Consider the following 72089-nt stretch of genomic DNA (forward strand, 5'->3'; position numbering starts at 1 on the left):
CATAAAGCCCATATCTCCCCATATACCTGCTGATCTTCAAGCTGTGGATACGAAGGCCCATCACCACCAATGGGCATCAGCATGTAGGAATCTGTTCTTGGGGCTGTGGAGTTCTATGGGAACCTCGGAGAAGGGGAGTCCCTACCAAATCCCAGACTTTTAAAATCTGGCCACACTGAATATGTTGATTCAGATGGGTCTTATGTGGAAGCAGCAGAGTCCAGGGGTTCCCAGGGTACAGATGACCAAACGGCCAGATGACCTGGTTTCAATCCCTCCTTCCTAACTGGGTGACCCTGAACAAGTTACTTAACCTCTCTGTTCCTCTCTTCTCCATCTGTCAGGTGGAAGGTAGCAATGATTCACCCACATCTCTAGGGCAGCAGGGAGGACTCTGAGCCAATCTGTAATCTAGGGCTCAGAACTGTGACCCGGCCCCGCTGCTTGCCACACCCATCAGTTGTCAGTGACCTGGAGCAGGATTAACAGGGGGGGGGCGCTCCCTGGACGGGTAACCCTCTTCCCTACATGAAATGGTCCTAGGTCTCCCAGCCTGGCTGGACCCCTTTCAGACCGCTCTGTCTGAATGATTTGCTGGTGGCTAGTCAGACTATTGGCCCTGGGCCACGGGACCCCATGAAAGAACACCTCTTCAGGTCTGTTCACAGTGTCACTGTCACCAGACCCTTGCCACGGGACCCCATGAAAGAACACCTCTTCGGGTCTGTTCACAGTGTCACTGTCACCAGACCCTTGCCACGGGACCCCATGAAAGAACACCTCTTCGGGTCTGTTCACAGTGTCACTGTCACCAGACCCTTGCCACGGGACCCCATGAAAGAACACCTCTTCAGGTCTGTTCACAGTGTCACTGTCACCAGACCCTTGACATCGTGCAGCAGCTGCAGAGGGTACAAAGACAGGTGGCCGGCTCTGTGGCCCTGAGCAGATCACTCAGTCTCCCTGTGCACAGCACCGGGTCTATAAAACCGTGACAGCATACCTCTGAAGGGCGTTTCATTTCCAAACTGCGGGACTTTTCCCTACGGAAATCACGATTTCTGAGTCAAGGTGGTTACACCTAGACTTCTGGCCAGGTGTCTGACCTCCCCGGAGCTCAAGGAGAGTGCTCTGGGCTCTCAAGTCACCCTCCTCCTGTTGTGCCTCCCCTCCCGCAACCAATTCCCCCCCCCCCCAGTCTCCCCTCACCCCTGCCAATCTCTACCCTCCAAACCAGCCCCCTCCGGTCTCTAGCCTCCCTCTAGGTTGCGCTAACATGCAAAGAAAGGGCCGTGTTTAGGACCGAGACATCCCCCTGAGGATCAGCGTGGAGAGGCCCAGAGCCCTGCTCCAACAGCCCTGCTTCTCAGGGAGAGGCCTTTTCAGAGGCGACAACTTTGAGCATGGCGCAGCTGCTCCCGGCGCGCTGGAGCCTGGGCGCGCAGACGCGCGGCGGGTGGCAGTCATTAACCGGCTGTCAGGTTCCTCGGCTGATGCAGCTAAAAATAGCGCGCTATAGATAGCAGCCTCCCCCGCGGCTGCAGCCCGCACCTCATCCCCAGCTCCGCGCCGCCCGGCACCCCGAGGAGACCGCGCCACCGAGCCTAGCTATTTATAGAACCCACACACCTCAGCACTTTCCACCCACCACACCACCATTTCAGCTGCTCCGATGAGGAAAAAGAGCAGCCCCGGGCCGCCACTCGCTCCGGTGCGCAATCACATCTGGGGCCACGGAGTCCTGATGTCGTTATAGGAAACCTCCAGGCGGACTCCGATTAAAGATCAATGGCCACATTAAAACGTAAGCCGTCAGTTTCGCGGTGAACAAGTCCTGGTAATACACAATGTTGTTTCAGTAAATAGACTGAAGGGAGATGTGTAGCATTGATGCTGCTTATCCTATCCCCCTGGCGAACCCTGAGTGCTTGAAGCAAGGTGGGGGAGGGGCACTGGAGACAGACTTGGGGTGGGAGAAGAGAGAGGGAGAAAGAAAGGAGAGTGGGAGGGAAAGGAAGAAGAGAAGAACGCGGAAAGAGATAGAGGAAGCCATGAGGAAATAGAGAGAGATGGAAAGAGAAATGGGAGGACAAAGAGGAGGGTGGCGGGTGAAGAAATGAAAAGAAAGCTGGAGAGAGGGCACAGCAGTTAAGCACACCTGCTGCTTCTCCCGGAGGACCTGGGTTTGACTCCCAGCACCCACATCGTGGCTCAGAACCATCCTTAATTGAAAGCCCAGGGGATCTAACACCTTCTTTTAACATCCTGTGCAGATGTGGTGCACAGACACACGTACAGACAAAATTCTATACCCATAAAATACATTTTAAAAAGAGATAGGTGGAGAGAGATGGGGAAAGATGGAAAGAGGTGAAGAGAATGAAAAGAATAGAGAGAAAGGGATGAAGAAAGATGGAGATGTGTTATGGAGAGAGAGGGAAAGAGAAACCTTGAGACTGCAAACACAACAGTCTTGCCTAGCCCTCCTCCTCATGCCCTCAACCAAATTTCTGTTCCCACATGATCACTTTACTGATCCATCAAGAGAAGGATAAATATTTCCAAATTTTGATGAGCCTGGCGGCTTGAGGACCCCTGACATCTGTCAGTGCAGACCCCTAAGACACAGTGACTCGGGGTCAAGTCCTACTCGGCCACACCCGGCTTTGAGAATTTGGAAGAAGTGCCTCAGCCTGCCGAAGCTCAGCTTCCTCAGCACACAGTCCTGCCCTTCAGACAGCTCTGGGGTGAAGTCTTAGAAGGCAGGAAAGCACCCTGCAGGCCAGCAGCTGCTCAATGCTATGAGCCCTGAGAACGAAAGACGAACGTGAGTGTCATGGACATCACCTCTGGCGCAGTCTTCAAGATGCATGGCACACCCTCATGTTTCCCCATTGTATCCCCCGTTATCCACTTCTGTAATCCCAGTGGCACAAAGACGACAAGTAGGAAGATCTGGAGCTCTTGGCAGGCTCTGGGTGATGAATGGAGACACCCTCAGGCAAGTCTTCGACATCTCAATAGTCTTGGTGGAACCTGGATCTGTAGACATAGATGCTGGGTCAGGGAGTGGCTAGGTAATATTGTCCCCAAATACCTGGATCCAACATGGGCTCACATGCCCTCAGAGGTCACCTCCTGTTCCTGCCTGAGAACCTGGGCATGAATTCTTGTATACTCAAACCCAACCTGCATGCTTGCATGGCCTTCCTACCAACAGCTGACAGGTCACTAAACAGGAGGGAAGCAGGTCTCTAGCTTTCCAGGGCCCATTGTACTATTCCCTGTTTACCTCTTACCTGATTTTCCCCCTGTCTAGACCCCTCATTCTCAAATCGAGGTGCCTCTTGTCATCACACCCCTGAGAAAACTCCACATCACCAAACCCTGGTATCTTTCCATAAATCTGCTTTCTAACCAATTCCCAGATGAGGACCAAAGATGGTGATCTAAGGACATCATCACAGGGAAGACAAGGATGGAGGTCCTGTGACATTGCACATGAAGGCTCCAGGCACACAGTCTCTGAAACACAGACATCAATGCGGATGTGTGCTATGCAGAGAACCACAGCAGCCACATGGAGAGAATGCTGGGGTCTGGTGGGGTGAGGAGGACAGTGCTCAGAGCAGTCACAGGAGCTGAGGACAGTAGCTGCCTGAGGAGCCAGGACCCAGAGGAAGATCTGAAGACACACTTAACCCCAGTACTTGGTATGTTGGCTGAAACATGAGGGGTTTTTAATATTCACCCTTGTCATCTCATGAGAGCAAGATGGCTGCTCTGCTACAGACACCATGGCTTCACTCAAAGGCAAGAAACAAAACAAGCAAGCAGACAGAAAACCAGGGTGCCAGTGGGGGCTGTTCTCTATTTGTTGATGTTGTTGTCTGTCTGTTTGTTGGCGCTGGAGACTGAACAAACACACAAGGCCTCACATGGGCTAAACAAATGTTCCACCTCTAAGATGTACCCCTCCTTAGTCCTGAGAGGTGCCATAGATTAGATCCTGAAAGTCTGCCAAGGCCTATGGGCCTTGAACTTGGACTTCGGGGTGGTGCTCTTGGGGGACGGTGGAACCTGTCCTTAAGTCACTGGGACCATACTCTCAAGGGGGAACTGTGAGGCCTTAGCTCCCCCCCCTTTCCTTTACTTCCTGGCCGTGAAGTGAGCAGTTTGTTCTGATACCCGCTGCCTCTGTCATTTGCTGCTTCATCACAGGCCCAAAGGAACAAGACCAAGGGACCACGCGCTGGAACCTCCAGAACCTTGAAGCAGAATAAACATCTCCTCTTTGTGACTTGATTCGGGCATGCTGTTGCAGTAACAGTGAGCTAATTAACATTTGTCTGTTCTCTATTGACTTTCAGAGCCCACACTGTGTGTGTGTGTGTGTGTGTGTGTGTGTGTGTGTGTGTGTGTGTGTGTCTGTCTGTCTGTCTGTCTGTCTGTCTATGTGTTCCTTCCCCACTGACTTTTCCCTAAACCTCATTGTACCAAAATATGAACCAGGTAAATAGAATGTATTGCAAAGGAAGATGGGCTTTCCAGATCAGGTCGATGTCAATCACCACCCTCCCCTATCCAGGGCTCCACTCACTCCTTAAGGAACTCAGAACAGAGGGAGGGCGTCAGAAGCAAGGGTTGCGGCACAGATACAGTCCTGTGTCCAGGCCCTGGCCTTGAATGCCTTCCTTGGCTCCCCCAGTAGAACAGCTTAGACTTAGCTTTTTCCCAGTCTCCTCATGCATGACTTTCTGGGTCCTCTGGGCCACCCCCAGCGCTGGAGACTGACTCAGCAAAGATCCCCAGCTCTGCCTGCTCTGCATGTGGGTGGTGAGGCCAGCCTCATAGACTTTTTCTCCATCCTCCTCAGCATGTTCTCCATCCCCTGGAGGGCATCGCCAGCCTCCTCACTGCTGATCTTCAGCAATTCTCAGCCCCTCTGGCTTCTCCAATCATCTCTGGCTTCCACACTCCTAGCTGAGGGCTCTGTTCTGGACAAGCTCAGAGGACACATCTCCCCCAAGCTCTGGGCCTCAAAACTCAGGATCTGGGCAGAAAGGAAGATCGGGCCTTCAGAAAATGCAGTCCAGCTGGAGACCTGCCTCTCTTATCTCCCAGTTCCTGGCTGTTGTTTGTGTTAAACAGTGATACAGAGAGATTTTAAAAATGTTTCCTCTCTCTAGGATTTTCCAGCCTGATCAAAAAAGGCTTAGAATATTCCAAGCTACAAGGCTGGAAAACACCACTAAATGTTGTTATTCTGACCTTCCCATCATCGTTGCAGATCCAGGTGTGTGGAGAGTGAACTGCTGGGCCTACAGCCTCCCCTGAGCCACGAACACCAGCAGCAAACGTCCCTGAGTGCCAATGCACTGAGGCCTGCCTAGGCGTTTCTAAAGACACCCTCTCCACCTGCAGCCTGCAGCGAACTGACAGAGGCCTCTGTAGGCAATCTCTCAACCAACCCCAGTGCTTTTTTCTCCTTCAGATCCTCAGGGCCAGTGATGCTCCACGTCCTTTACTTCATTTTATCAACGCAATTTTTGCTGCTGTTGCTGCTGCTGCTGTTTTACTGGGGAGGCAAGTGCTTTTGCCTCTGAGCTACATCCCCACTCTTCTTTCTGGTTTTTCTTTTGAGACACTGTCTCAGGGAGTTGCTCAGGTTGGTCTTGAACTCTCTCTATAGTTCCTATAGGCCTCGAACCTGGAATCTTTCTGCTTCAACATCCTGAGTAGCTGTAATATAAGGCCAATGCCACACTTCTCTCTTCTTCCCCCAAGCCACAGTGATCCCCCTTGGTCCCTGCATCATGCCCAGGGCCTGGCTCAGGGTCAGGCATACAGCAAGTGCTCACTGATGCTCCATGGGGTCACAACAGCCCCTGCTCCTTGACCTGGGATTCCCAGCCCATGACACAGACACAGACACACACACACACACACACACACACACACACACACACTCCCACTGCCCTCTAGGTCAGGCACATAGGCTATCACTGAGCCCTCCCATGTCTTCCTTAGACATTTCCCTGGGCGCCATGCCCACCCTCTGCTTAGGGAGTACTTTGCTCATCTCTATGTTGACATGAGTATCTATGCTACTTCTTCACATGGATGGGATGGAATAGGCAGGGGTGCTATTGTATTTTGTTCTACACTCACTCCCCAAACTTGTTGCATTGCCAGTGGCCAGCACCATGGTGGGCACAGAGGTACTTAATGAATACATGTGGAGCTGATGATGGCTCTTACTGTGTTGTGTATGTGTATGAATCATACCTGCATGACACTGGATCATGTAGCTGTGTTTCGTGGTTATGTGTGTACATACCCATGCGTGGGACATGTTAATACCAAACAGTTGTAAAAATGTTCCTTCCTCTGCCCCAACACATTTTACATGCTTTGCATATCAACTCCGCCCATCCTCCCAGCAACATGGGGGTCCCCGAGGCTATCCGCAGAGTGAAGGAAGACCTCACACTCTGGTCGGAAGTCACTCAAAGAGAAGGGTGGTTGGTCCTTGAGGTTTGGTGGGTCTAGGAAGATTCTCAGAGGTGGAGTGGCTTCTGGGCTGCAGGAGAGACTGTGGTCTTAGTGGGCACAGATAGAGAAGATCACTGGGGAGGACATCAGTGGGCTGTGCCCTCTGCCTGCTTCTCTGTTCCTCACCTGAATTTCCAACAGCAGCCTGAAGGACAGTTGGCAGCTGTGCTGATGGCATGGTCTGACAGTGTCGATTGTTTTGGGAAGTTCCCAAGGCTCTTCCAGCTCAGCCTGTGCCCTACCACTGCCGAGGAGGCGGGTAGCAGGGCAGGGCTTTCTTTAGGGCTCTATTTGAGGCTCATGCCAGAGGCCCAGGAAGGTTCCAGAAGCTACCGCTGTCCTTACCTTTGCCCCTTACAGGCGAGGGAAAGCTCTTTGAAGACAGGAAGGGGAGTGTGCCCACCTCTGGGATACCGAAGAGGCCCAGATGCCCTCCTCTGAGTAACTAAAGAAACCCTGAGAGAATACCTCAGGTGTAGACAACCTAGTGTGGGACCAAAACATGAAAAATACATCTTGTAGGTTAAGAGTCCCATTTGCAGCTAAGAATAAGTTCCTGTTTGTCCTAGGCTTGTTTGACTGATCTACACCGGCTGTGCTTGATCACAGGTAGGCAGGAGGTACGTGGGCAGGAAATCCATCAGGATGTATGCTCGCCCCTGATTGGACACAGGTGGGAGGTATGTAGGCAGGAAATACGTCAGGATATATGCTTGCCCCTGATTGGACCTGACAGGAAATATGGTGGCTTTGTGCAGTTGCCTTTCTAAGTCTCTGCAAGCTATGACCACTCATGGTCCTATCCAGGGAACCCAGGGATGGACCTGGCCGAGGATCCATCCTCCCTGCCAGTATTTAATTAAAGCTGGCTTCAAATGGCTTTACATTGTGGTCGTGTTCTTATTCTCAACTGGTGGGATTAACACAAACCACAAACAGGCTTTCTGGGGAATCGTGGGGAAAGTGGCTGGCTGTGTGGGAAGAACAGACCCACCCACACGGGGTCTGTTTTCCACATCTCTCAAAGAATGTTCACCCTTGGCAAGGTTCCTCGAGAAACTGATGGGACAGATGTCTTTGCTGTCAGCCTGTCACCGGAACAATAGGGCTAATGGCCGGGTGTGGCAGTAAAGAACAGGGAAGACACACTGGTTGGCTGGCTTTGTGTAAACCCTAATCCCAGCTCCATTTCACTCCGGCACCTTCAGGTGGATGTGGCCCCAAGCCAGGGTGTCTGGCTTTGGAGAGTGAAGCAATTTCCCGGGGCAGTTGTCAGGGCCTGTCGCTTGCCCAGAGATAATAGTGGGAACCACAGTTCAGTTTTCATGTTGGGCTTCTCTCCACTGTAGTTGGAGAAATAAGGCCCCTGAGTGGGACCCTCCCTCTTTCCTCAAACCCTTCCCTTCAAGCCTGTGACAAGGGTACCAGTCACAAGATATGATGAGGATGGATGACTGCTTCACTGGAACAGGTCTCATCCTTAGGGGCCCTTCAAGAGACAGCAGTGGCCAAGGAGACAGCTTGGTGGTTAACAGTGCTTGATGCACAAGCATGAGGACGTGATTTCAAATCCCCACATTCCATGGAACAATGGCTAGGTTGGAGGCACATGCCTGGAGCCCATCACTGGGGCTCAGAGATAGATTTCACTGACTCACCAGCCTCGCTGAAATGGTGAGGTATTGGTGAGAGAGCCTGTCTCAAGGGAAGGATGTGGAGAGAATACTCTTCACTGTACTAGGATACTGACATCCTCCCCTGGTCTCCATGCATGCGTGTGTGGTCTTCAGTACAAGTCCCTCTGTCCAGGGCTTGCAGCCTCAGTAGTTGAGGACCACCAGGAAAGGTTTTCAGGAACTGGAGTTCTCAAGCCAAACCCTGGAGGCTCAGGTCACTTGCTTAGAGGTGGCTCCACATTGGCATCCTTCCAGCACCCCCAAGACACTCAGAGTGGGCAGCCAGGGTCAGAAGCTATGAAACAAGGCCATGTGGGATGAAGCTCTTCTTATAAGCTGCTGGGCACAGTGGCACTTGTAACCCCAGCATTCAGAAAAGAGAGGCAGGAGGTGTGTGAGTTTGAGCCTAGCCTGGGCTACACAGCAAGATCCTGTCTCAAAAAAGCCAAAAACAGCTGGGTGGTGGTGGCACCTGCCTTTAATCCCAGCACTCGGGAGGCAGAGCCAGGCAGATCTCTGTGAGTTCGAGGCCAGCCTGGTCTACCAAGTGAGTTCTAGGAAAGGCGCAAAGCTACACAGAGAAACCCTGTCTCGAAAACCAAAAAAAAAAAAAAAAAAAAAAAAAAAAAAGCCAAAAACAAAACACAATTTTGTAGAGTTCTTCTGGCCACTTGTCTAAAAACCATGTGGCAGTGACCTCCCCAGCTCCAAGCCCCCAGGCAGCCTGTGTTTCAGTAATGCTGTCGCCTATGTCACCTGTCTGCAGGGACAAAGGGCAGATGTGAGGACATGGAGGCAGAGGCAGGCTGCCCTGGAAGCAGAGAGCGCACCTCTTTCTGTTTTCTAGAACAGGCACGGTTAACAGGGACAGGGACAGCACCTCGGTACCCTGGGACATTCTGAGCCATCAGCTTCTGCACGGTCAGGGCAATGTTCTATCCACAGACTGTCCACAGGAACAAATAAATTCCCCTGCAATGGGAGGGGAGAGTGCACACAGCTGCCCCCTCCCCTCCCCCATGCACACTGAATAGCAAATGACGGGGGGGGGGGGGGGGGGGGGCTAAGATAAGGAACTGGCTGGTTCTAGTGACTAGGGGAGGGAAAGAGGTCCCCCATGCACCCCTGGCCCCTGGCAGGGGTTGATCAAATGTGCTCTTTCTTCCTTGGAAAACAAAAACAATACCTGTCTGTACCGTAATTTGGTCTTTACAGCCTCTCCCTGGAGATTTGCTTTTATTTCAAAAGCTGAACTCTAGCACAAAGGAAGGAAGCTTGAAGTCCTTCGGAGGAAGACACCGTGTCCAGAGGGTGGCAGTTCTGGTGTGTCTGCTCTTCTTGCATGATGGGGAAAGGTATCTCTGATTCTGCTCAAAACACAGGCTTCTTCTCATCTCAGGACTCTAAGCTTCCCATGGCTAGCTCAGTGCCTGGCATGTGGCTGGCATTATTAAAAGGCACATATATCAAAATATATGATGCATGCATATGTGCTCAAGTAAATACATATGTATATATGCATATTTATACTCATAATATATAGATACATATATGCTCAAGTAAATCCATATGCATATTTGTGTGTATTCATACACACACACATACCACACACACACACACATATATATAAACAAGGGCAGAAAGATTACCTGTCAGCCAACTAGCTTTCTTCATCAGCAGGACTCCATAAAACCTTCAATACTATGCAAAGCACGAAGTGATTACCAAACTGAATTTTGATGAAATATTTCACCATTAGAGGGAAGATTTGAAGGGAAACAAAAAGCAAATGCAAAACCACCCTCCATTTGCTGTTAGGATTCAAATCTGTGAGTCCAGCCCAGCCAGGAAGCTTCCCATTCAGAGGGGGCTTGGGAGAATCCTGGATTATGTTTGTGGGGCAGCAGGGGAGAGCTGCTGAGAGGGCCCTGACTTCCTTCTGCACCCGAAAAAAGCAATCCAACACTCTTGCTGCTTCTAAAGAGAAACTGCCCTACTGTGTGTGACCCCATTTCTCCTTCTGGCCTATTGTGAAGGTCTCTGACAAACTCCCAGAAGGTCAAAGTTCACCAAACCATGAGCATTTCCCTAATGCATAGTGTGCCCACTCTGAAAAGGGATGTGGCGGGTCTGCCTTGGCTTGCTCACAGTGAGTATCCCATGCATTTCCGGGTTACGCCTCCCTTCTTCTACAAGCATGAAGCAATGGTCTAACAACTTGATAAGGGGTTGTTATCACACCAGGCTTCAGTTTCCACAATTCCCCTCCTTTTCCTCTCCAGGAAGAACGATGAGCCAGATGGTAGTGACATACACCTTTAATCCCAGCACCTGGGAGACAGAAGCAGGCGGATCTCTGAGTTTGAGGTAAGCCTGATCTACAGAAAGAGTTCCAGGACAGCCAGGGTGACACACAGAAACTGTCTCAGAAAACCACACACACACACACACACACACACACACACACACACACACACACAAACTAGGAAAAATCTTAGCACCTTTGGCTTCCTACAACGCTAGCATCTCACGCCCTCTCAAGAGAGTAGGCTGTGGTTCTGGCTGAATCAGCAAGATTTTCAGCATCCTGGAGATGAGCTAGCCAAGCCTCAGGAATGGAATTAGTTTAAACTACATCTCAAGGGTTAGTGAGCTCAATTTCTGAAGGATCCAGAAGCAAAGCGAACATGGTCTGGGTCTATTCCAGGCTTCCACGCATGCTCACACTCTGCTCGATGATGGAAGCATTCTCTGAAGAGCACATTTGTGCCAGGGCTCAGCAAATCAGCTTTGGTGTTTAACTCTCCTGTGCAGAGGGGTGCACTGGAGCACAGGAGAGGCAGGTAACTTCTCCAAGGCCACACAGCTAACTGGGGCAGAGGTTCTTAGCACCCCACATCCTAGACTGTGGCACCCTTACAGAATTGTCCATTCTATGTCTATATTTCTGGGTTTAGCTCGGAAAGCCCCCTCTGATGGGGGATGAGGTGAAGGGAAATGTCTCTTTTCATTTGGTTTTCTGTGTTTGGAGATTTGTCTTTAAAGCCTTCATAGATGCTGCTGACACCCAAGACCCCATCTCTTAGCCTCTGTGGGCTCACCCTGGTAAAGAGTCCTTCCTGAATCTTCTTAATCCAGAAACCAAGCAGGCTCCAGATCAGCCTACACCCTTCACACACCTCCTGGTGCCTACAGAGGCCACAGGCCCTGTGAGCTAGTGGACAGCCGATGTTAAATCCCTTCCCACAACAAAAGGATCTGTGTGGAGGTTGATGCCTCTCCCATGGTCACACAGAGAGTCCCAAGCCTTAGTACCTCAGAACATGACCTCACTTTGACAGACTGCAGGTGCGGTTAGCTAAGTTGAGGCCACACAAGGATGGTGGGTGGGCCCCATCCAACATGACTGGCATCCTTATAAAAAGGGAACGTTAAACCCAGAAGCACATGATTAGAAAAATCACAGGAAACTGATGAGACCCAGCTACAGGCCCAGGGGCCCAGAAGATGGCCAGTAACCTATGAAAAGCAGAGAGGCCTGGAGGAACCAGCCTGTAGCATCTTGTACTGTCTCCCAGAACTTCATGATAACATGTCTGCTCCCTTCCTCCCACCCAGTCTGAGGCTTTACAGGAATACATTGTGGTGATAACTTGTTGTACTCTAATAAAGCTTGCCTGAAGATCAGAGGACAGAACTAGCCACAGAATTAACCATAGAAGTCAGGCAGTGGTGGCACACACCTTTAATCCTAGCACTCAGGAGGCAGAGATCTGTCTGGATCTCTGTGAGTTCAAGGCCACCCTAGACTACACAAGATTAATCCAGTCTAAAAGAAACAGAGCCAGGCAGTGGTGACACACACCTTTAATTCCAGCACTTGAGATCTCATGCCTTTGCTACCAGTATTTGGGAAGCACACATGCCATTAATCCCAGCACTAGGAAGGTTGAGACAGGAAGTAAAATGGCTGGGCAGAGAAAGGAATATAAGGCAGGAGGAACTAGGAATTAGGCCCTTCCAGCTGAGGACTCAGAGGCGTTCAGTCTGAGGATTCATGGAGACAGGATCTTCTCTTTGCTGCTGAGGAGCTGGCGAGGTGAGAAGTGGCTGTGGCTTGTTTCCTCTAATCTTTTAGCTTTTACCCTGATATCTGGCTCCTGGTCTTCATTATAAGATCATTTAGGATTCGTGCAACAATACATTGTCAGGTTATAAAGGAAAGAGCAAGCTCAGCAAGTGACATCTGTCAACTTCCCCCTCACTTCAGGAAGGCTGCCCTGGCCCCTGACCAAGATTCTGTGCAGAGGGCCCGGTGGAGAGAGGTAGAGGCAGGTGGAGACACAGCAGGATGCATTCCATGAGCTTGTCTGTTTCAAACCTCTCCTGCCCAGAGTTCTCAACTCACAGCCATGGTCCCCAGAGGGGAATACAGCCTCTAGCCAGGCTGGGTGAACCTCAGTCAGGAAGACACATGGTCCAGCAGTCCCTGACTTCTAGCCTGCCCCAGGGTCCCATAGCACAGCAGATCAAACTACAGTTGACTGTGACAGGTCCTGACTTGGTTTTAGCAGGAAAAAAAAGCAGTATGATTGAGTGAGAGTTCAGTTGCTGCCCAAGGAAAGGAAGCCCGCCAGGCAGGCAAAGCCATCACCAGAGGGAGCAACTCAAGACTCACAGGAATGAATGGCAGATGAGGGTGCTGTCCAGTGAGGGGACAGCTGGGACAAAGCTGTCATGACTGCTAGATTTCCCATGCTCGGCCTCTGATGGCTTGTCACCATCCACCCCCATGGGATGCAGACTGTCATCTTGCAGCGATGGATGGTGAGGATGTCAGCAGTCCTCTGGGCAGGTGCAGAATCCTGCTGACCAGAAGAACCTCAGGCTGGGGCAGTGCTCACAGGCCGCTTGGGTCCCAAGAGTCCTGTGCTAGCCTCCAGGTCCACAGCCCCAGAGGTGTGAGGACGAAGAATCTCCTGCGACAGCTGGGAACCTGGGCTCCAGAAGCAGGTGCCACCCCACAGCTTCTACCTCTGCAAGGTGAACAAGAACAGGAGGCCAGCTGAGTCCCCATTTTCGGAGTGGGCAGACCCAGAACTCTCCTGGGCCCCTGAACTGGCAGCTTCTTGTCTGTGCACACAGTCTGGGCCTTCTCTACCAAGCAACAATGGCCTCTGAACTTGACCCTGGTCTGGGACTGAGTTCCCTGGGAGCTAGGAATTGTAGATTTCTACAGTTCCCAGCCTCTTCAGTCTTCAGGAATGGGAGATGTGTGTGTGTGTGTGTGTGTGTGTGTGTGTGTGTGTGTGTGTGTGTGCGCGTGCGTGTGTCCAAGACAACTCACCCACCAGCAGTCTGTCCAGAAATGGAGAGGTGAGCTGAGGAGCACCTCATTTGCTGTGGAAGCAGGTCACTGTACCCAGTGCCTCACCTTCCCCTTCACGGGCACTTCATGGTAGAAGCTGTCTGCAGTCCCATCTCACAGATGAGGAAGTCGAGGTATGAGATGACTTTCTCCCGAGGATGACACCTGCAGGGAGGCCGATGTTCACAGAAAGAGAGGAGACACCTCTGGCCGGCCTGGCAGGAGCAGTACAGATGTGAACTTGGCTCTAGGTCTCTGAGTGACTTCCTTGGCACATGGGTGCTAGGGATGGGTCATTCTTGGAAAGAACTGACACCTAAATCTTGCACCCATAGACGGGAACAGTGAGACCAGAGTGTAGAAGTTCCTTCCAAGTCCTTCCCCAGCTCCTCACTGGGGCCTCTCTCAGCCCTCTTGAGGTGTTTTTAAAAGCTTGTCTTCGGTTTAGGGAAAAGCAATCTTTTCTGTGCTGGGGGGCATGCTGGGATGTCCCCTTACCTTTCCATCAGCACCAGAAGCGGGAAAGGCTGAGGTGGCCAGAAGAGCCAGGATGTCTAATCTGTGGATTTGGGAGGACAAACATTTCTGAGGAACTAAGTGTGCTCTAATCACTACCAGCCTGACTCCCTGGGGCTACATCTGAGTCACCACCTTTGGTTTTCCCATCCCAGAAGGCTGCAGCAATCTGTACTGTGCTCAGTCTTGTGCCTGAGGACCTCAACGCTAAACCATGGGATCTGCTCAAGATGGCATGCTGGACTGACGATCGAACCGGCTTAGCCTACCACTGGCAAGATCCAACCGGGTACCTATTTTTAGATGGCCCATGCGCTGAGAACAGACCTGATGCTTTTCAATGACTGGAAAAGGGAAATCAAGAGGAGCGTTTTATGACTTGTGAGAATCATGGGAGATTATGTTGTGAGACTAACTTTTCCTGGGAAGATGCAAAACACACACACACACACACACACACACACACACACACACACACACACACATCTACTTACCCCAGATAGAGACCCCAGGACAGATGAAAGCATGGCCACCACCACCGTCCAACTTAGTGAACCAATGAGTTTTATTGGGGTTACAGGAATATGGGTGGGGGGTTCTTTACAGGAGCAGAAATGACTGAAAGACAGTTATCTCACCAAAGCCCACCCTAGCACGGGTGACCGCTCACAAAAGCTGGACACCTGGAGCACACTGCACAGACTTCAGGATGCTCAACAGGTTGGAGAGCATCCTTTCTAGTGGTTAGTCTTCTTTGCAGATTGGCTCATCGGAGAGTGCCTCAGATACTGCTCAGTTGCTATGAAGAGACACCATGACCAAGGCAGCTTATTTTTAAGAAAAGCATTGTTTGCTTACACTTTTAGAACCATCATGGCAGCGAGCATGGTCGGAGGGACGCAAGCATGGCACTGGAGCAGGAGCTGAGAGCTCACGTCTGATCCACAGGTTGCAGGCAGAGAGACTGAGCCTGGAAAGGACTTTTGAGGCCCCCCTTCCAGTGACACACCTCCTCCAACAAAGCCACACCTCCTAATTCTTCCTAAACAGTTCACCAACTAGGGATCAAGCATTCAAACATATGAGCCAATGGAGGCCATTCTCATTTAAACCACCACAGAGAGTGGCTCGTAGCAGTCTTTACTGCTAATATACTTCGGGGGAAGAGGGAGCCTAGTGATTCTGGTCAGTTTCATGGACTTCCTAAAGCTATGGTTCTGTGTTGTTGGCTTCCTGTCTTACCCGAGATTTCCTAGAAGATGGGGTGTTTCACCTTCCCCTCCCAGCCCATCTTGTTGTTTCACCTCCTTGCAGACGTTCTGTCCTAAAATAGCCTGTCAAATCTAACTTTCCCTTCGCAGCCTGTCTTCAGAAGCTTCCCCTCCAACATGGAAGGTTTTAACCTTAGAGGCAACTGCTAACCACCAGCCTTGCTGCAGCATCCACATCCTAAGTTTCACTGGGATGCCCTGGGCCCCTCCATCTCTAGACTGTGGTTCCCTCGGGTGGTTAGAGCAGAGTGGCCTCCAACCTGCCACCTGACCCTCCAGAGAAGACATCTTCAGACAGTACTGCCCCGAGGCACTGGATCCTAATCCTGCGGTGCAATATTCCCAAGGAAGCTCCCAGGCCAGAGTCGGTCTGAGCCCAGGCGTTGCTGCTCATCGCAGTAAGAACAGGGTTTGTGCCCTCTGGGAATCACAGTGGACTTTGTTAGCCTCTAGCAATGCTGGGATACAAGGTGGCAATGGGCGTCCTCAAGAGGGGCGGTAGCCTGGGAGTGAGCTCTTGGTCTCCAGGCCTAGGTTAGTGAGCAAAGAGCCAGCTCTTCTAAAGCAAGCTGCATGCCGTCTCTCTGGTAAAGGCGGTCCACCAAGGATAGACGTGCCGAGATGCTGGCACAGCACTCGCTCTTAAACATCCCCACCTTGAGGGTTGTGTTAGGCCTAGAAACAATGTCTCGGGTGTTGTATTACAGTAACAGAAAACAAAAGAGCACAGCCCTTACCCCTGGCTTGACTCTGAACAAGCCGCCTCAGTCACCCGACATCTCTGGTACTCAGCTGCAAAATTAAGATGATAATCCCAGCCCGGCCCATCACAGGTCACAACATGTCAGGAGAGGCGGATGAGATATTGTGTGGGGTACTTTTACAACCTGGAAAAGAAATAAGCCAGTTGAAGGAGATGAGGTGAGGGCTGCCCTGCTTGGGATGATTTGTCAGTAAAACAGATTGCAGTGGCCAATATCGTCAGCTAGTCAGGACATACAATCACCCAGGGGACAAGCTTCTAGGCATGATGACGAGGAAGTCTCCAGATTAGGTTGAGGTGAGGTGGGAAGACCCATCCTAATACATTCCATGGGCTGTGGGTCCCAAACTGAATGAAAAGAAAAAAGCTAGCTAGCTATGTTAGTTACTTTTCGGCTGCTGTTGTAAAAAACACCCTGAGTTATAGAGGGAAGAGTTTATTTGGGCTCACGGTTGCAGAGGGTTCGAGTCCACAATGGCAGCGTAAAGTCGTGAAGCTGAGAGCTCACATCTTGCACTGCAAGCAAAGAGCGAACTATAAACAGCACAAGTCTTTAAGCTCCCCAACCCATGCCTGGTGACCCAGTGACATGCTCCTAAACATGCCCGAACAATGACACCAACTAGGGACCAAGTATTCAAATGCTCTAGGCAACGGGGAACTTCTTATTCAAACCACACTGGCTGAGCATGAGCACTCCTTTCCACTTTCCCACCACGATGGACTGCTTCTTCCACACTGACACTTGGGATCAATGTCCCTGTCTCCAACCCAGAAGTGACCCAGAGACTGTTCCTAGCCTTGGCCTCCTTTAGGGGATAGGCTTCCTCTCTCGGGTGATTTTGTTTTTTAAAGCAGAGCTGGAATTTATTAAGATATTTTAATATAGATTCAAGTACCAGGTTACTAAAGGTGCTAAGGTTGGGGGAAGAATTTAAGACACACCCAATAGGTGTGGGCCTCTCAAGGGACAGTTACTCCTGAGATGACCTTAAGGGGACTAGGAAGGGTCTCTGACTCTTGAGTCACCCTGCTCTTTCTGCTCAGATTCACAAAATGTCATTCTATTGTTTCAAACCTGGTAGAAGTTACTTCTGGAGTAAGCTTGGACGCCATAGCCTCTAGCAACAGCATGAAGAATATAATTAGTTGCTAAGATCCCACAAAATGTAGCGAAGCCATGGACCCCCGGAAAGGCAGCAGTCTGAGGGACAGGTGGGAGGTGGAATCCCGTGTGGGCACGAAAATGCTTCAAGATGTTCAAGACAGGGAAAGAAGCACATCCTAAGTTCCCAGGAGAGGTTGGGGGGATCATTTTACAATGTGTGGGGGGCGGGCAGCAGAACCTTTAAGTCGTGTGTCATGGAGACAGGTTTTGATCCTGGGAAGAGGGATCCCGGATGCTGCAGCCAGCTCCCCACTCCTCTCCTTCCCTCAGTACAAAGCTGGTCTGGAAGGACAGCGACCAAGGTGCTCTGCCTCCCCGCCCCCATCCGCACCCCCGCCCACCACCAGCACTGACACTCAGCTGATCTTTTAAAAGTGAGACGAATAAAACTGTGCCGAATTGGATGTTCATTCCGACCATCTGCGTGGCAGTACAAGTTCAGGTTGTAATGGCATCCGCTCTCCATCAGTATTAGGGAACCATTTAAACATCCACAGCCATTTACTGATTATAAACACAGTGGGGAAAAAAAGGGGGGGGGGCAGCAAGTGGCATGTGGCCCCGCACCTGCTGCCTCCCCACGTCAGTCAATTTCACGCCTAGGAAGCGCTGGGCTCCGTGGGGCTGGCTCTCTAAGCAGGGTGGTTAGCTGTTCCAGTTTATTTTCCCTTTTCTTCCCCCGTAGGGACTGGCAGAAACCAACTTGGCCCCAAAACACAGTGGCTGCAAATAGATGGAAATAAACAGAAAATAGACAATGATCATAAACACACACCCAAAAAACCACTGAATTTCCCAGTGTTAAAAGGTCCATTTGCTTGGAGTTAGTAAATAAAAACAGAGGCGTGTTTTCACTGGCCTTTTATCCACAACAGCAGAAGTCATTTTTTTCAAAAGGCTTCTGCTTTACCCTGTCCCACTGCATCCTGCCCCCAGCAAGAGGTGAGTCTCCAGGCAGTGGACGGTGACAAATATCCAGTGGGCTGGGCTGGGCGACTTCAGACAGCAGGAGCGGAAGGTATAGACAGAGAGGGTGTGTTTCACAGGGGAGAAAAAGCTCCATGCGCCCAGAAAGGTGGTCTGGGCCAGCTTTTTTTTTTTTTTTTTTTTTTTTGGTTATCTTGATGGGTTTCTGCACTCTCTCAGGTCCCAGACATGACCCGTGGGTAGCTCCAGCCTCCAGGACCAGCCTCTGTACACTACTCCCATACTCCCACACAGGCAGCTTTGAGCAGTTCTCCACATCTGGTTTCTTTTCTTTACTTTCTTTTTGTTGTTGTTGTTTTGTTTTGTTTTTGTTTTTGTTTTTGTTTTTTGAGACAGGGTTCCTCTGTGTAGCTTTGGAGCCTGTCCTGGAACTTGCTCTGTAGCCCAGGCTGGCCCTGAACTTACAGAGATCCGCCTGCCTCTGTCTCCCGAGTGCTGGGATTAAAGGCATGTGCCGCCGCCACCTGGCCACATCTGGTCTCTTACCTGGGAAATTATGGCAGGCTCACAGATGCCCAAGGATCCTGAACTCAGATTTCCAAACAAACTCTTCCACAGGGGGTCTGATTTAGTTTTCCTCTGGTGGTTCTCGTTCTTTCTCTCTGGTGTGTGTGTGTGGTGTGTGTAGCTCAGATGACACCTTCAGCATCACTCTGCAGTAACCCTCCACTCCTTTTGAAATGGGGTGTCTCGTTGCACCAGGGACTCCCCAAGTACACTCGCCTGGCTGGCCAGCAAGCCCCAGGGACCCCCCTGTCTCTGGCTTGCCAGTGTCAGGATCACATGTGCCACCACACCCAGTTTTTTATGTGGATCCAGGAGACTGAACCCCAATCCTCAGGCTTGTGACTCATTAATGGTCTATGACCAGGTTTTCTTTTTTTTTCTTTTTTTTTTTTTTTGGTGGTGGTGGTGGTCGTCGTCGTGGTTTTTCAAGACAGGGTTTCTCTGTGTAGTTTTGGTGCCTGTTCTGGATCTCACTCTGTAGACCAGGCTGGCCTTGAACTCACAGAGATCTGCCTGGCTCTGCCTCCCGAGTGCCGGGATTAAAGGCGTGCGCCATGACCGCCCGGCCTGATCAAGTTTTCTTTAAGGGAGCAGAGAATGCTCTCAACTTTTGGTTGGAAGCTCCAAGCTTCTCTTCAACACTCGTGTCTCTCTGGTGTGACCAGGAGACACATGAGGAAGGGTTCTTCCCTCTCTCGTGTTTCCCAGGCATACTTTCTCCCTTCCTTTCCCTCTGAACAACTGTTGAAGATGTACACGTTCCACTGCTCATGAAGTCTGACACAGCTCCATTCACCTCCCATCCACTTCAGTGTAAAGATGATCTCTGTAGCTAGGACGACTGTTGCCACCCCCCTTTAAAAGCCTGGTCCTACAGGGGAGGTTCTTTTAAGAGAGTTGGCATTGAAATTCTACTATTATCCAGGGGCATGGATCCAAATTCAAGGCCCTCTTTGAGTACAGAATGAGTTCAAGTACAGCCTGGGCAACTTAGCAAGACCCTGTCTCAAAATAACGAGAGGGCTGGGATAGCTCAGTAATTCAGCACTTGTTCAGCAGCACAAGGCCCCAGGTTCAACCTCCAGTATGCAGTGGGTGGGCACTAGTCCCTCATTTGGGGCTGTCTGGGTGGGGACAGACCTATGAGCCTCACCCACAAACCAGAGAGGTGTGGCTAGTGGGACCAGTGAAACAAAATGGGACTTGGTAAGTGCCCATCACATGGCTAGGACGTGCTGGTGGGCACTCTGAGTGGTAGGCACTGGATGGCTTGCTGGTAGATCCAAAGTTTCTACACTAAAGTTTGGGTTGTTTTTTTACTTTTCAAAAAGCCTATTCTTCAGGAACATCTGATAAACTCTCCCCAACTAGGCAGTCCTTAACTGATAAGGGTAAACAGTTAGCCTATTTCCGGAGGCATCTGTGTTTCTAACAGCACAGAAATGCCGGAAGACAAAGAGGAGAATCCAGCAGCAGGAGGCAAGAAGCGGGAGGAAGGCCAGCTCCGAGACTGGGGCTCTTCTCCCATAGCTGCAGTCTCCGATTTATTGGGACAGATAGGACATGATAAATGCCAAGCCAACACAGCTGCAGTGCATAAAGCCCATTTCCGACGCCATTTCATTAAAGAGCTTTTCCATTTCGGTGTGTTGTGTTAACAACCATTCAGTAACTGCTACCATCCAACCAAGGGCTACATATCCATCCTCCCCTAGCTACTTCACACACATACAATTTCACTGGACGTTTATCGCAGTCCCAGGAGGTCTTGTTATCCTTTCAGAGGAGTCAAAAGTTAGCTTACGGAAGGTCAGGTCGGCCAGTGTTCCAGTTTGCTTTTCTGCTGTGGTGATCAAACACTCTGACCTAAAGCAATGCAGAGGAAGAGTTTATTTCATCTTCCACTTCCAGACCACAGTCTGTCATGCAGGGCAGACAGGGCAGGAACTGGGGTAAAAACTATAGAGGAATGGTGGTTACTTGCTCACTCTCTGCTAACCTTCTAATACAGCCCAAGCCTACCCGCCTAGGGATGGTGCTACCCACAGTGGCCTGGACCCTCCAACATCAATCATCTCTCAAGACAGTTCCTCACAGAAATGGCCACATGCCAATCTGATGGACGCAATTCTACAATTAAAGGTGTACCAAGCTGACAATAAAACCTAACCAGGCCACTTTGTCATTTGTGGCAGGGTAAGGCTGAAGATGATCTCTCACTTTGTAGTCATTATTTGACCATGACAGAAAGTCGTCTTTCTGGAGATTCTTCATTGGATGATTTACCATTCATTCAGCGTCTATGGGTCACTTATTAAAAATGTGCTAAATCTCAAGTCTTGGACACAAGTTTAAAAACAGCAGTTGGGATTTTAAAATCATAACTTACAAAATGAAGCCAGTCTAGGGGATGGGAGGTGGCTCCGTGGGTACGGTGTTTGCTGTGCGAGCATGAGGACCTGAGTTCGGATCCCCAGAATCCACACAAAAACGGGGCATGGCAGCACTGAGGCAGGGGGATAGGCAAGGACACCGAGGGCTTCCCGGCCAACCAGTCCAGTCAAAATAGCAAGGTACAGATTCAGTGAGAGGCCCTGTCTCAAAACAAAGGGGAGAAAGAGATCCAAAGTCAATCTCTGGCTTGCACACATGCACACAAGTGAGTGTACCCCCCCACACACACACACACTGTCATGTCTGCAGTGGCTACCAAATGAGATTCATTCAGCTAAAGAACCATACAGATTAGCAATATCTGAATACTATAAGTGGTGTACCCTAGGGTTGGTTTAGAGCAAAGAAGAAGGACAAGAAAGAAAGGCAAGCAGAAGAGTGGAGCCCACAGTACTGTAGGTCAGACCCCAGGAGATGGTGAGGCGGCTGGCCATGCTAGAAAAGGTTTACTGGGGAGCAATGTCTGTTGAGAGAGGGAAGAAGGGGGGAGGGAGAGGAGAGGAGAGGAGAAGAGAGGAGAGGAGAGGAGAGGAGAGGGAGCAGGCCAAGGCAGAGGAATCATTAGACTGATATGGTGTGCTTACCAGCCAGGTGGAAGTCCCCAGGCAAAGTCTGCTGCCGCCTGTGAGAGGACACAGCAGTGGTGGCCTTGTGGCACTGCCATCTTCAGACACTGGCTGATGACTGTGACTTTGATTTGACAGGCTAAAGCTCATCTTGTAACAGCAAGGAGGCTGGTCAGGTGAGGGGAGAGGGTGTGAGGCCCCCCTTGCACAAGGAGAGCCGAGAAGGACCCCTGCATCGGCACCTCCAGGAAAGATTCTGGAATGTATTAGAGATGGGACTACTGGAGAGTTTCAATCAGACAAGATGGGATTCACAGCTGCATAAATATTTAATCTCTCTTCAATCTTTTATACAATAAATAGCTGAATGTCGTGTGGCAGCTGCTGCTTAGGTGCTTAGAATATGAGTGACGAGAACGTTGTTCTGGTGGGACTGATGGCCTGGCCAGGGGCATAGAGGAAAACAGGCTTTCACAAACCTGTAAATTACACGCTGTGTTAGACCTCTGCTCCTCAGCGTGAGGCATGACCAACAGGCGAGGACCACTAGGACAGCTATCACAGGTTTGTGCTACACACAGCACAAGCCCCGACCTACTGAATCAGAATCTGCCATACACAGAACTCCAGGTGGCTCGCAGGACACCAACACAGAATCCATACACTTGAAGACAAGGGAGAGAAGACAGCTATAGCTCTTAGAAGCTCGTGTGACTTCTCTCTGAGAAGTGGATTAATAAAACCATGAGGAAAGTGAGTTAACCAGGAGCCTGGGCTGACAGTCCCAGGCAGAGAGAAGAGCCAGAGGCAAAGCTCTGAGGCAAGGCGTTCTGGGGGACTGAACAGCAGCAAGCTGACCAGTCTGGCTGCACAGTGACATGGACAAAGGGGAAGAGAGTTAGAAAGATGGAGGGATGGGGACAGGATGGTTAGATGTGGTAGGGTCTCTGTGGACAGTGGGTACTTGGGCTGACTCTCTAAATCATACAGGGAATTGCTGCAAAAGCCTGAGCTGTGAGCGACACAGTATGCTTCTAAAGGGTCACACGGGCTGGCTGTTGTACTGTGAAGGCTGTAGAGCAGAGTCAAGGAAGAAGGCTCTTTAGGAGAGCAGGCAGTAGATCCTATAACAACATAAGGAAACCCAGACAGTTCAAACCTGTAGCATGAATCTTAGAAGGTCTTATTAATGAAAACAAACCTGGAGCCAGGTACTGGGGTCAACGCTGGAAGATCAGAGAAACAGAACAAACCACAGCCACCTCACCTCGCCAATTCCTCAGCTGATCCTGTTTCCTCAGACTGGAAGCTTCTGAGTCCTCATCCAAATGGATCTCAGCTGAACTGCTGTTCAAAAGCCTAAAAGCTTAACCAGGTTAGTTCCTGGTCCTCACGCCTTATATACCTTTCTGCTTCCTGCCTTCACTTCCTGGGATCAAAGTTGTATGCCACCATGCCTGGTTGTTTCCAGTGTGGCTTAGAACTCACAGAGATCCAGACGGATCTCTGCCTCTGGAATGCTAGGATTAGAGGTGTGAGTTCCACCATTTTCTGACCTCTATGTCTGTCTAGTGGCTGTTTTCTGACCCCAGACAAGTTTATTAGAGTGCATGATATATTGGGGAACACATTATCAACACACAAACCTGTGACAGAGGACATAGGCTTGATTCCGGGGGAATTTTTAAGTAGCTACAATATGACTATGACATATTTATTTGACTGACTGGCAGAGTCACATCACTTTGTTGCCCAGGGTGGTCTTCAACTCACAATACTCCTGTCTCAGTCTCCTGATTACCAGGATTGCAGGAATGTGCGACCATGCCCAGCTTTACATGACTTCTTGATGCAATTATAGAATTTGAGACAGTCAAGGTTAGCTCCCACACTTTTGGCCTACACAGTGGAAAGGAGTGTGAATAACTGAGTGGGAAGGCTGAGGGTGAGCATATTTTGAGGAGAAAGATCCAAGAATTGCCTTAAAAGAACTACTATATATCCAAAAAATATGTGCTAGAGTTGGGTCCAGAAAGGCCTGTGCAGGTGTAAATGTAGGAACCATGTCCAACTGCCTTCCACAGTGAGGTCATATAGAAACAGGCCGGCTGTACTGCACAAGTCTGCTGCCTCTACCAAAACACATCTCTGCAGAAGTCACCAGGACATGAACTTGCTCTGACTGTCTCCTGTTGTATTGTTTTAAGATGTTACATTTGTTTATGTTGTGGAACATTTGTTTAGTGATGCAAAGATGTGTTGCATTTTTTTTTCCCCAGAGCTAAGACCGAACCCAGGGCCTTAGTGCTCAACCACTGAGCTAAATCCCCAGCCCCATGTTGCATTCTTTTATGTTGCATTTGTTTAACTCTGTGAAGCTGTGCTACTTTGCTTGTCTAAAACATCTGATTGGTCTAATAAAGAGCTCAACAGTCAATAGCAAGGCAGGAGAAAGGATGGGCAGGGCTGGCAGGGAGAGAGAATAAATAGAAGGAGAAAAAAGATCTAGGGGCAAGAGAAAGAGGAGGATTTCAGGAGCCAGCCACCCAACTACATAGCAAGCCATGGAGTAAGAGGTAAAGAAAAGTATACAGGATAAAGATAAAGCCTAGAGGCAGGGTAGATGGGATAATTTCAGAAAAGATGGCTAGAAACAAGTCAAGCTAAGGCTGGACTTTTATAACTAATTTATAGCCTCTGTATGTGATTTATTTGGGAGCTGGGTGGTGGGCCCCCCCAAAGAGTAAAAAAAAACAAAAACAAAAACCAGACAACTACAGTCTTCCCTGGGTTACAATATGTAACTCTGGTGCAAAAAATAGGCAATAGACCTTAATATGCTTTCTAGTTCTCAAATGTAACTGCAAAACCAAAGGAAACTCATTAAAAACCAAAATAGATGACCAAAAGTCATCTAAAATCAAATTCATTTTTTGGATTTCCCACTAGAGAATGGGTAAAATTCCCCAATAACCCACCTCAGAATATTTTCATTTAAATCTAGCACAATTTAACACAATATAGCTTCATCCAGAATGTTGGTATTTACTTACAGTTCAAGCTGTTTCAGGCCCTGAAACATTTATTAATATTATTTGCATTTATTATCCATTGATCCTCAATCTCTAGGGTGGTCTCCATTCCACTTCTGATGTTACCAAGATTTGGACAGGTTATGTCATAAGTTCACAGGGAAGTTACAGGGAGACTTAAACTCCCAATTCATGGAAAGTACATAATTAAAAAAAAACAAAAAAACACAGGTCAACAATAAAATCTGAAGTTGATAGGAATCGCTTTCAAATAAATGAGTTCTTAAAATTTATCAGTTTTTGTGTGTGTACATGCGTGATTGTGTGTGTATGTGGCCAGAAGATAACTTGCAGAAGTCAGTTCTTTCCGTCATGTGAGTCACTAGGGCTGTAAGGCTGGGTGGCAAGTGCCTTTGCCCACTGGGCCATCTTGTTGGCCTTTGATTGATACTGTTAAGTGCCAACCTTCTACAGTCAACAGCCATGACACGATTCCTACCCCAAGCCAGACTTTTCCTGCTGACTTCTGGGCAAGCTTATAATGATGTTGGAATTAAAAAGAGGGCAAGAATTGAGTACAGGTTATTTGTACTTTCAGATTTTACCTGGAGTAATGCTTCAGTGAAATAATATAAAGGTACTGTCAGTGATTTATTAAAAATTTATTTCATGTAATAAATTATACAATTTATTTTCATTTTTAAATAGTCTATACCAAAAATATTTGTGGAAGTGTTTCTCCCTTTTGGTAATACACAGGTCCGCACCATAGTCTCATAGCTCCAATCCAGGCCCAACCCCCTCAGTTATACAGTTAAACTCAACCTTCTTTCAACTTTCTCCAAAAGCTCTTGGTGGCATCACTTAAGTGGTATAAACACAGTCTGGCTTTGTCCAAGGCCTTAGCTTGAACTGCAGAATATTAGCAGATAAATTACAAAGACATATTCATTAGCTGTAGAATCATTATCTTATGTCACATAGACCATGAGGCCAAAATGAAAGTAAAATGTAAGGCAATTTACTAAAGGAGGCAGCAAGTCAGACCTGTGGACTAAGGCTGTCTAAAGAGCAGAACCAACAGACAGACACCTGTCTGGATGACTCTTAACACACACACACACACACACACACACACACACACACACACACGCACACTTCTGTTACTAACATGTCTTATTGGCTCTTTCCAAATTATTCAGAGATTATGAAATTAACCAACTTCTACACATATAAAACTCAATATAAGGTCAATCAAGTGTTTTTCAACTCAATATAAGGTCAATCTCATCAATGTAAAACATAAAACCATTTTGGGCTTAGCAGACATTAGTGCATCTTAGATCCAATTTTTATAGGTACCAAATGTATATAAAATTTTTGTTTGAGAACAATATGAGACTAATCAATGTTTTTTGTTGTTTTTCAATTGTTAATCACCTACTTCAGTGAAAAGATGTAAAGTTGAACTTGTCAGGATGAGGTCACTAGTTCAATATCAAAAAGTAAGTACACTTGCATAAGTTCCACTAAAACCTAAGGAAAGAAGCATTGGCATAGACATGTTCTATAGCTAGGACCTCAATGACAGTTCTTACTGTCCTGTGGTTAAAGAAATGAAAATCACCGAATAATTACATCCTGGGACAAGCTAGCAGAAAAAAATTAATTTAAATCATATTTAAATTTACCATTTGTATATCAAGGGCCTATGGGTGGAACAGAACTGTATTACATAACTCATCTTGTATAACTTAGCTCAACTATTACCATAAGCCAATAGGAGGCTTCATAGTTAACACTGGATTACAAGGCTGCTGTCACATCTTTCTGAGGTGATATTTTATTTGTGCACCCCAAAAAGCTTATCTGGGGATCAAAGGAAAAAGCCAGCCACTATATTAAACATAGAGGTCAGGCAATGGTAGCACATGCCTTTAATTCTAGCATTCGGGAGGCTGAGATTCATTCAGATCTCTGTGAGTTCAAGGCCACACTGGGAACACAGGCAGGCATGGTGGCATATGCCTTTAATCCCAGCACTAGTTAACCATGGAGGTCTGTAGGTCTGTACAGACAGACGGGAAGTGATAGAGCTGCGCAGAAAGAGGAAATGATGTAGCTGGGCGGAGAGAGGAAGTAAGATGGCAGGGCACAGAAAGGTATATCGGTATGCGTATACAGGAAGTGGCTCTCTTTGAGGCTGAAGATTTCAGTCAGAGGATTCATGGAGTTGGTGAGGTAACAGCTGGTGGCTGTGGCTTGTTCTATTCCTCTGATCTCTCAGTTTTCACCCAGTACCTGGTTCTGGGTTTTTTATTTATAAGACCATTTAAGATTTGTCTTACGGCTCTCTGCTCTCACTGCTGTGTGGGACAGAGGGACCAAGCTCTGGAGCTTGAAATAAAGGTTCTTTGCTTTTACATGGGGGGGGGGGGGGGAGGGGGAGCAGGGCGACATTTGTCTTACATCTTTCCCTGACAGTGAGAACACATCAGCAGAGACTTCTCCCTGCAGTGTGAGTAAGCCGCATTAGTGACCAATCATTCTGTGACTCGGTTCTCTTCTCTGCAGACTACTCCAGCCCAGTGACTCTGAACACCAATCTCCAAAATCTACTTTATGGCCTTATTCACAGAGGAGTTGGGTCACAGTCTGAGGGCAGCAAAGGCAGATCACGAAGCACCCAAGCGCTCTAAGTGCCTCACAGCAGACACTTGGATATAGTCTTTTAACATATGCATGTGCATATGAGGGAACTGGATAAGTTATACAGGGTTGGGGGGAGGCAAGCATGATGGCAAATAACTGTTTTCTTCTTTTAGAAAACTGAGTTCTGTGACCTTAGGGTCAAGCTTGGAGCCAGGAGGAACAGAGCTGGAATTTAAAACTACTTAAAAGGGAAGGGGTTAAAAACCAAAACTGCAGCAGATTTTATGCACCAGGAATAACTGTTATACCGTATCTATCATTCACATGTGAGCTCATGTAATTTATCTTCAATTAGAATTATTATCCATTCAGCAGCTGAAGCCCAAGAACTGCTGATACTCGGCAGATGAGGAAGCATCCTCAGTCTCTGGACTCTGGCCTTTCTTAAGCAAACTGATGATCACACCACATAGATGAGTTGTTCTAGAAAACCATTTGGCCTAATGCGTAGGAAGCTGCACTGCCAGCATTTCCGCCAACAGCAGCAGCATCTGATCCCCGTGGCTCCTGGAGACTGGGCTTCTGTAGCTTCCTCAGGTCTACAGTGCAGTCCCAAATCCACCAAGAAAAGAGCACATATCTTTTCAATCCAGGATTTGCTCCCGTGTAATGAGTCACTGTAGCTACTTAAGAGCCATGTCAGTGTCTGGTCTGGTCTACAGAGTATAGAATGTACTTAGGAATCACCTAGACATCTCCAAGTGAGTTCTTTATCGCCAGCCTTGACTTCTATGGGCATCAGTGGCTCGCACAGCCCAATTTACACACTCAGCATCTGGCTGAACTCACCTTTATAAACCCTCTAAGATAGCACACAAGAAAGACCCCTTTTCACACACAGCTCAGTGCCAACTAATACAAGCAATAGAATCCAGAGGTCAATGCATTTGGCCCATTGTGTTGGAAGAGTGTGACTGAGGAGACAGCAATGAGTGTTTCACTTCAGAGAGCTGGCTCCTCTTTGGAAAAGCAGGCCAACCTTTACTAAAGGAATCCTCTTGCAGCATTTAATACACTGAGCATATTTATAAAGGCATTTCCCTAAATTGTTTCTCCATGGACCACTTTCCCCATGTCTTGTCTTGGGTTGAATGACACTCCACAGAGCACATCTGAGAAATACAACTTTGGCATGGTGGTGTTTTCAGGAGGCTTCACTAATTCCCCACTCTGTTTGTTTTAAATTAACAAAAATCACTGTTAGAGCTATTGGGCCTGGAATTTCAGACAGACACACACACAGACACACACAGACACACACACACAGTATTACAAACATATATTCTCTTTCTGCCCATATATAAAACATAGGTTTGCTGTACTGTATAATTCTGACCTTAGCAAGAACATGTTCAAAGCCAGGCATATTAGCTGGTCCTGATGGTGGCTGTGCACAATCCCTGAGTGAACTAGTCAGTTCACAAAGGCTGCTTAAAGTCAAGACAGTTGGGGAATAGTTTTCAGTTGCCCAAATGGAAAAATGAGCAGTTATTATATAAAACGATTTATAACAACTTATTTAGAACTAGTGATTCTGGTTGTTACCCAAGAGCCTCTATGCAGTAGAATTGGTAATAGTCACAGAGCTCTTTTTTTTTTTTTTTTGATATGCAATCACATTTCACTGAGCTATGGTCTAAAAAAAAATGTGTAATTAGCTGATTTCATATATCTGTGAACAGCATGACACATACTTAACCAACCTAAAGAGCCATCACTACTGACTTCTCTGCAGCCCACCACGAACAGCAATGCCATGAGGCAGCACATGACCAAGCTGCTGCATAAAGCAACTTTGCTGAGGGGCTGACTTCCTTGACCCACAGCACTGACATTTGGAGAATTCTTCTGTGGAAACCATGTGTTGGGCAGTAGGTAAGATGTTAAGCAGAACCTTTGACTTCTACCAGTTAAGGTCACTGGCATCCACTTGGGGTCTTTCCATGTTGCTTGTGTATAACCGAGCCAGTCCAGTGAGAACAACTGCCCTGAAGTTTACAGTAAGCCATGTCTTAGCTCTGCTTCCTTAAGGACTCCCTTTATTGGCATAGAGACAGCTAAACAAACACATAGGATTTAGCAGCACTAGAAATATCCTTCTCAATTCTGTATGATCAGAAAAAAAGAAATCTTTGAATGCTGGAGAATGGCTAGGAAAAAGCACTCTGTATTTCAATGAGAATTACATGTAACTTTACAGTTTATATTAGTAAGAATCATCTGAATTGTGTTGCTTAAGTAATATAACAATCAGAAAACATTAACTGCAACTGCATGTTATAACCTGTTAAGAATCATAAGGACTGAGGTATTCTAAGGATAAAAAAAAAAAAAAAGCAATCACCAGTGGCTACCCTCAGACCATTCTCTTCCTGGACGGAACATTCTCTACAAATTCTCAATTCAAAAACTTTACATATATCCTTTAAAGTGCTTGTATGAACTGTAGCAAAACAACAACAACAAAAAAAAAAAAAACCACCTGTGTCATGAAGAAGGTGGTTGGTCCTTGTCACCAAGCACACTATCTAGTTTCACAGCCATTTCCTCAACGTCCACATCTCCAGCTCTGTTACAATTGTCAACTCCAGACACAATACTAGCTTTTTGTTGTTCTTTTCTTATTGTGTTTAAGCACTTCTCAAGTCTCTTTATGAACAAGTCCACATCCTGTGTCTTCATCCCGATGGCTGCCGCCGCATTGAGGTAAGCACAAGGGTAATTATCTGTGTGGGACATGAAGCCTTGGAAAGTATGGCCACTCACAGTTTGCACAGATCCAAGAGGCACAGCCCTGAAAGGGAAAAGATTTATCAACCTGATGTATCTGGTGAAGTTAATAAATGCCACCCAAAAACAAGGCACCTGTCTCACTGAGCCATATAACCACTGATTAAGAAGCTCAAGAAACAGCACAAATCATGACCTATGCAAACAAACGGTCAGCTTAAAATGAAAGTGTAAAATACAACTGAAAAGTCCTGCCTAGTAATGACCATTTACTCACCTTCTATAATAGATAGCAAGCTCAAGGAATTCCACTATTTTCACATCTTCTTCAAAGAAGTAACAAGCAATAGGAAATTTAGTTTGTGCCAAATCTAGAACCTGACTTCAACTGTGTAAGCCACACTGCTTTGGTTTATTGTTACCTCACCATCAACAAATGAGAATTCCGACCATGCAACCAGCACTGTGTAGTGAAAGAGCTCACCGTGAGATCTAGGAACCGTGTAACTGCTGCAGTGGGGGAGGTCGGCAAACAGCAACAGCCCACCAACAGCATGTGCATTATTGGAGGTTGACTTCCATTGCATCCTCAGACACAAGCAGATTTCTGATCTTTTACTTTTTAAGAAACCAATTAAAGGCCAGGAGGTGGTGGCGCACACAGCTTTAATCCCAGCACTCAGGAGGCAGAGACAAGGTGATCTCTGTGAGTTGGAGGCCAACCTGGTCTACAGAGTGAGTTCCAGGACAGCCAGGGCTATTTTGCAAAGAAACTCTGTCTCAATAAACCAAAAAAGAAAAAGAGAGGGAGGGAGGGAGGGAGGGAGGGTGGGAGGGAGGGAGAACCAATTAAGATCAACCCACACATAAAGACAAATAGTGGCCTCTTAACAAAACCATTTTAAAAGCATCAAAACTATACAGCATACAGTTTCTCAAGTTAAAAGCTCAACTGATCTAAGATTTTTTTTTCTCTGAACAAGCTGTCATTTAGCCAGCTGCGGTTAACACTGGAAGAGAGACAGGAGGATCCTGAGGCCAGCCAGGGTACATAACAAGACACTAGCTCAAAACAAAACAATGGAGCCAGAGGGACGGCTCAGTGGTTAAGAATTCATACTCTACTTGCAGAAGACTCAGAGGATCCAAATTTCATTACCAGCATCCACATCAGCTAGCCCACAACCTGCCTATGAGTCCAGCTCCAAGAAGATCCAACCAAAGCACAAATGAAAACTAAGTCCTTTAACACAGGCACTTCATCCTCTGCAAGTGGTTCGAACAAGAATGATCCCCACAGGCTCATATATTTGAATGCTTGTCATCAGAAAGTGACACTACTTAGAAGAATTTACTTAGAAGGATTAGGAGGTCTGGTCTTATTAAGGGTGGGTGCGGCCTTGTAGGAGAAAGTATGTCACTGGGGATGGATTTTTGCGGTTTCAGAAGCCCAAGCCAGGCCCAGTGGCTCTCTCTCCCTTTCTGCTGCCTGAAGAGCTGGATGTAGAACTCTTGGCTCCTTCTCCAGCACTATGTCTGCCTGCCTGTCACCATGCTCTCCACCATGATGAAAATGGACTAAACCTCTGAAACTGTAAGCAAGCCCAAATTAAATGCCTTCCTTTGTAAGAACTGTCATGGTCATAGTGTCTCTTCACAGCAATAGAACACTGACTAAGAGAGGTAGTCAGAGTAAAATGCTTTCATAAAGATGTGATGGAAAGCATTTAAAGCAAAATACATCATTTTTCTCTAATGTAAAATAGCTAATTTTGATGCCCATATACATATGAGTAGAAAGTACACTTGTAAGATAACTCTTGGTCAAGAAAGGCATAATTCTCTTAGTTTAGTGTTCTGGTTAGTTGTTTTTGTTATTATTATTATTATTTTTTTTTTTTTTGGGGGGGGGGTTTCGAGACAGGGTTTCTCTGTGTAGCTTTGCGCCTTTCCTGGAACTCACTTGGTTGCCCAGGCTGGCCTCAAACTCACAAAGATCTGCCTGGCTCTGCCTCCCGAGTGCTGGGATTAAAGGCGTGCACCACTACCGCTAGTTAGTTTTTATTGTCAACCTAACACAACCTAAAGTCAACTGGAAGGGAAAACCTCAGATCAGATTGGCCTCTAGGCTTATCTATGGGATAGTATCATGATTGCTAATTAATGTAGGAGGGCCCAGCTCACTGTGGGCAGTACTATCCCTAGGCAGGTGGTCCTGGACTATTTAAGAAAGGAAGCTAAACACAGGTGAATGAATGAGCCATAAAGCATCTTTCCTCAATGGTTACTACTTCAGTTCCTGCTTCAGTTGCTACCCTGACTCCCCTCAATGATGGACTATGACCTGGAGTAAAAGCTAAATAAACACTTTTTTTTTTTTTTTTTAAAGCAACTTTTCCACTTGAAATTGATAGCAAAGATGACTTATCTCTGGTCTACTAGTATAATATGACAATACTGAAGATCATCTAAGGAAGAATTAAGACAAAAATCTACACAGAAGCTGGGCCTTGCAAGACAGGAGGCTTGCAAGTTCTACGCCTGACTGGGCCTGAGTAAGTTCAAGTTCAGCCTGGAAACTTAGTGGTAGCCTGTCTGAAAATAAAAGGAGAGTTGGGGATGCATCGGTGGTCAGGTGTGTACCATGCACGCATGCCTTGGGCCCTAGGTTCAATCCCTAAAATTGCAGCAGCTGCAGCAGCTGCAACAACAAGGCATCCAGAGAGGCACTACAGCAAACAAGACTCCCGGCTTCCAGTGTTCTGACCACACAGTCCGGGTGGGTGTTAACAGCCTCACAGTCCATTACCTTCTTGCTCTCTGGCCACAGTGAATTCTCAGGCATGGCTCAGTATATAGTGAAGGGCTACTGATGAGAAGTCCTTGATTAAATTTTTTTTAAAAAGAAAAGCCAACATAAGCGCTTTCATTGCAGTAAAACCTGAAACGCATTATGTAGTATGAGCTGGGGCTAAGGAGTCAGACAAAAGAATATTTATCTCACCAAATCACCACACAGGATAGAAAAGGACAAGAAGAGCTGAAGAAGGAAAAGTCAAGAAACTGGAATCATCAGAGAGCCAAGCACCAAACCCAGAAGGCACTAAGGTCAAAACTGGCATCATTGTCTTGGAAAACATTCATATCATTGGGCTTTAACTTGTTGGCATGCATATAAACAGTACCTTCCATTTGAACTTTCAAGTTCTTAAAATTTAGGAAGTAGGGTTTCAAAGTTATTAAGATTACAAAAGTTTTGAAAAATCCATTAGAAAAACCATAGGATGAAACCAAAACAGATTATAAAGTACAGATGTCCCTGCTGACTGAGAGACAGACAGACACATATCATGTCCTAGAGGTGACATTAAAAACAAATAAATTCATTTCTTAAATCTACTCACCTGGCTCCAGAAACTTGTCTGGTAAAAAGCATTGAGCCAAGTTGAGTGACAGCTTTGTCATGATGTCCATCTAGTGTCCTAAGTGTCATAGCTAGGAGAAAACAAAAACAAAAACAATTCAACAAGCTTTTGGATTACAAAAACCACTCAAGACAAATAATGATAAAGAAACTACTTTCATTCATTGTTCTATAGATTAACAGCACTTTAGTGTACTTGATAAATTATAGCAAGGATTGTTTCCATATCAGACAAACACAATTTTAAGCAAACAGGTTCACAAATCATGGACAAAATTTCCATATCACTATGATCACTGGAGCTGCTAACTAAATCCAACCAAGTTGGAAGAAGTTAAACAATATATATAAATATTATATGTGTATCTCAGTACATATAAGACCAAGATCAACTTCTGCATACACAAATGTATAATCGCCATTCTGAGACCTCATGGTAAACTGCATCCTTGGTACCCCACCACTGCCATAGCCATTATTTATTGAAGACTGGCTTGCCAAGCTAGACACTTTACAACCATTATTGTACATTGTTTTGTTTGTCAACCTGATACAAGCTAGAGTCATCAGCAGGGAAGGAGCCTCAATTGAGGAAATGCCTCCATGAGATCCAGCTGTAAGACATTTTCTCAACTAGTGATCAATGGGGGAATGCCTAGCCCACGGTGGGTGGTGCCCTCCCTGGGCCACTGGTCCTGGGTTCTATAAGAAAGCAGCTCCCCTCCATGGCCTCTGCATCAGCTCCTGCCTCCAGGATCCTGCCCTTTTTGAGTTCCTGCCCTGACTTCCTTGACTGATGAACAGCAATGCCGAAGTGTAAGCCAAATAAGCCATCTCCTCCTCAACTTGTTCTGGCCATGGTGTTCGTTGCAGCAACAGAAACCCTAAGACAACTGTCTCAACCATCCGTAAGCAATTTTGCATGATAGATTATTATCTCTATCTTAGAGATAGGGAAAAGGGATTGGCAACTAAAACAAGGTAGAGGTGATGTGCCCACCTGCTCTGTGGGCAAAGGATTAGGGGCTTTGTATTAGGTGTTGGTGTCCACATGGTCTCCATGAATGCACATTCCAAAAAGTACATACTGTACTTCATACATTCACAAACTCATTGTAAAATATAAAATATAAAATAACTGTCATATGTAAAAGTCAATTATTCACTTTTTGAAATACTTTTTATTTATGTTTGTTTATGGGCATGTGCATGTATGTTTAGGTGCTTTAAAAGCCAGAGAGGGTGTTGGAGTCTCTAGAGCTGGAGTTAAAGGCAGTTATGAGCTGACCTTTTCAGAGCTGAGAAAGGAACTCAAATCCTCTGGAAGAGCATTCTTAACCACCCGTCATCCCTCTAGCCCACTATATTCACTTCAACAGTCCCTGCACTACGTGGCAGAACGATTAGTGCGGAAATCAGCAGATCAACTCATGACCCAGCTCTCCACGGCAGGCAGAGGCTGAGGAAATAAGCAAAGGCACTGAAAACGCTACGCTGGTGCTTTGTCAATGGAGCAATTTCCATTACGAGAAGCAAGCCCTAATTACGATCTGTACGCTCACTATATTTCCTGTGGACTCGGATTCCTTCACTAGATAGGTTTTTTTTTTTTTTTTTCGGTTTTTCGAGACAGGGTTTCTCTGTGTAGCTTTGCGCCTTTCCTGGAACTCACTTGGTAGCCCAGGCTGGCCTCGAACTCACAGAGATCCGCCTGGCTCTGCCTCCCGAGTGCTGGGATTAAAGGCGTGCGCCACCACCGCCCGGCGATAGGTTTTACCTTAGATAAACATTACACCATTTCTAAAGGCTAAGTAAACTTCAAGTTATCAGTTAATACTGGGATGGATTTAGAAATATCAGCATAATCAAAACAAGTTCACTGTTTCTATAAATAACAATTTCCTCCTAAGAATATCTCAGAAATATTCTCTTTTATTAAGAAAAAAATTACCTAAAGATATAGGGTTGTGAGGTGTCTGTAGCAGTCTTTCATCATAGGTCTCTGCCAATTTCTTCAGTTGGGTGGACAAATATACAAACATTTCCTGAAATAACAAAATATCAAATAAACCAAGTGTCAAATAAATACAACTTTTGTAACCTTGTTACAAAATCAGACTGGTATGAACTGTATGCTGTTTACCGTCTCCCACGTCTCTCCTTTGCCACAGTGCAGTGAGAGTCAGAGCCCCTGCAAACAGCAGACTGGGGGAAAGGCAGTCCAGCCCACCTTGGGCTTTCAGCGTTAATACTGGAGAACTACTGATGGGAAGGGCAGCATACTGTTATGTTACCCAGGCTAGAGGAAACTTCTGCTCCTCCAGCCTTAGCTTCCCAACAGCTGGGATTTAAACATATACTGACACATCTGGCAAGAGCACGCCCTCTACCCAACAGCCATCCATTTCTGGACACAACACCAGCACAGCAGATGGCTTCTCTTCCAACTCGTCAGCCCTCTGCACTGTTCTACACAGAGGTTCCTCCACACCGTAATGCTCCCTCTCTTCAACGCTAACATGTATCCACTTAGTATACAAGTTACACAGTAAGTGCAAGTTAAAAAGTGTACTTACTGCCTGTGTGTTTGCACTCACGTGTACATCCCCAGGGCAAACTAGGGGCCTTGTGTGTGCTAGGTTATGCGCTCTACCTGTCAGCTCTATCCCTAGCCCCAAATCTACTGTTGGGTACACACAGCTAAAATTAACAATTCTCTTAATTCAAAGACTACAATAACTAAAACTAACACTTGTGTTACTTTGCCAATAGCAGAAAACGTAATAAATGTTTCTAAGTCTAAAATGTCACACTATAGACAAAGCAGAATAACTGAGTCAGCAGCTATTTAAACTGAAAAGCTACTTTCTTCTGCTCCTGCTTTTGAAAAGGTGCAAAAGTGAAAACCTACTCAAGTCCATCTGCAGTTGGACTGACCTCCACCCATGTCAAACATAAATTCTAAAGAGACGCCAAGGCTAACAGAGGAACGACACTTCTCGAGTTCAAAGGCCACAAAAGCTGCTGCTTTCTCCCTAAGGCAGCTCTGTCAGAGCAGCTTTGCAAGTCTAAAGTCCATAGATGAGCAACTCTATCTGGTACCAGAGAAAGACTGAGAGAGGAGGGAGAATGCTGTCCAGTTTCCTTACAGCTACAAAGGCCTTAACCCTTGCGAACTATATATATATATATATATTATATTCCTACCTAAAATGTTATACTAATAACCATTCTTAAATTTTAGGATATTTTATAAGAACAATTCTTAGCATGTCAGAATCATGAAATATTAGATCACTAAATTAGTTCTTTTCATAACCAAAAAAAACCACAATTTTTATCTGTTAGATATGACATCCTTTTGTCATAAATATATATAATAAATATATATTTATATGTATATTTATTATATATAAATATATTTTATATAATATACATAATCATGATCATAAGCTCTTGAAAATATAAATTATTTTCAAATATTTTTTACAATGTTGTACATGGGTGTTTTGCCTGCGTTGTGTGCCTGTGTGCCTGGTGCCTGTGGAGGCCAGAGGAGGCTGCTGAAACCCCTAAAACTGAAGTTTCAGATGATTGTGAGCTGCCATGGGAGTACTTGGAATTGAACCCAGGTCCTCTGGAAGAGCATCTCTTCAGTCCTTATTTTCAAGTCTTTCTATTCTTTAGTTTACTTTCAACAGTGCCTACATTTTCAGAGCTGTGTAGAGCAGTAACTCATCTAGCAACTAATATTTTTAATAGACTATTTTTTCTGAGCACATTTATTAACATTCAGTATTTGCCTGTATCTCAAAATACACCCCATGTGCAAGTTATGCTTGATAATGACACCAACAATTGTCATATACAACCCCCAAAAATCTACCTAGTATTTAAAGATCAGTATTCTACTTTATATAGACGGCCAAAAGGTTATCACAAAAATGTTTCTGTTTACATCTTTTTTCCTGTGTAATTTAGAACTTCATTAAAACTATAATTAAACATAATTTGAATAAAAATTGAAAAATATTTAAGACAACTGTGGTCATTTTCAGAAATGGGATGGAAAAGTTATGTGGAAAGTTATCATTTCTGGACATTTTGTACAAAGATTTTACTGGCTCATCCTCAAACCAATGTTCTCATACTCCTTCAAAAAGTAGCACACGTAAGAATCAAATGGAGGGGTTTGGGATTTAGCTCAGTGATAGAGCGCTTGCCTAGCAAGCGCAAGGCCCCGGGTTCAGTCCTCAGCTCCGGTTAAAAAAAAAAAAAGCAAAAAAAAAAAAAAGAATTAAATGGAAGTAAAAATACCAAGAAGTGTACGGCAATTGAAACAATTCACGCTCTCTTCCTACTGCATCAGTCCCTAAAATAGAATTCATGGGTTGTGTGTATATTTTCATCTACAACGAAGTACACAAATTGCTAATTTTGCATGCTCTGCACTTTTTAAAAAACAGTCCCTTATTTCCACAGAGATATGAGATGCTAATGTCTCGTTATGTATACTATTTACTAAAATCCCAACTTTCATCAGTAGGTCTAACACTTCCAAACTCTCAATAAGCCAAAGCCAGGAAATGCCCTTTATGGATTCCTATGTCCCCATAGCAACAAGGCTGCCTTCGCCTTTCATTTACTATTAAGGATATATTAAAGAAACGGAGTTCTTCAGTTTATGTACTTCAGTGCTGAAGCCAAATTTAAAATAACCTTCTATCTAGTGTGGCTGTCACATCTGTAGAGTGGAACCTAATGAGTACTTAATTTGTACCTGAGTTAACTTTTTCTGAAAAGTTACCTAGAGGGTACCTGCAAATGTAACCATGCATATATGGTGATCAGAAAATTGAATTTGTGCATATTCAATTCTAATCCATTAAAATAAAGTACTTTCAACCAGCTCTATCAATCACTGGCTAATGCCAGCAAAATTTAGAGGTTCAGATTTATTTGTTAAGACCTGGTCTCACCATGAAGCCTACACTGCCTTGCCTACACTGAGTACTGGGATTACAGGTACATGTCTCTACCCCAGCCAGAATTCAGTTTTAACTGTAAGTAACATAGGGAGAGAAATTTTTATGTTATAATCATAAGGTAACTAAATCTCATGTATCATTAGTGTTAAAGTAACTCAATTTTTAAAAATTATTTTCAAATGAAGTTCATATTCAACAACAAATATTTACAGATTCTTTACTGAATGTAGAGGTTGTAATAGGTAAACTAATACCTCAAGTGCAGTATATCAAACTGTACACAGTCCATGTATTAGAGTACTAAATGTCCTATTAATATCACCACACTTTAAAGGTATCTTTCAGGAGACTGTACGGCGATCCTACACTAACACTGAGCTAAGCAGTTTTTACCTGATGCATGAAGATGCTATAGAACTTGTACTATTTTCTGCTACAGTTAAATCTATAACTGACATTTATTATAAAATACTTCTGTAACAGGAGAAATTTATAAGCAGCCCAAGCAAATGTGTATAGAAAGATCTTACTTACAAGAAATGAAATAATATTGATTTTCTATGTCCTTTGTGCTGTATTTAACTTAATTTTAAAAGACTCTTACTACAGATAAACGGAACTGTATACCTGAATGCTAATGTCAGCTATATTTCTAGAATAAAAACACAAAACCTTATACTTTTAATGGAAAAGGAGCTGAATTATATTAAGAATTATCTTTTGTATGGTCTTTGGATTGCAGAATGAGCTGATGTCATGAAACCCAACATCCAGACTAACCCTCACTAGAATCCAGATGTGCACAGTTCAAACTTCCAAGAAAATGTCTTAGGCTATGTCTGTGAAACAAGCTGCATCATGTGATGGGGTAGGAGAAAAATGGTGTTCCATGTCTGTCTCAGAGAGTAAAGGAACCAAAGCATGGGGAGATGGACAACAGCGTGGATATATATCCACACACACACACAGACGTCCACAGGAGAAAACGGTACTAAATACTAAAGCATGGGGAGATGGACAACAGCATGGATATATATCCACACACACAGACGTCCACAGGAGAAAACGGTACTAAATACTAAAGCATGGGGAGATGGACAATAGCATGGATATATATCCACACACACAGACGTCCACAGGAGAAAATGGTACTGAATACTAAAGCATGGGGAGATGGACAACAGCGTGGATATATATCCACATACACAGACGTCCACAGGAGAAAATGGTACTGAATACTAAAGCATGGGGAGATGGACAACGGCGTGGATATATATCCATACACACAGACGTCCACAGGAGAAAATGGTACTGAATACTAAAGCATGGGGAGATGGACAACGACATGGATATATATCCACACACACAGACGTCCACAGGAGGAAATGGTACTGAATACTAAAGCATGGGGAGATGGACAACAGCATGGATATATACCCACACACACAGACATCCACAGGAGAAAATGGTACTGAATACTAAAGCATGGGGAGATGGACAACGGCGTGGATATATATCCATATACTCAGACGTCCACAGGAGGAAATGGTACTGAATACTGTGGTCCCCACTGTGGCTGCCACCAAGGACCATTCACATTCAACAAGGCTTGCCTCAGTGGCAAAAACACTGCTTTCCAGTGCTGAAGCCTCACATCCAGGCCCCAAATTGGACACTGGCAAGAGATTCAATAATTCCAGTTAGGGCCCAAATGTACTACTTCTTCCAAATTTACCTCTGTCATAAGCCACCAAAGTTACAAATCTAGTGTTCTTCTAGAACACGGTTCTAGCCCCAGGACAGCCATTCTAGTACATTTCTCTTCTGTACTTGTCCAACTCAGCAGATACTTGCAACACTAAATGACTGTCTGCCACCCTGGTCAGCAAAGATTCTTCTATAAGGAGAGCTGGGCAGAATAATCGGCTTCTCTGGAAGCAAGGCAGAAGTGAGGACAAACTTCTAAGGCTGATCTTTCTTTTTGCATTAAAAAAAAAAAAAAACACCTCAAAGAAAGAGTCGCCTGTATTCTGACCTCTCTTCTTCAAGTCCTCTTCGTTAAACTGCCGGTCATTCCTCCCTCTATGCAGCAGATGCACGATCAGGAAGGGGCTAAGGGCAGAGGCTCACTTCACACACCAAGTTCCACTCTCTGATCCTCTCCCCCTCCACAACGGAAGCCTGAGAAAAGGAATGGCCTCAAGCTGAGTTCTTGTCTCCTCTATATGACAAAGGTAAGCCTTTTCTGAAGAGAGAGAGCTGGAAGAAATAACCTCTAAAAATACCATTGTGGGGAATAAGGGCACAGAAGAAAAAGCAAGCCCAAGTTTTCCTTTAACACTCCTTTTTTTAGTTCACATAACAGCAATAATATAAAAAGACGCTCTCAGTGATGGTTTATAAATAGCTCTGGCTGGCACAAAATAGCTTTGCCTCAGCTTCTCCACAGCTGAACCAATAAACTACCATGATGAAATGTTCACAGCAGAGAGAAGTCCATTTAGACAAAAAAGGCTACATTTCTGCACCAAATCCAATAAAAAAAATTTATGCTACATATACGCAATTGTAGTTCTGGAGGACATCCACATTTTCAGCAAGAAGACCTACTGGGTGAAGACACTAAAGAACAACGTCAGAGTTCTCAGACCAGCATTTTAGTATTCTGGAAATTACTCCATTAGACAGCCTTTGTTCTAAGTAATTCTATACAAAGAACTTTAAATAAAATCAATTAGTGCATTCGAGAGCCTCTGGGGTTTTAAATGCCTCCACTAGATAGAATGGGAGGGTCTTAGGATCAATCACCATCTTTATGGCTCAAACGCCTAGCAAAAAGGATCGATCACTCCCTCCGTTCTGTAGGAGGAACTGCAAACATGGGAAGGCAGTGGGAAGGCAGAACACACGGGGTCTGAGCAGCACTCACTCAGCCTTCGACGGCAGTGCTGGGACTTGAAAGTGGCCAGCCAGTCCTTGAGCAAGCTCATCTTCCCAGATCACAATTTCATACAAGAAATGGAGACAATCCCTACACATGAACTTGATGAATACTACATCAAAGAACGGATATAATGAACCTAGCAGAGGACCAGCGACATGGCTTAGCAGGCTACACAAGCCTGACAACCTGAGTTCAATCCCTGAAACTCACAGTGCAAGGTGAGAACCAATTCCTGAAAGTTGTCCTCTAATCCCACAAGCAGGAACCCATCACCTTAGTTAGGATCCTGATTATATGCATAAGGTTTCTCTAAAGACTTGTCTTCCCATAGCTGTAACAATCTATAACAGTGACTACTTTCATGGAAGCATAAAACTATAGCTTTATCCCTACCATATAAAAGTTTGTTGTCGGGCTGGAGAGATGGCTCAGCAGTTAAGAGCATTGATTGCTCTTCCAGAGGTCCTGAGTTCAATTCCCAGCAACCACATAGTGACTCACAACCATCTGTAATGGGATCAGATTCCTTATTCTGGTGTATATATAAAATACATGAATAAATAAATCTTAAAAACAAAGTTTGTTGTCTGGTTTAGCAAAGTACAATTTATACACAGTAAAACTTCAAGTGTCCACTTTCCAAATGCTCACATCTCTGAATTTTGAACAGCAACAAAACCACTTCAACTAAAGACATAACTGTAAGACATCTTACCACCCCAGGAAGGTACCTCCCCACCCTAGCCTCCAGAACTCATCTGTTTTCTGTCCCTGTTTCACCTACCTCTTCCAAGGTGGCATACAGATGAAGACCACGTGAGTCTTCAGAGTCGGGATGATGTCATTTATTATTTGCACTTAGGTCACCGTTTGTTGTATATCTGTAGTTGGATCTGTCTACTGCTAAGGATAGATGCACCAGTGTGTTCCTCTGTCCATCAAATGATGGACACTTGCTTCTGGTTTGGACAATTTTTTATGAACTGAATCATGATAAGCACTCAGCTACAGATTTTTATACTAACTCAAGCTTTCACTCTTGAGCAAACAGCGAGAAGCAGAAGAGTTGCTCTGTGTGAGTCGTGTCTAACTTTTAGGAAGTTGCCACAGTATGTTCCAAAGCTGTGTTGCGTCGGGCAGTGGTGGCTCACGCCTTTAATCCCAGCACTCAGGAGGCAGAGCCAGACAGATCTCTGTGAGTTCGAGGCCAGCCTGGTCTACAGAGTGAGATCTAGGACAGACACCAAAACTACACAGAGAAACCCTGTCTCAAACCCCATCCCCACCCCCACCCCCCAAAACACCCACCAAAGCTGTGTTGCATTTTACACTCCTATCAGCGGTGTCTAAGGGTTCGCCCTGCTTCAGGTCTTTGACAGGACTCAGTGCTGTCAGGTTTTTGTTGTTTTAGTTATGTTTTTGTTTTGCACTAGCCATTTCTAGTAAGTGTGTAATGGCTGATCACTGTGGTTTTAATCTGCATTTCTCTAATGAATGTACATGTAAATCTTAAGAAATATTCCCACAATTTAAAAAGTAAACTACTTTTCCATGGATTAAATTAATAGGGAAAGAAAGATTGGAGTAAAATGCCACAAAATGTTAAACATCAAATCTATTTAAGGAGTAAGACTGCTAGAGTATCTATGATAATAGTTATGTCCATGCTTTAAAATACGTGAACAATTGCCAGCTGGTGCCATAAGGCTATAGAGACACAAATTCCATGCCAGGAGCCTCTAGCATTCCTAAATAGGAGATGGATAAACTCTTTAATCTGACCTGACCCATCAACAATTATGGAACTGTCCTGAATGAAGCTTTTCTATGTTAGTCTGTTTTAAAAGACTGGGTCTCACTATGTGGCCACAAATTCCTGGGCTCCAGTGATCCTCCTGCCTCAGTCTCCTGAGTAGCTGCAACAACGACAGGCCCACACCACAAAGCTTATCACTTATTATTTTCACAGCCACATAAGTAATGAGTCCAGCATTTCAGCAACGATAGAGGGGTTTATTATTTTAGTATAAGAAGGTGGCTGACTCCTACTGGTTTTCCACCTGGGACTAGCTACCCTTCACAGCACAAAAAGCCTTCAGGTTTCCAAACCACTCAAAAGAAAACTTTTCCATTAGTCTTTCAAGAGCTTCTGTGCCAGAAGTGGTATGGATACCTATAGTCCTAACAGTCAGGAAGCAGAGGCAGGAGAACTGCCCACTGTTTGAGGCCGGCCTTGTATACATAAGCAAATTCTAGGCCAGTCAGGGCCACACAGCAAGACCCTGTCCTAAAAAAAAAAAAAAAAGCAGAGCTGGTAAGAGTGCAAAGCAGGTAAAAGGCAAGGCACCTGCTCTCACTCCTGAGGACCTGAGTTCAATCCCTGCTCCCAGATTGTCCCCGACCTCCACACATGCTCCATAGCACATGTACATGACCACAAAAGAAAATCATTTAATAAAACTTAGTAACATAAGAGGCGAGTCCCACTCTACCTTTAGGTGATAAATGAACAAATAATTCCTAATACAGATGTTTCTAAATAAGAAATACTAATAGTAAAGTAAGGCATCTGAACTATTCCTCAGCATGTCTGGAGGACAGACAGGATGATCAGCTTCTACAGCACAAATCAGAGATGACAAAGATGATATACAGGCTAGAACTGCCACACTCAACAGAGAGGAGACTCACCTTTCTTTCCTTTAACAGCTTCTTGTAGCCATTGCAGCCAAGCGACAACAAGGTGATAAGGACGTCTAAGGACGGCGAAGCTGACGCTCTTCCTGGAAACAGATGGACAGGGCACATGAAGGAGGACTGACGGGGAGGCTCCGGAAATTAATTCATCACAGCAGGCTATATGCACTTCTGTCCATTAGCTATTTTCCGAAAACCAAATGATCTGTTTACCTGGATACATCTTGCTGATTTCCTGAATGAAGGAATCATTAAAGCCAGCAATTATAGCACCACCTACTGGAACCATGAAATTTTTGTCCAAGCTCTGAACGAAAACGTCGATTCTACCAACCCGATGCCCCTAGAATCAAATAACATGTGAGTCACATGTTAGTCACACTAGGACAGACAACAACTACTATTAACAAGTAAAGGTCACAACAAAAAATGATGTTGTACAAAATGATACATACAATTTAATTTCATTCCCACATTTACAAACACTAATTTTACCTTAATTAAAAAGTAAAAATGAGTACCCCTAAAACAGTGCATAGACTTTCTTTCGAAAGCAGGTGAAGGGCTGTAATTGTCTTTGTAGCAGTCCAAGTGCAGGTTAACGGAACTGCAGCACAGCTTTGGGCGGTGCTCACTATCTATATGCACACCACCCGCAGGCACCCTGCAGGGCACGGTGGCTTGCACAGACCGACCACTGAACTCATAACCTCCATGAAGCAGGTGGGGTTTCATTATCACTGTAAGAGGGAACTCCTCTGCAACAGCTTTTTGTCCAAAACCAAGTAAGAGACAAAGCACTTCTCCCATGGCCACACCTGTGACTTTTATTTGACAATAAGGTCTACGGAGATTAAAGTTTTAAATACTAGCACCATAATCTATAAACTACAGCTGCCCACAGTGCCAACCAAGCAGCTAGAAAAGTAAGTGCCTCTCCCACACTTAGGGCAATCTACTGACTTTTTTCTCTTTGAGGTTTGTCTGTTTGGTTTACAGTGCTGGAGATTGACCCAGGGCGTTGTGCATGCCAGGCATAAAGCTCCAAGCCCAGCCTTTAAACAAGCTGTTTCCATGATGGCTCTGACCACAAAAGAGAAAAGCCAAATTTTATGTTTATCATCAACCAATAGCAATTTCATCTGTACATTCCTGGCAGTTCCAAATCAATGCTTTTCCATAACTCCTTAACATTGTGATCTTAGATGCTCTCATTCCACTGTAAATGAACTTCAAACGAAGTCTAATATCCCAGCACAGAGCTGAACACAGACCTCCTAGAAATGTGGAACCAAGGTCTGTTTCCCGTCCCACACAGCTATGACCTTCTGTCTAATGTGCTGCAATTTTCTCCTCTTAAAAATGGAGATACCATCTACATTTCCACTCCCACAGTTTCTTTATCTGCAGCCACAGATTTTCAATCTGCATTCACAATCTACAGTCCTATTAATATTATAAGCACACTTGACCTTCATTTTCACACTTCCTCCCCATTTCTGTATCTCAGGGAGAATGGAAATCGCAGACAGCCGGCCTAATCTGACAGACCAGATGTAGGCAACAGGTAGAGGCAGCAGAAGCCAGGGAGGGGAACAGACTGCTCAGAGACCATCAGCTGACTGTTTCAGCCTTACTCTTGTTTCCTAACAAACCAGGAACGGAAGGAAAGCCAGCTCACCCCAGGAAGAGGGAGCAGCACAGACAGCAGCAGAACAAACGATGATAAGGCACGGCAAGTGGTACCAGGTAAAGTGGCCACAAACCCTGTCTCGGCTTTCAAAGAGGAACAGACACCTGACCTGGGAGTGGGAGGACTGAGAGCACGAAGAATCAGTGCTCCAGACTGCTACACCCACCCTCTCACCATGAGACTGCACACTCCAGTGCAGGAAAAGCCTAAACCTCAGGAATGTTCAAGGGCCGCACTCCCCACACTAACAGAAAGCTGCACTCCCCACACTAACAGAAAGCTGCCACTAAGGAAGAAAATGAAGCATCTAGCTGACGGGCACTAGGCTGCAATGCTGTGTCCCCAGCACATATTTTGGTAGCTCATACACTACTGGGAACTCAGAAAATCTACTGAATGAAATAACAATCAGGCATGTGGCTAAGAAGCAGTAACACCCACTTTGCTCCAATTCTTAACAAGTGAAGTCGCTGCTTCCCACACTTTGGAACTTCACACTCCATTCTAAACAGTCAATCCCACACATTTTCACAGCTCTACTATGTGCCTCTCTATTAACCTGTCCTAACATCTCAAATTAGGCATTTCAGTAAATAGAAGCACAAGTGTACTTCTTGAGACTTCACAAACATAACAGAGTATCTTATCTGCTCAGAACCAAGTCATTCCGGGGCATCTTTTGAAGATGCTATGACATTTAATCTCCAACTGTTTTCTTCACTAATTACATGGCTACCGTGATCCTGCTTTCTCGGAACTTGTGGTTTTAGTGTGCTCTGGTTAAGGGAAATCTGGGGCCCTGGTGTCAGACTGTGCTATACAAGCTATTCTGCAGCTATGAGACCTCAGGCCAGTCACATAAACCACTGAGCATGTCTCCTCATATACAAACAGGAACAATGAAAAGTACACCTTAACATATTAGGACTAGTTTAAAAACATTAACAGCCTGACCGGATGCCTAACACACATGATGAGATCTTGGTAAACTGCATTATCTATCACAGCTATGAGTGAAAGTTAACTCTATTTAGACTGTCATGAAATAGCAGTCAGAACTCAATAAGACCTATGTGTTTATGTTGTTTAAACCAACAGTGTAATGACCTCTCCTCATATAGGTCAGTCTGCAGAAATATTTATTTACTCCTTAAAGATAAGTCAATTTTAGAAGGTAATAGAATACCTACAAGACAACATCTGCATTTGAGAAACATCTCACACACATGGATGACAAAGCGCTGTACCAGGAAGAGTGGCCCCAAGGACACCTTTCACATCAGCTCCACAACTGCTTCCCTTAGTCTTGTTCTCTGGAAGCATACCACCCCATTTTTCAAGTATTCAAAAGTATGTTGTGAGCCCAGAACCCCGAGTACTTCTCAATTAGGGAATAATGTCTGCAGAAATGACTCATACGGAGCTGCAGAGATAGCTCAGCAATTAGAGGAATTGGTGCGCTATCATGAAGACCAGAATTCTGATCCCAGCACCCACCTATGGCAGCTCACAAAACATCTTTAACTCCAGCTCCAAGGGATGTAATGCCTCTTCTGCCTCCTCAGGCCATCTCTCTCTCATTCTCTCACACACACTAAATAAATAAATCAAAATAAACCTTCAAAATTATGTATATGAAAACAGTATAGGCATATAGAAAGTGTAAACATGTAACAAGGCTTAAGTATTCTGTTAAATGTACACAACGACTACAATTATGTGACAACAGAACATTCACAGAAACAGAAAAATGTTCATTATAAATGATTAGAGGTACTTGTAAGATTGCTATATCACCTGCTCCTTCCTTTTTTAAACTTTTAGATGCTAAAGCATTTGAATTTTGAAAGCATTAAAAATACAAAAAGGGGGGAGGGGCAGTGAGATGACTCTGTGGTTAAAAGCCCTCACCACAACCCTGATATCCCGAGTTCAAGCTCCACAACCCACATGGCTGAAGGAAAGAACTGACTCCTCCAAGCTGTCCTCTGACCTCCATATGCATGCTAGGGCACACATGTCACACACATGAACACACACACAAATAAATGTAGTACTTTTTAAGTATTAGAAATGAAAGAGAAGAACAGGAGGAAAGGAGGGGCAATAAAAGTGAGTCGTCCATGTGTTTTCCCAAGTTCCAGCATAAAACACTGTATACACCTTTCTTCTGCTCCATGTGCATCATACATGATCCATCTACACCTGTGAGGCAGCCTTGAAAAGTTAAGGAACGATGAGAAGACACCAAAGAAAAGGTAAGAGTGAGTAAGTAAAGATCATAGAGCAGCAGCTACTAAAAGATTCTTTAGATCCCGGAAAATATTGACATATTTTGTATTTTTTTAAGATTTGAAAATATCTGTTTATGTATTTACATAGTTCATTCTTACTCTTCTTGTTTTCTTTTTCTTCTATATAAAATATGATCACCAATATAGTTTTTGAAATACTGTAATTCAATACATTAGAAAAATGACTATCCTGAGTTTAAAAAAAATTCTCAGGAAGTTAAGGATGCTACTGATATATTTCTGTGTTGATTTGGGACCATCAAAGCTATTTCCCAGAGGCAGGAGAAACAGCTCGTCCATTAAGAACACTTGGTGTGTAATCATGAGGATCAGAGTTTGGATCCAGACCCCACATAACAAGTGAGATGTTTCACACACACCTAATACCCTAGCTCCAGAAAGGGTGAGGATAGGAGGACCACTAGCGCTTGCTGGCTTCCAGCCTACCTGAGAAAATTCAACCCACAAGTTCAGAAGAGACTCTGCCTCAGTGGAATAGGAGAACAGAAGGACACACAACACCCTCTTCTGGCCCCCAACTGCACGAACAAGCATACGCGCACACACACACACACACAGATACATAGGTATGCATACACTCACAGACACACGTATACACATAAAATATAAGCATAAACAAATAAATATTTAAAAGCTACTATCCAATTACCATCATACTACCTAGGAATAATGACTTTTACTAAGAGAATACTGGATACAAGTTTCTAATGCTCTCCAAAGTAGAGAGAGCTAAATAATTTTCACTGTATTAGGTTGAAGGAAAAAAAAGTCATAATCCTATAGTATATAATATTAATATAATAATTCACCTGCTGAATGAGATGCATGCACTTGGAAGACTGTAATCCATAAGCGTTGTTGACTACATGCGGAATGTCATAATTAGCACAAATCACAGCCAGTTCTTCTAATCTACAAACATAAACATTTACAGAAAGACATACTCATACTGTGCTTTATAAATAATTATGGAAAACTGTTATTAATAGTCTTAAGGTATATCAGGGAAAGGAAGAGGGGATGACAAACTGAACTATTCCCTCTGTAGTACCTTCGCATGTAACTCATCAGCCTGGAAATACATAGTACTTTAGAAAAACTTAGAAAACCTTTTAATGTTACCAATAAATGAGAAAAAAAAACATATTTACAAGAGCTTATGACTTTGCAGGCAGAGGCAGGAGGATCTCTGTGAGTTTGAGGCCAGCCTAGTCTACACAGAGTTTTCCAGGCCAGCCAGGCTACATAGTGAGACCTTGTCTCAAAGAAAAAAAAAAAAAATCTCTGACAGCAACTTTTAAATAATTTCCAGACTTCTTACAGACAAAGCACAGAGATTAGATGACACCTCACAAAGAGCTGCAATCCCCTTCCTACTGCTCTGACTGCTCACCACACTGAAGCTAGCATGGACAAAATACTAAGCATAGCTGGAAACCTTAAGAATCTCACAAATTTTTAAAAGATGCACTTCCAAGTGGACCTTAATTTACAAAATAAAGAGGGGGGACAGGTTTACAACATTCCAGCACCAAAACTCACTGACATTGCCTAATAACTTGGATACATCCTCTAAAAAGTTGCTGGCTTAAAAATCTCCCCTTCTTCACTCTTTCATTTGACACCTCTCATATAAAGGCAGTATGAAAGTATCATTTATGGTAAGTATGGTAATGAACCACAACACAGCAGAGGTTCCTTCTCAAAACCCAATACTACTTGTGACTAAAGTCACCTTTAAAAAATGTCAGCACACTGCAATACTATAACTAAATTCTGTGATGCAATTATACTGATTTTTAAAAAATTTTTGTTTCACAAATAGAACTTGGAAGCAAAGCATTTTTATGCTTCTTTCCAAAAGGAGGTATTTAAAATACATGGCACAGTGAGGCAGAAGCAAACAGATCTCTGAGTTCAAGGCCAGCCCAATTCTACATAGTAAATTCCAGGCCAGTCAGAGATACACAGCAAGACCCTGTTCTCAAATAAGTAAATAAATGAGTAGTATGCACATCTTTTTTTTCTAGATGTGAACAAGTATGTTTTAAAACTATAAATGGGAATAAGATTATGTCTATTTGTGGAAACGTTCAATTTGCTTCCTTTAAGTATTATGAATTGTAGTTTGGATAATAATGGCCTCCATACACTCATAAGTTTGAATGCTTAGTCATCAGGGAGTTGCATTACTTGAGAAGAATTAGGAGGTATAGCCTTGTTGGAGATGTGTCACTGGGGGTGGGCTCTGAGGTTTCACAAGTGCAAGCCAGGCCAGTGTCTCTTCTTGCTGCCTGCAGATCTGGATCTAGACCTCTCAGCTACTGCTCCAGCACCAGGTCTAGCTGTATGCCATCATGCTCCCTGCCATGATGATAATGGACTAAACCTCTGAAACTATAAGCAAGCCCCAATTAAATGTTTTCTTTTTATTATTATTATTAAGAGATAAATGTTTTCTTTTATAAGAGCTGCCGTAGTCATAGTGTCTCTTCACAGCAATAGAACACTGACTAAGACATGAATAAACCCTAATTTTTAGGGCTGGAGAGATGGATCGATCAGTCAGTAAAGTGCTTGCCTTGCAAGCACAGGAATTCAATTCCTCAGAACCCACATTAAAAACGTCAGGCATGGCAGTATGTGCCTATAATCCCAGCACCAGGCAGGCAGAGACAGGACAATCTCTGGGGCTTGAGGCTAGCCATTCTAACTGAAACAGGGAGCTCCAGGTTCAATGAGAGACCCTGTCTCAAAAAATAAAGTGGAGAATGATAGAGGAAGACACCCAAAATCAACCATTGGGGCACACACACACAAGCATGCATGTACACACACACCCCTGCCTCAAAATCAATACCAAAATTTCTTCTGTTACTAACAAAATAAACTTGGAATACACACACATACATTCTTCAGAAGATAAAAGGCACTTTTTTCATGTGTGTGCACTAGTGAAAGAATACTCTGATAAATTCCTTGAAAATAAGGTACCACAATATTAAAGTTATTTAAAAAACAAACAAACTTGTAACTTTTAAATCATCTAAATTAATCAGATGTGTTAACAGGACATAGAAAAGGTATTAAATGAAAGGCAAAGAAAATCAGAAAACAGATTTTCCATGTGAATCCCACTGTATTCTAAATCAAAAGCTAATTTCAATAGCCAATAGAAGTAACATTCTTTTAATTTTCTTTTACATGGATTTCCTATTCAATATTCCCTAATAATTGACCAATAAAAACAAAAATAAATGGTATACCACTAAAATTAAGACTATAAAATCAGAAAATAAAACATACTACTAACTTTACACCGCCATTTTCATAAACCTCACTCGTCAAAAGAATTCATTACATCATACAACTAAAAAGTAACAAATGACAACTTGCTATTAAACCCTCCTGACTCTTCTTCTAACAGGTCTATGTGTAAAACAATGCAACACTACACACACTGAAAACGGGCTCACAACGAAGCAAAACTCCCCAGGGAAAAATAATTCAACTAATACAAACACCCACATGCTTGCTGTTTGGGGAACTGAGGTTTATTTCTATTCCATTAAAATTTTCTAGATATCAAAATTATCAAAGAATACCATTTCTTTAATATTTCAATAGAAATTTAAAATGACTGATCATTAATAAACTACTACAGCATATGAAATGTAATTTTAAAACAGAACTCATAGGCTCATAAGTGATCCAAGGCAAATTTTCAAGAGCATGGCGTCAATATGATCTTTTAAAATTTGCCTGTAAGATAATAAAAGCTAACATGTGATCATCACTGCCAAACAATGAGTCTACAAACACAAAAGCTTAGCAACCGGAGTCCAAAGTCAACACGATTCTTATTAATTATTAGCACTTCTGTTAAAGATGTTGAAATGAGACCAAACCAGAACTTCTGGCAAAAACAGAAATTTCTCTTCATAAACTTCAGCCCTATGACATTTTCAAAATAAAAAACCTGTGGCTATCCTTTATAACAGTGAACATCTGCCACCCCTATGGCTTTAATTTTCTAATTTATATTATCTTCAAAATGTGTACAACCACTGTACACACCTAGCTTAATCTCCCAATCAAAGAAATGTAAGTAATCCTAAACTATGTTATTTATAATAATATTTATCGTCTGTTAGGACGATAGTTCCTACTTAGCAAATGAATCGCAAAGCCAAAGAAACAGCGATCGATGGGGAAAACTACTAAGACAGCAGTTCACTTGGAAAAGCTTAAGCAATGGAAAATGACTCTGAGAGACTTACACTGGCAAGAGCAGGAAAGCAGACAAGTAAGACGGACTAAGATTTGGATAAGCGGATTTCCACCTCCACATCAGCTGTTTTTCCCTCAGCATCAAACTTCTCAACAATAATTCTCCCAAGGATCCACCTATTCTCTTAGGCCAGTATACTCACTATTTACTACCAAATGTTATTTCAACATGCTTGAGAATTACTGGACAAAATTTATTCAAAAGACTGGTGAGCAAGCATCTACAGACCAATATTCACAAGTCAGTTACCTATCAGGCACCCTTGGAGCAAAGCAGGATGTAGTAGAATGAATGCACAGGATACGATCAGGCCCGAGTTCCTGGACTTTAGCCTCCACTGCATTCAGGTCAGTGCGCAGCTCGTCGCCTTCCAAAACATTTTCTATCACCACTGGCTTAAAACCTACCAAGTCAACCAGAAATCTAAGCATTAGTGTCAATTAAATGCAAGATGAATCTAGAACTCTAAGAAGCAATGCAATTGCACACTAGAACTCTAAATATTTATTCAACTAGCTTTTCCTCTAGTAATAAACAGTGGCTCAGTAACATAGTTTGAATGTAACTGGCCCCCATAAATTCACAGGTAGTGGCACCATTAGGAGGTGTGGCTTTATTGGAGTAGGTATGGCCTTCTTGGAGGAAGTATGTTACTGTGGGGGTGGGCTTTGAGGTCTCATTTATACTCAAGCCTTGTCCAGTGTCTCAGACCACTTCCAGTTGCTTGAGCATCAAGATATAGTACTCTCAGCTACTTTCCAGCACCATGTCTGCCTGCACGCCACCATGTTGCACCATGACGATAATGGACTAAACTCTAAAAATGTAAGCACCCCTGTAATACAATGTTTTAAGGTGTGTTACTTTTGTTCATGTTGCATTTGCTTAACTCTGTAAAGCTGTGTTACTTTGCCTATGTAAAACACATGTCTAATAAAGAACTGGCCAATAGCAAGGCATGAGAAAGGATAGGTGGGACTGGCAGGTAGAGAGAATACATAGAGGGAAAAATCTGGGAGGAGAGATCTAGCAGCCCAAGAAGGAAGAGGACATCAGGGGCCAGCCACCCAGCTACACAACCAGCAAGCCACGGAATAAGAGTAAGATTTACGGAAGTAAGAGAACAGGAAAGCCCAGAGGCTAAAGGTAGATGGGATAATTTAAGTTAAGGAAAGCAGGCAAGAAACAAGCCAAGCTACGGCCGGGTATTCATAAGTAAGAATAAGCCTCCATGTGTAATTTATTTGGGAGCTGGGTGGCAGTCCCCATCCCCAAAAGAGCAAAAACCTCCAACAACACACCCCCAATTAAATGTCTTTCCTTTAGGAGAGTTGCTATGGTCATGGTGTCTCTTCACAGCAATAGAAACCCTAAGACAAGAACTGGCATTAATCAGAAACAAGTCAAAGGGTGTGAAGGACAACTAGACAACCAGCCTGGATCCTTAGCACTTTAAAATGATAGGGAAGGGATTCTGTAAAGTAAGGAAAGCACATGTTAACCAGAGGTCTACAGAGGTTAACAGCTCAGGTGTTGGTAACCAAAAAGACTACTAGTCCAGTTCAAGTTCTGTCAAATAAAATAAAGCCTACTCAATTCTCTAGGAACATATCAGTTTCAGTTGAGTTTACTTTATTTCAGAGATAGCTATAACTAATAACAAAATTCAAGTACTGAAATAAATCACACCCATAAACTTTATGTTTTACCACTAAAGAAAACTATTAATTTCAGTCACCTGAAGATCACTGATCCATCTCATGGCCCAAGAGTCCTTCAAATTTTTAATTGAAATACTGCACTTAACTAGCACATAATTAAAGATCACCCCACGAATAATTATGCAAACTTTAATGGTAAGTGTAAGTATATATAAGCTTACAAGTTGCTAAAACAAAATAAATGCTAAATTTTATGAATACTTAACTACAATTTCTTTAAAGCATGAATATGGAGCACATTTAATTTTTCATTTACCTATCTCTATATAAAAATCTGAGTTTTCCCATTGGATGTTTAAAACATTACATACGATGCATGTCTTTTACCTGCAGTGACCATGGACTTAAAGCAGGACTTCTGGTCTATCCGTGGCCATATGATATACTTGGCCTTTGGTCTTTTGTGTCGTAATGTTAAGAAACACAAGGTTAGACTCATGCCGGTTGCCATCGGAACTACAAAGCAACTGGCCACTGAATGAACACCTACAAATAAGAAATAAAGCAATTTATTATCCCATTAAAAAAAAACAAAACTAAACTAAAAGCCAACATCCTTCTGGAAGAAATGATGAAGTTTCTTTTATAAAATAACATGGACTGTAACCCTAGTGTTTTTCTTTCTCATTTGTTCTCATGAAACTCATTATTAAAAGTCATTTCTAGGGTTATTTTCTGTCTTGTTCTGAAACAGGGTTACATGTGTGCCCTTTTAAAAACTACTCATATTGTTTTTGAAGAGCTATAAATGCAAGAAACTAGTGTGCTGTCTATTCACAAGTCACATTATGATTGACAGGATACATACCGGCCAGCTTTATGACATTAAGCACCAAAGAATTGGTAATTTTGTTCAAGAGGCTAGAGCCTGCAGCTTTTGGCTGCACAGCAGAAATATCACCGGATCGTCCAATTCCATGGATGAACCTAAGCAAAAAATGGACCAAAAACTGTACAAATACATTCAGTGTTCAGTAATCAATACACAGGAATTCCATGGATGAACCTAAGCAAAAAATGGACCAAAAACTGTACAAATACATTCAGTGTTCAGTAATCAATACACAGGCTTACAAATAAATAACCAAACACTAGCAGAGGCATAAGTGACTAATATGGAAATACCTTAAGTGAAAGTTTCACTGTGTTATAGTAGCTAATCTCCAGAGACAACCGTATCAATTTCTCTTCTCCTGTTGGTCCACACCAAGAGATAGTCTAATTCTCTCACATATCTAAATCCCTATGTGGGGGTGTCCTAACTTGCTTGACTGGGAAAAATATAAAAAGCGATTGTCTGGAGCCTCTAAGTTCTAGAAGGTCATAAGAAGCACTGAAGTCTTCATCAGACTTCTTGGAGAGTTTGCTAGTATATATTGCCTCTCAAAATCCAGCTGCCATGATGGGAGGAGCTCACATCACAGGAAGAGGCAGGCTGAGCCTTCAGCCATGTAATCCAAGTCATCTTTATAGACTGCTGACTCTAACATTCAACAAACTATACTCTTAGCTGACATTTGACAACTGCACCAGAAACCCAAACACTCAGCTACTGAGCTCAGTTAACACAGAACTGGAGAAATGAAACAGTGACCATTAACCTTTAGAGTGCTCTGTTTAAAACCATGGTACAGAGAACATTCTATTCCCTCTTTCCTTCCGAAACCACAGCAGTAGGACAGATCCTAACCTGAAGGAACTGAATGTCCTGACCTACTGCTGGTGGTAACAGGTCTTTTGAGCTGGGATCTCACTATTTCTGCTCCCTCCCCTATTTCTGCTAAGTGCTGGGATTCCAGGCAATTCTACCACACCTGGCAAAAAATTTTTTAAAATTATGTTTCTTGAAAATGAGTATACAAATCCACTTGTCTTCAATAGCCCTATCCACTTACGGATGCATCTGAATGCTCTTTTAAATAAAGAAATGATCCTTCTGTAAACTCAATCTCTTACTTCCACTAGATCAGAAACTGTATATAAGGAGAGTATCAGAGTACTAGTCCTATACTTCCTCACAAGCACACTGTATGTATAAGCCTTCTACATATATTATATACGAACCATGTTACCAGGGCACTGTTAGACAGGAAACCTACATCCATACTCTTTATCATCAGTTCATTCTGCAAATGCTCTTAATAAATAAAATTTCGGTATGTCTCAAAAACTGCACCTTGATTTAAAAATCAAGGCTTTTTAAGAGTTCATATTTCTCACAGAAAGGGTAGAAGATGAAAATAAGCATTCATATCTAAAAGCACTATCAATAATTAAATCATTTTTGCCAGGCGGTGGTGGCTCATGCCTTTAATCCTAGCACTTAGGACACAGAAGCAGGTCTTGAAGAAAATAAATAAATAAATAAACCACTTTCAGAATGGATTTTTTAAAAAAAAGCTTTCAAAACCAACACAAATAATGTAATCATCTAATAACCCTGTTCCTCCATCGATTGCAACAAAAAGAAGCACTTATAAAATGGGATTCAGCTGGGCGGCAGTGGCACACGCCTTTGATCCCAGCACTCGGGAGGCAGAGCCAGGCAGATCTCTGTGAGTTCGAGGCCAGCCTGGTCTACAGACCAAGATCTAGGACAGGCACCAACACTACACAGAGAAGCCCTGTCTCGAAAAACCAAAAAAATAAAATAATGAAATGGGATTCAGATGCTGATAAAGCATGCTTTCAAGTTCATTCTTCTCCAATAAAATCTGCAATTTAAAAAGGAAATATGGCTGTGTGTGGTAGCACATGTCTTTAATCCTGCCATTCAGGAGGAAGGGACAGGTGAATCTCTATAAATCCAAGGCCAGCATGATCTACATAGTGAGTTCCAGGATGGCACAGTTACACAGTGGGACTCTGTCCTAAAAACTAAAAAAAGAAAGAAAGAAAGATAACTATGATGTATGTCAACTGAAATAAAAAAAAAAAAAAGCCACACCCACATTAAACATTCTACAAGGCTGTCTGAACTTCTATGATTGTGGTAAGTTGGCAAGTTGCAGGTCCAGAACCAAAATATCTTTCCTGTGTGTGACTTACCTCCATGACTATTAGGTAAATCCTTCTGGGAAGGACAGAGACCCTGGAATGGACTTCACCTACCCAAAGGCTATCCAAGGCTTACGACAGGATTTCCTTGCTTTGCTGTAACTGGCCTATCTCCATATTTCTACTAGTGTATTTTAAAAGGGTCTATGATTTTCTGTTCTGTGACCATTTTAGTATAAACATTTTATGAAACTGTTACATCAGAACATGACATTTGGTGTCACCTGTCACATACATATAACTAGTGGTACTCTTACTCCTTTTGAAGTCAACTGTGTTTTTTATATTGACAACATTAAGCTTTTAGAACCAGACAGATTTACTAGGTTAAATATTATCAAGACACAGAGCTGTTGACCATATAAGTATCCAAAGGGGAAACCACCACATATTAGAACTTCAACTCTGTCACGAAAAGCACCTGCTCAGAGTGTTCCCATCTCCCAGTTCCACTTGGTTTCCATGCCAATTTGAAAAAGGAAGAAATTATTTGTGAGTGGAAACTTTAAAATTCAGTTAAGAAGCCGGGCGGTGGTGGTGCATGCCTTTAATCCCAGCACTCGGGAGGCAGAGCCAGGCGGATCTCTGTGAGTTCGAGGCCAGCCTGGACTACCAAGTGAGTTCCAGGAAAGGCGCAAAGCTACACAGAGAAACCCTGTCTCAAAAAACCGTAAAAAAGAAAAAAAAAAATTCAGTTAAGAATACCATCACCATTATTTTAAGCTCCTCCCACTCCTCCTGAGGGGCAGGGGGAGCCCAAATGTTTTCAGAACTAATTTAAGGAACATACCTGTAATGACGACGAGCAACCAAAGCAGAGGCCACTCTCCCTTCCCTTTCTCCCACACCACAATTACCCAAGAAATTGTTGCTATCCATGATTGCAAGCTCATGCAGAAAGAGTTCAAGTGTGCTGTCATCCCAGCCATCCTCTGGACACTTGCCCTTAAGGGAAAAAAAAAAAAAAAGTAGTAATAACTGATATCCAGAAAAATTATCGTTCCCTAAAACCGCACATCAATGTGCTTGAATTTTTCAAATGTGTTTTGTGTTATGCCCCTTGATTCCTCAAATCAGAAATAAACTCAGCAATTATGAAGACACGGCCAACTGACCAAACGTTCGTTCGTGTATGCTACTTGACTACAAACTAGAGATTCCGAATAGATGTAACACAGACACTTAAGTTTGCTGGGATTCTTAAACCTCAGCTAAGTTAGGGTAACTGAAAAGGCAATGCCCTCAAGGCGGAGTTTTCAAACTTCGGGGGCACTCGAGTTCGGGGCGACTGTCAGGCGCGAGGCCTGCCTGAGGGCTCTGGCGGCAAGCCGCCTTCTGGAGCTGGACTGCCAACAACACGCGTTCCCCGGGTGGCCCAGGCTGGCCAAAGACCTGGACTTGGGCAGTTCCGCGCACACTCAGGAGCGCCCTGCCCCTCGCCTCCCCGAAGACGCAGAACCCGGGCACCGAGGCCGGGGGAATACCTGCTCTAGAAGCAGCTGGATGAGGTGCTCGTGCGCACGCCGAGCCTCGCAGCCCTGCCTCATGTACGCCGCCGAAACTCGCCGCTCGCCCGCCGCGAAGCTCTCGGGGTTCATGACGACGCCCGCAAGCAAAACACACGCCGAGACCCAGGATGCAGCGCGCCGCCTGGACGGTACGGGGCGGCCGCGGACCCAAAACACCCCAGGCCGCCGGCTTCCGCTTCCGCGCATGTGCAGAGCCGGCTGCCCACACTCTTCTCCCCCTCGCCTCCACACACGCCACCCCCCCACACCTTACACACACACACACATCTCACACATATCACACACACACACACCACCACCACCACCACCATCGCCTGGGAAGAGGGTAGAGGCCTTGAGCATTCCTAAGGGAGTTGGCAAGTTTAGCAGGTTTTCAGGCGCGGGGGAAGAGGCGTTAACTTGGGCTAGGTAAACCCTCTTAGATCAGGAACTCCAGGACTTCCAGGAGAAGGCTGAGAAAGCGGAAGTGCCATTGTGTGGGCTTCTCCAGAAATGAAGATTTCTGATCTGCTCCAGGCAGGTTGTTTCAGTTTTCCCCAGACTGCGTCAGACTCCAGAACCTTACATCCATACCTTGATGTGTTTCAACATTTACAGCTGCCTGACAACCTTAGGAAATGATAAAGCCCTACTCCTATGGGATTTAGCTCATGATACTTTTTTCATTTCAAGTTATGCAATAACTGAATCCATCACCCTACAATTGGAAGAGGAGCCTAAGGAGTGTCTTACCTGAGTCATGGAGCTTTATGGACTTCATTTAGATGTACAGAATTCCTTTGAGAACCTTGTACTAATATTTCTGGTCATGAATAGTCTTATCTTTAGAATGTAGTACTCTACCCAATGGAAGAATTCACCCATGGCCGAACATATGTACTTGCATGCCAGCAAGAGAGCAAACATAGCCTACAAATTCTACATGACTATGAGATGTTTGAGGGGAGAAAAGTTCCTCATTTCTGCTGGAACCCACAACCGAAATGGACGAGAAGCTAAGGCATTCTGTGATGCACTCCTACTTTTTAGGTTGGTAGCCAAATAAAAATAAAGGCTCATATGAAAAGAAAGGATATGTGGAAAATAACGACAATGTTCTGAGAGATCACTGTGCCAAGCTAGAATTCTTATCCATTAATCCTTGACCATATAAAGGTCACAGCTCTTCTGCCATTCAAAGACTCCATTGTACAATACCGGTGTTTCGTTCCTTGCCTTTGAAAAGAAAGAGTGGAGGAAATGTGGTTGGACCTTTTACTCAGCTAATCTCTGGGCCTCCGAGGACAGTGGCTTGGGGCTATCAGATATCTTCAAAGGATATCACATGTCTCTATGAAGCCACCATAGACAAGCTGGTTACTCTCCCAAGTCAACATTAGCTGTGAAGCTTTACAAATACCACTGAGGTTAACTGAGAATCATGTGTAACCTGCCTACAACATAGTCTAGGAAAAATCTAAATAGTGGACTGAGCCATGACCATTTCACCATTTTTAGATGTATTTTTTAAATACCTTTTAGCTATTGTATATATGTCTGTTTTCAGTATGGTCTACACTATTTCCTTGCCAAAAGCTACAGCCTTTGCGGTCACTGAAAGTTGTTTGATTTTGTTTTAACCTGGGGGGGGGGGGGAGAGAGAGAGAGAGAGAGAGAGAAGAAGAAGAAGAAGAAGAAGAAGAAGAAGAAGAAGAAGAAGAAGAAGAAGAAGAAAGGAGAGGAGAGGAGAGAAGAGAAGAAGAAAAGGAAAGAAAAGAAAATCCTGCTGGGTGGTGGTGGTGCATGCCTTTAATCCCAGCACTCAGGAGGGCAGCGGCAGGCAGATATCTATGAGTTTGAGACCAGCCTGATCTACAGTGTGAGTTCCAGGACAGCCAGGGCTACACACAGAGAAACCTTGTCTTAAAAAAACAAAACAAGGGTTGGGGATTTAGCTCAGTGGTAGAGTGCTTGCCTAGCAAGTGCAAGGCCCTGGGTTCGATACTCAGTTCAAAAAACAAAAACAAAAACAATCTTAATAGTGACCAAGGCACATACCTTATGCAATTACTACTGTAAGGCATTACTCCTTACTCAATTGCAATTCTGAAGAATATATAATCTTTACTGAAAACTACACTGCCCTTGCAATTCTTTTTGATGAGTTGAAAGGACCAATAACATCCTCACATTTAAATTAGCAAAACTTTAAGACATCCTTAAGCTTCCTTGGCAAAGGTGTTTCCACTCCCACAAATCTGTATGACTGTGTACTCCATTACTCTAGGGATACATAGGTTTTTCCTGTAAATTATTAGCTGGAGGGCCCATGAATTAGAAATTTCACCTCTAGTAATAGAATCTGCCCTACCACACATAGATATAACAAAATATTGCACAGGGTCCATGTTCAACACCTAGATCTAGCCTAGTACTATCCTAGTATTCCCACAGCATCTTCCCAAGCAGCCTATTCATTGTGATCTCAACAAAGAACGCTCATCTCTTGGAAGGGACAGAAGAGACTCTTCTTGGCCCTCACTGGAAGGAATCTTCTTTGGTACAGTTAACATCAAACACAAACGTGAAATTCCAGAGAGTCAGTCTTTGGGCTCACATTTCACAACTAGAGAAGCAATGTGGAGCAGCCAGTACAGAAGTCAGCAGAAAGGTTTCTCAAAAACTTCAAAATAGAGGCTGGGCCAAGGAGCACAGGTCTTTGATTCCCAGCACTTGAAGGCAGAGAGATGTAGATCTCTGTGAGTTCAAAGCTATCCTGGTCCTATGTAGTAAATTCCAGATCAGCCAGGGCTATGTGGTGAAATCCTGTCTCCAAGAACAAAAAAAGCCTACAAAGTAGTACTATAGACCTGCCACAAAGACACATTTATAGCTTCACTAGTCATAATATTTAAGAAATTTAAAACCAATTTATGCCGGGCAGTGGTAGCGCACGCCTTTAATCCCAGCACTCCGGAGGCAGAGCCAGGCGGATCCCTGTGAGTTCAAGGCCAGCCTGGTCTATAGAGCGAGATCCAGGACAGAGAAGCCCTGTCTCAAAAAACCAAAAGGAAAAAAAAAGGAAAACCAGTTTATATGTCCATCAAGAAATGAATGGAAAAACAATGGAGCATGTATAACTAGTAGAATTTTATGCAGGCATAAAGAAAAGCTAAGTCAAAACATTTTCATGAAGATGGACAGAATTGAAAACTATTATTTAGGAAAAAAAAAGCCAGATTCAGAATGACAAATATGGCATGTTTTCTCCAAAATTTAGATCATATGTATATATATATATATATATATATATATATATGGAGGGGGTAGATATGGAACAAAGAAAGGGATCATGAAAAAGAAATCTTAAGAGGGGAGGTGTTATGGGGAGACTACTAGAGAAGACCACTCAGATACAGTTTATAGCCAATTGAAAGTCTTTATTCCAACTGGCTGGGACTACACTCAGGTATATGGGACCCAAGTGCATAGAGCAGACAGCTTTTAAAGGCAAAAACCACATTGTGTTATTTTGCTCAGCAGCTTCAGGGGTAACTTTTGTGCAAGCAAGCAGTTAGCTGTAGGGGGAGGTTTTGCACAAGCAGGCAGTTTAACAGAAGCCGAGATAAATTAGCTGGGGCATCTTGGCCTCAAGTACCTAGAATAGACCAAATTCTAGTCAAACCTGAAATGTCCTCAGCAAGACTAGGAGACGGAGGAACCTCTGCACTCTTGCCCTGTCACAGGGGTATAAAGAGGGTAACAAACACATGCAACTTCAAGCAAACAAGGCTTTTGGGGGAAGGAAAGGAACACTGAGAAAGAAAAGATGGAGGAAAGGAGAAAGAAAGGGGGTTCAAGAACAAAGTATGTATGGAAATACCAGAATGAAACCCACTTCTCTGTGTACTGACATGTTTTTTTTTTTTTTTTACTCATAAAAGAAAGAAGCAGATCAGAACTGTGTCAGAATGAAAAGTTAACCCGACAAGGTACTTCAAAGAGGATTTTAAGGAGATCTTTCAGAAACAGTCCATCTTCTAAAGCTATAGGCTGCACAGGACCTTCAGAACAAGCCAGTGACCTCAGAGTAGATGGCTCCTTTCCAGGCATTAAACCAAGGTCCCCATCTACTTGTTTTAGCTATAAAATCTGCTCACGTCCTTCTCATTTTTAGACAGGCCCTGGCTTTTAGCCTCTTTTCTTTTTGTTCTTGTGTTGGCGTAGGCCAGGACACAGTTATCCTGATGCCATTCACTTCCCTCACTCACAGTGAATGCTACGTGGACCATCTATCACTAGCCCCAGTGATTAAAACACCCAGGCAATTTCAACCTCATTAAACAAGACCAGAGGGAATCTCAACCACTGGGGCTCCTGCTTGCAATTACATGAACAAGTGATCATAAATGATTCAGCCTATCACTTTACTTGTGTCCATCCCTCCCTGAAAAGAAAAGATTTTCATTTTAATATTGATCAGACCAAGAGTGTTTCTGAATTTGAATTCAACAACCTTAATAGGTAATGGGCCAAATCCTGGCCACCTGGAAGTGACTAGTTGAGATCCAAATATGTATCCCAGCTAACAGAAAGCCTTGGTTTCTACTTTGTGTCATGAGTCACCACTTCCCCTGTCCCTGTATCTCCCTGTGTCCCCATCTGAATCCACCTTCCATTTGGAGAGGACACTGAAGGGCTCTAGTAGGCACCAGCGTGGCAAACACAGCTCTGGCAGGCCTTGCCCTCCCCCATTCCCTCTGCCTTGCTAAACTGTTAGATTACATTCTAAAGCTGGCCACCAAGGTCTTTTCATTTGGCCACTTCCTCCTCCTGAGGCTGACCACCAAGGTCCAGCCATCAGGCCATCCAATCAAAATTAACCAACTCATCCTAACACAGGGGTTTACTCTTTTCCCTTTATAAACTGCCGTTTGCCTGCGGGCCTCTTCTGTCTCCTCTCTATTCAGAGGCAGTCCTTTGCCCCTCCCAGGACAAGTATCCCTTCCCTCTCTCCCTTGTCCCTCTTCTCCCCTCTCCCTGGTCTTCTGTCCCCTGTATTTGTCGCTCTGCTGTCTCCTTTGTGCTGAGAACTTGGTCTTGGTGTGTCCTGTGCCCATTCCTCAGACACCTAACCCTATTTGCCTCACACTAATACTTCTTGTGCTTGAGGAATGTTATTCCAAGATATGTCTATACGTATTTTTCTCCTCCTCCATCTCAGGATCACCCATTCCCAAACCAATCACGTAAGATGCCCCACTTCTGCGGGGGAGGGGAAAGGAAGGAGGATTGTAGGAGTCAGAGGGGTTGAGGACACCACAAGAACACAGCCCACAGAATCAACTAAGCAGGGCTCATAGGGGCTCACAGAGACTGAAGCGACAAACAGGGACCCTGTATGGGGTCTGAGCTAGGTCCTCTACATATACCTTATGGTTGTGTAGCTTGGTGTTCTTATGGGACTCCCAACAATGGGAATTGTTTTTACCTGCACTTGGGACCCTTTTCTTCCTACTGGATTGCCTCATCCAGCCTTGATATGAGGGCATGTGTCCAGTCTTATTGTATCTTGTTCGGCACCATGTTCTTTTCTTTTTTCTTTTCTCTTCTTCTTCTTCTGCTTTTTTTTTTAATGGTAAATGGAGGAGGAGTGGATCTTGGGAAGTAGGGGAGGACCTGAGAGGACTGGAGGGTGGAGAAATTGTGGTCAGGATGTAATATATGAGAGTAACTGCTCTCTTCCCCATTGGCTGGGTACGTGTCCAGCATATAGTGTAGCCCTATCCCAAACTCCCCATCATTCTAGGGCATGAGATCCCCTCCTCCTCTCTCAGACATGTAGGCTCAGTCACAGAGCAGGCTGTAATTTTTTTAATAATTATTTTTATTTGTGTGAATATATATTTGTCTGTGTGAATGTATGGCATGTATGTATGGGTGCTCCCAGAGGCCAGAAGAATGTGTTGACTCTGTGGGGTTACAGAAATTGGGAACCTACAATGTTGGGTGCTGGGAACCCAAATAGGTTTCTTTGCAAGAGCAATGAGCTCTCTACCACTGAGCCATGTCCCTACTTGAGCTAAGCTAACTGAGCAGAGGCCAGGCACCAGCTAGAGGAGGAGCCAGGGGCCAGGGGCCTCCATCTTGTTTGCGAAGTGGTAAACTTAAGTCTACGAAGGCACCGTTGGTATTAGAAATAGACCGTTTCTGTTTTATTTCTTCCATTAATTGTTAGCCCTCTGTTTTCTTCCTGAGCCTTTGTAATGCCAGTGGGAGAGATTCAATTCAACTGAGCCCGCGGATCTCTAAGGTGTCCAAGGAAAATGTGTGAATCTGTCCCCTGACAATTGGAGAAGCACTGCAGTCCTCGGGTGGCATGGCTGAAATTAGGGACACCTGCCCTAGTTCATCTTCCCGTACAAAGTGTCTGGGAAACTGGAAGAAAGTTCAAGGAAACCTTTAATGAAACCAAAGCTGGGGAAAATGGTAGCGCACCAAACAAGAAGGGACAAGCTGGTGAGCTGGGGGAAGGACTAAGAATGAGCCACCTTAAAAGATTAAAAAAAAAAAAAAAAGAACCACCCTGAGTCTTTGTCCATTGAGGCATTTATTAAAACTGTACGATGGAGAATGGCAAAGAAATTATGCCCAGCCCTCTCCGATCAACCGAGGAAGAAAACTTTAACTACATTCTGTTACTGCTGCATTCAGCTGAAGGCTGTTCCCTGTGGCTGCAAACTAGGGCTAGGTGTCTGACATAAGAGAGCTGTGCACTTGACCTCTTAGTTTCGGTGGCCTTGGCCAGCAAGGCACAGTTCGCTGCCATCTGTTTCTCTTTTAGCTCCATGGCCAGTTTAAAATCTAAAGCTGCGTCTTTTTTCTTTTCGGGGTTTGTTTGTTGGGTGTGTGTGTGTGTGTGTGTGTGTGTGTGTGTGTGTGTGTGTGTTCGCCTGTTTCTTTCTCAGACAGGGTCTCACTTGGTACTCTCAACTGGCCTGGAATTCACTATATAGACCAGGCTGTCCTGGAACTCAGTGATACACCTGCCTCTGCCTCCTGAGTGCTGAGATTAAAGATGTGCCCCCCACCCAGCCCAAGCTGCTTGTTTTTAACTAAGCAGTGACAAGCAGTTTGAGAACTGCTTGCTGATGTGTTAGCATCTGAAAAGTTTTCAGCTGCCTTTTTGAGAATCTGCCTCCTCTCCCAGTTCTCAAACCTCTTGCTTTACCCGAATTACACCATAAATCTAAATCCAAAATCTGAGGTTGAGGTGGGAATTCACTAACCCTCCAATCATCTCCTACTCCCACAAAGTCTTTGACCTGCAGTCAAAACATGGACAAAAGCACACTCCCTGGTCACTTCTTAGTTATCTGCACGGGGCTTATTCAAAAGCAATTATTTTTATTCAAATAGTTGCCTAACTGAAACAGCCAGGCTCAAGATCACAGGTGGGGGGTTCAAAGCATGTCCTGATGTGCTTTGTGATCTCAGGTAACTGACTTCACTTCTCTGTGCTTCAGTTCCCTGTCCTTTAAAGGAATTCATGGGAATACCTTCTTTACACGGAGGTTACAAATGCATAAAATAGCAGGCCTAAATAAATAGTAAGAATTGGTTCTTGACTACCTTAGCGGTGTCGGATTGGGGTTCCATCTTGTGAAGTGGGCCTTAAATCCAAGTTAAAAAATGTTTGGTTACTGTTACGGAATCTGTGACCCCTGGGAAAAGACCACAGAATCAATCCAATTATAATTAAAAGATTTATTGATTAGCCTCTAGCAGAATGAACAATCTCTGAGCTAAATTTGAGATTGCTGTGAGATTGGGTAAGGGAAAGATTTTTAAAGGGGAAAACCACAAGAAGACCTTCAGTGTCTATGCAAGTAAGCCAAAACTGATCTGTTCTGCCAAGTTAAGTGACCCCAAACAAACTTTGGGTATCTGTGTAAGCGAGTTACAGACGCCAAAAATGCAATTAGTCGTATCATAAAAAGCAGATAGTCACAGCTGTACATGGGTATGGAGGTCACTGAGTCAGAGTTCCTGGGAACTTATCTTCCAGTGCCTTGAGCCAAAGACAAATGACTAGTGGGCACCGAGATGGATGCTTAAAATAAAACGGAGATTCTTTAGCCATCACTGTCACTCCTGTGACGTTTGTGCCACTGTCGTCCCAGTATATCTTGCAGGCCAGTCACTGTTATATATAGGGCGCCTCCTCTGGTAGCATGCAGAGGACCCTCCAGCACCATGAACATTAGTCAGTAGGAGTGAAGATTCTAGTTAGGCACCAGCTCAACTTCCCCATGTTTGATGACCTAAGAAGGTGTTAGCTTCAGCAGTAGGACCTTACCATCAGGCCAAGAACCGAAGACCAAATAGGACATAGGCCCTAAGGGAATTCTGTTAAGGAACATAGCATAAAATGACTCCTAATGACATACTGCTGTACTCACAGGTCAGTGCCTCACTCAGCCCTCATCAGAGAAACTGCTTCTTGCAGTAGATGGGAATTAACACAGATCCAAAACTCGACAATGTGCAGAGAGTGAGAGACTTTGGAGCACTTGGTCCTAAAGGGGATGTCTTCATCAAGCCGCTCCCCTCGATGCTCAATGATTCATGTGGAGAAGGAGGCAGAAAGATTGTAAGAGCCAGAAGTGATGGATGACTCCAAGGAAAGAGTGCCTTCCAGACACAGCGCGACTGTACACCTATGAACTCAGAGACTGTGGCAGCATGCACAAGTCCTGCAGAGGTCCACAGCAGAGAGAGGGAAATGGACATGGAGTCCCATCCCTAACCAAGATGCTATTTGTAATTGATATCTGCTAGCCAAGAGAAAATCCATTTTCTTCTGTGGAGCCTCACTGGGTCTATCGACCACAGGGCAGGCCCCATGCTCAGGAGTAGGGCCAACACAAAATGAACTCCATGGTGGTTTTGTTGTTGTTGTTTTGTGGACTTTATGCTTTGTTTTGCCATTTCTTGTCTTACTGGTTTTTTGTTTGTTTGTCTTGATTTTTGCTCTTGGGTTTTTGGTTTTTGTTTTTTCTGAGACAAGCTTTCTCTGTGTAGCCTTGGTCCTAGAACTCCTTCTGTAGACCATACTGGTCTCCACCTCAGAGATCCAACTTCCTGTCTCCCCAGTTCTGGGATTAAAGGTGTGTACCACCACCCTGGTTGTGAATTGTTTGTTTGTTTGTTGTTCTTTTTTTTTTTTTTTGGAAAGAGCTAGAGAAGCCAGGCGGTGGTGGTGCTCACCTTTAATCTCAGCACACAGGAGGAAGAGGTAAGGCAGATATCTGTGAGTTGGAGGCCAGGCTGGTCTACAAAGCTCCAGGACAGCCAGAGCTGTTACACAGAGAAACCCTGTCTTGAAAAATAAAAAAAAAAAAAAAAAAGGAAAGACCTAGAAGATATAAAGTTGTGTGGGCAGGGAGATGAGGAAGTTCTGGGAGGAGTTGGAGAAGTGGAAAAACCTGATTGAAATATATTGTATGAAAATAGTAAAAATAAAATATCAGTAATTAGTATTTGCTTGGCCTTATAGATAGGCAAAAATGAGCAAAGCCCTTGAGAATTAGCCAGTGTCCTGCAGGAGAATAAATGCAGGCCTGAGTAAAGAGTTGTGGCACATGACTAAAAACCCTCATGCAGTATGGAGGAAGGATTTCGAAACACACTAGGGTTCTGGCCAAAGACAGGGAAAAAGAAAGTTCCAGGAAGAGGGAAGTGAAAGAGCCATTGTGTGTGATAAAAACAACCCGATAGACCTTTCTGGGCCAGCTTCAAAGGCCAGCTTGAACTTGTGTGGTCAGATTTCAAAAGCGCCAGCAAATGCTTCCTGCTTGCAGCAACGGTGTCCTTAGGCAATTCCGTTCCCTGTCCCACCCTGACCCTGGCATTGGCCGCGCCACTGTGTCTGCCCAACAGGACGAATGTGGAGTTGAACAAAGAGCCTGCACCTGAGGGCTGACACTACCCTTCCACTTGGGAGTCTTTCAGCCGCCATGGGAACAAACCTGCTCTATACCATTGGATGATGGGAAACATGTGATCCTGACTTCTGTCAGGGCTCAGTCAACAGCCAGCACCCACAGCCGCAGCAACCTAGTTTGAACCTGGTCAGGAACAGTAAAAGCCGCTCAACTGAGCCCAAGCCAGAACTATGATCAAAATTAATGGTGGCCATTTTAAGGCACTGTATTTTAGGGTACCTTTTGAAAAAGTTGGAAGCTTGCTGAGGGGTAGGTGTGGGTGATGGCTCAAATCTGTCAAGTGCTTGCCAGGCAAATGTGAGGACCTAAATTCAGATCTCTGGCTGAAAAGTTGGGTGTGGTGGCCAGCCTCTGTAATCTCAGAGCTGTGGTGGTGGAGACAGGAATCGCTGGGACTTGCCGGCCAGAGTCAGTCTAGATGAGTTAACTGAAAATTCACAGGTTCTCAAAACAAACGTAAGGTAGCAGCGATTGGGGAAGACACCCAGATTTGGTCCCTGACCTTTACACAGCTACATACACAGTGCACCCACACATGAGTATGTACACACATGTACATCAAACACACTCAGACACACTCACCGGCAAAGCTTGCTAATAACAGGGAACTGTTAAAAGGTGTAGGCAGATGAGCAACAGGAGCGAGTGTGAAATGCCATCCAGATGTCTGCGGCCTTCGGAAACCTGAGATGGATCATATTAGGTTAATCAAAATAATTATCAGTGTAAATCTGCCTTAAAATAAACAAGCTGACAAGTGATTACTGAGGATAAACGACAGGAATTCATGATATTTCAGCCTTTTACTCGAGGTATCTGCATCACTAAGAACTTAGGTAGGAGCTGGGCCCCATTCCAGATCTGAGGATTCTCACTGATTATTTCCATTAAATGTTTATTTAATATTCACGCATGCATGGAATATGTTTGGATCCATTCCATCCTTCATCTCTACCTTCCAATTCCTCCCTATTCTCCCCCATAGTTTTTTATAAGGATTCACAACACGCCCCCACGGTTGGGCATGATTGCGCATGCCCGGCGGAACCTAGTCACTTCTGCCTAGTCATTTCTGGGTCAAAACGTCTGGCGTGACCAGGACCCCGTGGCTTTGCATGGTTGCGTAAAGCACACAGCGCAACCATGTGATCTACGCGCATGCCTTGGAATAGCCACATGGGCCTCTGTGCGCAGGCGCAGCCCAGCCTTTATAAGCCGGCACCATGATTCCCGGCTCCATCAGTGTCCTTTCCACAGGCCTGTGCACCTCTGTCTCTTTACCTTATCTTAATAAACTCTTGTTAGTGGATTCTGTCGTGTTTCGTGACGTTTCCTCGCAGGGTAAGAGCGCCGCAAATAACCAACACTGTTCCCTCCTAAGTGCATGTGTTCTTTGTCTTTTAAATTTAATATCCACTGAGTCCATGTATGTACATGGTTGTGGGGACCATCTACCACAGCAGCATCAGTAGTGTCTCAGGGCCTTTATCCTGAGGAAACTGACTCTTTCTCCTAGTCTTCATCAACTACCAATGGCTGCTCAGTTAGGGGTAGGACTCCACCAGCCCCTTGCCCATCTAAGCTGAGATTTTGGTTGGCTTGATCTTGTGCAAGTCTTGTGCATGCAGTCTGAGCGCTCATGTGTGCAACTGTGCTGTTACATTCAGCAAATACTGTTCCACGACAGACATCCACTCCCTCTGGCTCTCACAGTCTTTCAACCCCTCCCTCTTCTGTGATGATCTCATGCATTTCTTTGTCATTATTCCAGCTTGACAAGCAATACTTAATCTCTAAAATACCATCCGTGCCACATTGAGTACAAACCTCATCCTTTTTCTCATGAGACCTCTCTGCTTCAATGCTTAGGTATCCCTTTCTCCCTTGCTCCCTACCATAGTTTTAATTTTTAATAAAGCAAAAAGCAAACAAAAAAAGCTGCGCATAGCAGTGCACATCTTTAATCCCATCACGCAGGAGGCAGAAGCAGGAGGATCTCTGTGAGTTCAAGGCCACCTTGGTCTACACAGAGAGTTTCAGGACAGCCAGAGCTACACAGAGAGACCTTGTCACAAACAAACAAACAGAGCAAAGCAAAACAGTTACCTTTTCTTTGAAAAAATGTGTGTCTGTTTCTTAGGAACTTTTAATGGAAACCAACAAATACAGTTGCTTTCCCTGTGCAGGTTTTTAAGCAATTGAACAAATAATCACATTCTTTGTGGGGGTGAGGGTGGGAGGTGCCCATGCCACAGAACACGTAGACAGAGGACAGCTTTGTGGAGTCGGCTCTCTCCTTCCGTCTTTAGGTTGGTTTGGGGGCTCAAATTGTGCTTGTCAGACCTGTATCCTCAGACAGCACTTTAGCCAACAAGCCGCCTCACCAGCCCTAAGCCTTTGTTGTTCTTGTTGTTGTTGTGGTTTGGTTGTTCGAGACAGGATTTCACTTAGCTCTGGCTGTCCTGGAACTTGCTTTGTAGACAGGGCTTGCCTCAACTCACAGTGATCCCCCTGCCTCTGCCTCCCAAGTGCTGCAATTAAAGACGTGTGCCACCACTGCCTGGCCCTAAACCATTTTTACACTGGCTCCTCGACCTGTAATCCCAGCACTCTGGGAGGCTGAGAATCAAACTGCTGCAAATTCAAGGCCAGCTTGGGCTACAGAAGACTCTGAGAGGAGGTGGGGATAAGGCAGCTGTAGATCCCAATGTTGTCTTTATCAGATAGTTTGTTGGAGGCATGGCCAAATGGGCTTCCTCTGCACGATCCGGAATTAGACAGATTTGCCCATGATCAGTGCTGCCCCAGGCAGTCTCTCCCCTTCCCACTGGCAGAGAAAAGAAAGGTCCAGCTAGGTAAAGGATAGAAGTGAGTGCGGGTCTAGATCGAGGGAGGGAAGTTGTATGTACACCACAGGAAACTCTAGGGACTGCACTGTGTAGCTCAGCGGTACCCAGTGCTCAGTATGCACTAGGCTCTGGTCTGATCTCCATCACCAAAATAAATAACTAAATAGAAGTACCAGGATGTTAGAGATGTGTGAGTGGTAGTAGTAATGTGAGGGATGAATCCTGGAATATCCACTCATCACTGTTTCTTAGAAGTTTCTTAGGAGCCACATTGTTTAGAAACTCTCTCT

General features: G+C 44.5%; 1 protein-coding gene across 1 annotated transcript; it reads right to left on the bottom strand.

Annotated features, from left to right (window-relative positions):
* Positions 1-29726: 29726 nt before the first annotated feature.
* Sepsecs (Sep (O-phosphoserine) tRNA:Sec (selenocysteine) tRNA synthase) lies at positions 29727-59085 on the bottom strand. Its single transcript, XM_059275868.1, has 11 exons — positions 58920-59085; positions 58226-58380; positions 55187-55305; positions 54706-54864; positions 52907-53060; positions 49176-49278; positions 44572-44701; positions 44353-44444; positions 35681-35774; positions 33710-33800; positions 29727-30369 (listed from the first exon to the last, which is right to left on the bottom strand). The coding sequence occupies exons 1-11, from the start codon at positions 59031-59033 to the stop codon at positions 30063-30065; spliced, it is 1518 nt and encodes a 505-aa protein (XP_059131851.1). The 5' UTR covers positions 59034-59085; the 3' UTR covers positions 29727-30062.
* Positions 59086-72089: the final 13004 nt, after the last annotated feature.

Source organism: Peromyscus eremicus, chromosome 10, assembly GCF_949786415.1.
Source record: "Peromyscus eremicus chromosome 10, PerEre_H2_v1, whole genome shotgun sequence".
Classification (NCBI taxonomy): domain Eukaryota; kingdom Metazoa; phylum Chordata; class Mammalia; order Rodentia; family Cricetidae; genus Peromyscus; species Peromyscus eremicus.

Coding starts and splice junctions, on each gene's coding strand:
- Sepsecs (XM_059275868.1), bottom strand. CDS start 59,033: ATGAACCCCGAGAGCTTCGCGGCGGGCGAGCGGCGAGTTTCGGCGGCG. Junction 53,061..54,705: donor TAAGTCCATGGTCACTGCAG/GTAAAAGACATG, acceptor TTGACTTGGTAG/GTTTTAAGCCAGTGGTGATA. Junction 30,370..33,709: donor AGACAAGTTTCTGGAGCCAG/GTGAGTAGATTT, acceptor TTTCCCTTTCAG/GGCTGTGCCTCTTGGATCTG.